The 72,089-nt window shown below is 46.9% G+C and overlaps 1 pseudogene; it reads left to right on the forward strand.

The window, feature by feature from the left end:
• Positions 1-36,770: 36,770 nt before the first annotated feature.
• On the forward strand, positions 36,771-38,114 carry LOC138568792 (cyclic AMP-dependent transcription factor ATF-4-like; annotated as a pseudogene).
• The last annotated feature ends 33,975 nt before the right edge of the window (positions 38,115-72,089 follow it).

The following is a 72,089-nucleotide window of genomic DNA, read 5'->3' on the forward strand; positions in this document are numbered from 1 at the left end:
GTAGCAATTTTTGCACAATGGTCCCTCGTAGCTCGGGGAGAGGTCTCCTAGCCAGGTCCTCTCTTGTATCAGTCCTCGATGGCTCTTGGATTACATCAAAGGAAATGCAGCAGCAATCTTCGCCTCCAGCGGAGCATCGAAAAGCAACTTTAAGTTTCAACTTCAGCTTCTGAACAAATTAGGAAGTGAGAGGTCCCCAGATATACACATCTGCACCTCATTCACTCTGGCTGAACCAGGCTCAGTCAGCCAGTCACACGGCAGGCAGCCAATCAGGCTCACAGGTATTCAGCCATTGACTTCCACCCAGACACCCATAACAAGGAACGTGGATTGGGGCAAACACCGAGCCTTTCAGCACACATCACTGCATTCATGTCAGTTTCAGGCAGGGCGCTCTCATTCATTGTGTCACACACACACAGAACCCCATAACATAGAATGCATATTGGTCACACACTCTATTCACACAGGTCCCACCCCAAGGGTGTACCCACAACATACAGTCACTGGGAAGGCTGCAGCCAGTCTGGCCTGGACTTCCCCACAATACCATATATGATTCTTCCACCCAACAGCCAGTCAGGGGCAGGGACAGAGTCAGGGCTTTCCAGGACCTTGGGAAAACAAGGTGACGGGCAAAGGAAACCAAGAGGCCGCAGGGCCCATCTTGCCTCCTATCAGGGCCTGGGTATCCCAAAATGGAGGATACTCAGAGCTCCTGCCACATCAGCATGAAGCTGCCACCAGCCCATACCCTGCTCTGTGGGCAAAACACAGGTGCCCAAAAACATACACTAGGGGTACAGGGTTGTATCGCCCGCCCCCACATGGGTGCCATAACGGTATCCCAATGCTCTCTGTTCACCACAAACAAAAAGAGGAAAAGCTGCACTGCCAGGGGTCCCAACTGGACTCCTGTGCAGAAATTAACACCCTGTCCCTCCAATGCATTTCCAGCATCAAAGCGCCTGCCAGGTAGCGGTGGCACTCTCCACGGATCTCTGGTGTTCTATTCTGGATATGAGTGAGTTTGCTGTTCCGCTCGTCTCAGCGCTTCTCTGTTCCTCAAATCCTTTGTTGCGAACAGAGGATTAATTCCTCCTTTCGCGCTCTACATTCAGTGTCGTTTCTCAGGCCTGGGCCCACCACATCCTCCATGTGGTCATGCCTCCAAATAAGGCCGGCTCTGCTTGGCTTTGGCCTTGCCGACTCTGCACAGCTCGGTGCCTCGACAGCGGCATCTCTCCCTTTCTCCAGTCTCTCTCCATGCCACAGCCGGCTCTGCTGTGCAACGCAGCTCCACCCCACAATGACTTTGACATGGCAGATGCTCGGCTCTGCGTATTGCCTCTCCTCCTCCATTCAAGGGTGATTGTACCTTTATGCTCATTCTTTGACACAAAAGAGGCGTGTGTTGATTTATGTTCAGCTGCCAAGCCTACGAAGAGCCCAGCATTTTCTTGAGCCCAACATCGAAAGGCACTTTCAATGTTATTCTGAGTCCCACAATTGAATGTAATATCCATTTCCCAAATTTCCATTTATGCAGAAAATGTCTTATTTATAGGGAGTTCCTTATGGAAATGGGAGTCCATATGATATGATACTTTATTTATATAGCGCATATACACAATGTGTTTCAAAGCGCTTCAAGGCAAGGGAGGGAACAAGGGAAAATACAATTACATTCTTACAGGCCATGAACAGTAAGGATGTGAAATTAACTATCATACTCGGCCTGACGACATTTCGGATAGTGCAAGAGCTAAGGCATAGATAAGGAAGGGAGGGGAGAGTGGGAAGGAAATGGAAACAGACAGGTGACTACCGTACTAGGCCTGATGACATTTCTGGTAGAGCCGGAGAAAAACAAAAGGTGAGGGAGAGGGATGCAAAAGGGAGGGGAGGCCTGACAACATTTCAGAGGGGCGGGGGAACAATAAGGGGAAGGGGGAGCGACAGACGAGGTTGCTATCATACTAGGTTCAGGGACAATTCTGATAGAGTAAGTGCGTAGGAGAAAGTAGAGTATGTCGGTATGGGTCTGTCTGGAAGAAGCACTGACAGAGGTTATAAGCGATAGGGGGGAGGCCTGGGTTGGAGGCCAGGATGTCTCTTTTGAGCTTCTTCCTGCCAGACTTAGTGAGAGGATAGTCAATAGAAAAGCTGTTAGAAAAGATAGGTGAGACTTACACTTACACCTGCTCCTCGGCTGCAAAGGAAAAGAGGCTGGAGGGCTCCTTAAGTAGGGAAAAGAGCGGCAAGCAGGAAGGCACCAGGTGGGCGGGGCTTGCTAAATGGTGAAAAAGAGCAGCAAGCACGAAGGCTTATCCCATTTGAGGGTAGTCACTCCCAGTGAGGTCCTGCTTTCCCAAACCCCTAGAGAGGGCTTTGCTTAGCAGGCCCAACCCCCTAGCCTCAAAGAGGTGGCTCTCACCCCAAGGAAGATTTCCTTCAGATTCATTGCATACCCCTCCCATCAAGCAAGAGGCCACGCCTTCAGCGGCCAGAGGGAAACGACTACAAAATTCCACATTTCCTTGTTCTTTTCCTTCTCGATGTTCATCAGAAAAACAAAATGGTTGTAGACCCAAAAGCTACCTGATAATGCAGTCATTTGAATATATTCTGACTCTTATCCAGGTTAGGGGTGAATGGTCAGTTACTAGTTTGAACGTCCTCCCTATCAAGTAGTATCACAGACTGACTACAGCCCATTTGATGGCTAGGGCTTCCAACTCGACTGTGGCATAGGCCTTTTCTAGTGTCCTAGTGTTCTAGTCTATCATGTTCCTGGGAAATGACTGGCCCCAGGCCTACTTTGGAGGCAACTATTTCAAGTATAAATTCCCTGTTTAAGTCTGGCATTTTCTGGGATCCTGACATAGTATTTGTTTTAGCCCGTCGATACTTCTCTGGCCTGCCTCTCCCGAGGTACATTTTTGAGGTTGTACATTCTTCAAATCATCAGTGAGCCTGGCGGCTAGTGTGAAATAATGGTGGATGAACCTCCTATAATATCCTGTTAGCCACAGGAAGGCTCAGAGATCTTGTTAGATCTTGGGAACTGGTTTTGAGTACACAGCCTTGACGTTTTCCATTTGGGGCTGAATCATCCCATTTCCCATGAAGTATCCTAGATACTTCACTGCATGACTGTGCTAGTTGGCATTGCTTGGGGCTTGCACGTAGGCCTTAAGGCATGAGTGATCTCATATAGATGGTGCATATGCTTGGGCCAGGCGTTACTATGTATAACTATATCGTGCAGGTAGTCGCCTGCAAAACCAGAGTATGGTCTAAGCACTCTATCCATTAGTGTATGTTAGGTTGCAGGGATCCCATGTAGGCCAAAGAGGAGGACTTTAACCTGGAAGAGTCCCTGGGGTGTAGAGAAAGCTGTTTTCTCCCTATCACCTGGATTCAAGGGGACTTGCCAGTATACCTTTGTCAGGTCTAATGTAGATATATCTCAGGCGGCCCCTAATTTTCGATATGTTCATCTATCCTGGGCATAGGATCATTGTCGAAACTCGAGATTGAATTGAGTTTTCGAAATTCAATACAGAACCTCCAGCTTTTATCAGGTTTTGCTACCAAAACTACTGGGTGGGACCAAGAACTCTCAGAGGGTTCAATTATGGCTGCATCCATCATGAATGTAAGCTTTTATTCAATTATCTTTCTTCAAGCCTCAGGAATTCGGTATGGATTATAGTGGGCTGGAAGAAGGAGTAAGAAACATATTGGACATTTCTTCAGTATGTATTCAAAATAATAAAGAAAAGGCCTATTTTACCGTATTGCTTCAGGGATACTCCCTACCAAACTAACTAAAGGTGCTAGTCTGTCATAAGGAAGTCCAAATCTAAAATGTCCTCTATCCAATGTCTAATCTACCTGACCCTACCACTAATCCTAATAGCTAAAGTTTGCCAAAAGAATATCTAGTAAAAACCTATGAAATTCACTGACAAAAAACATTGTTAAAGGGACGATATACTTCAGTTGCCCTACCAAAAAACTATTAAATTCAGTGTAACAAGTACTTCAAAGGAACATTACACTTACTTTGCACTAATAACAACCTATCCATATTATTATGGTTACAAGTAAAAACCAAAAAAAAAAAATGTTTTTTTCCAGTTATGGTAACCTAAGCAACCATAACTCACGCCACCACAGTGCACTGCTAAGACTAACACCTATGACATCAAACATGATATCACAAATGTCATTGATGACATCACTGATGTCCAAGGGAGAACAGTGGCGACATCACAATACGACCACACCCACGCTGCGTGTGGGCCCTTATTTCAAGGACACGATCTGGACCCTCGGACAGCAGAAAAGTACAGTGTTGTTCAGTGTACGGAGTGTTTTTCAGAAAGTACATGCTTACAAACACACCACAATGTGCCATTACACATGTATTTTTGAACAATGTAGGCCTGTTTTCCGGGTGCAAGCTCTCCACAGCAGCCCTACAAAAGGCCACACCCCAGAGGTGCTCTGCAATCTGTTTGTAGTTTTTCAGAACAGAGTAATAGGCCACATAGGTTTGACCTGTAATTGATGTTGAACCGGATCTGCTGTGCTACATTGCCTTTGCAAGTAATGGCAACCATGTCAGCCCGGCTCACTACGCACTGTAATGGAGAAAAGTGTTAACGGCCCTTCCTGTGAACCACACCCTCCGTTGCGATAGTCCCCACTGTCCTATTTCCATGGGTAGCATGCTGAAAACGGTAGTATGTGGCACGTGCGTTTCCCCAAGTATGCGAGGGCCGTGCCCCAACAAAGCAGAACCATTCCTTCTTCCCGTTCCACTTTCTTCTTTCCATCACGCAGGCCTTGGGTACTGTTAAATAGTTCCACACGCATCCACCAATCACATTGAAGAGCTCTCCATGTAACAGTATCAGTTCTGTACAACAGTTCTCTGCGTACACACCACACCCAGAAATGTTATTGCGCAATCCCTCAGCCTCCACAGTCCCATTTCCATGGCCACCATACTCAAAATCCCCTGATGTGGCTTTCGTGCTGCGTGTGGGCGTGGGGCAGTACATTGCAACCAGGGTAGGGGAGTTTTGTTTTTAGTGGCGGCTCTGAAAAGAGCCTTTTTTTAGGAGCTTCTAGAAAAACACCTTTTTTCGGTTTTTATTTGATTTTGTGTTCTCTTGTGCTCACATTGTTACAGTAAACTCTTCAACGCATCCTTTAGATGGGCAAACAAAATCGCATTACTAATGGGCAACCACGAAATGCACTTTGCATGGAAAAACTTCCACAACTAATTAGGTCATTGTTGCAGAGGAACATCCCACCAGCAGACAAAAAATGAGACATGCTTCTGTTGATGAGACACCTTCCAACCTCTGGCTTGGAACAACATACATTAGCATTGTCCCATACTCTTCTTGGTGTTACGGATGAGAAAAAGCACCTGGGCAGTGGGAAAAAGCATCTTCACTACATTTAGCAACCTCTTCAGTCGACGGAACAAACCTAAACAAGCCATGTAACCCAAATGCATGCCACCATAGTGCACACCGACAACATGAACAGTCGCGAAAGTTGCCAGGTCTCTGCAAAGTGCATGCATATCGGCGAAACTCCAGTCATGGACAGCGCACCACAATGAGTCCACTCCTTCCAAACCGAAATTGTCATCAAAGTGTCTTTCCTGGGCATACTTGTGGCGATCTATCACAAAGGCATCACCCAAAGTGAACACAATGCGTTTCTCCATGTCAGCCAGTCTCGCTATGCAGAGTAATGTAAAACAGTATGACCGCCCCTTCCTGTGAACCACACCCTCAGTACCTGATTGGATAATCCCCACAGTCCCATTTCCATTGGCCAGCATGGTGAGAAGCACAGAATGTGGCCCGTGCGCTTCCCAAAGTACGGCGAGGGCCGCGCCCCAGTAAAGCAGGAGCAGTCCTTCTTCCCTTTCAACTATTTTTTGTCCACCACTACCTCATAGGGTACTGATAAATAGTCACACACGCATCCACCAATGCCATCCAGGACATTAGCATCTAACACTGTCAGATCTATACAACACTTCATATGTACCGTTACAAATTCAGCCTGCAAGTGTTGTGTCATTCGAAGGCACGTCCAGTACAAAGTTCAATAAAAGAATGCAAGATTTGTGTATCCACATTCATCCACATGAGCACCCACCACCACAAAATAGAGATATGAACACTTTTTCTGCAATATGTGTACAACTCTGTTATAAGTGCCTCTGCGCACAGTATCTGCCACTGAGCGTCCATTACGTTCTTAAAAAGCATACTGTTTTTTCTCCCATCCCCTAACATCAAGTGGCACTTCAATGGTATATGCTTGCAACATTTTAATTTACCCATACCATCCATTGTAATATCGAAACAGGAACTCGCTTCTTTCCTTCCGACAATGCTACACATTTTTTTCTCCACTAACCCATCTCCTACATAAATCGTAAAAATATGGCACCAAAACCAACACTGAATGTTTCTTACCAACCTAAAGCAAGTTCCCAAAAGCTCACTGTCTGCACAGCTGTGGTTCTCTCTAAGCTGGACTATTGCAACAGCCTCTTTTTAAATCTGCCTGCTTTTACTCTCCGCCATCTGCAACTCATCTAGAAGAGGACTGCGCGACTTGTGCTTGGCCTCAAGCCCAGGGATCGTATCTCTCCGGGACTGAAATGTCTGCACCAGTGGTTGCGAAGAATAAGGTGAAAACCCTCTGCATTATGCACAAGGCCTTCTGGGCCCTGGGACCTCAATATCTGCAACTCTCACTTCCTAAATATCTCCCTGCTCGAGCTCTTCCCTCATCCGCCTCCAACTCCGTAAGGGTCAGTCGCTTCTGCAAGCAACCAATTGGTGGTAGATCTCTTTCTTCGGCTGGCGCCTCCCTCTCCAACAGCCTCCCTGAAACTTGAGGAGAACCATCGCCGGTTCCGGAAGCACCTCAAAGCCTTTCTCTTTGCTTCAGCTTTTTCTCCTCCTCTCCCCTGTGCTTCCTGGCTGAAATTGATTTTGCACTGGTTACTTGGCCACTCTCTGATGTCGGGCCCAGGCCACCTCCCCCTGCCAGTTGCACGCCTGCACTGCCTTTCTGGCAAACCCTGCACTTAGGGACTGTTTTCTGTATCCCTAACAGTTCCACCACCACCTGATGTCTGCACTTAGCCTTGCACTTGCCACCATCGGACCGTATGTTTACTTACTGTCATTTGTTCTTCTTCCCATGTACTGTACTTTCCCCTCCCCCTACCCATGCACTTGGGCGATCTGAGTGACACCTGGCCTAGTAGGTTTGTTGTCTCTGTCTCCCCTGTATTCCCCATCCCTTGCAAAAATGTGTGTCGAGGTGAATTGTAAATGCCATGTCATACACTATCACATCATATCATTGTAATCCTTACCTGGACTCCTCGGGAGCGTAATGCCTTCCCAGCCTGTGGACCTGATTCCTTGGAGCCTTTAGGATTATCTTTCTGTTTGAACAAACAAATGACAACAATAGAAATACTAGAACATCTATTAACTGCAATAATACTACATGAGATGTGTATGCCCTTAAATCACTCCCTTCTAACTCTATGGCTGAATTCCCTTCTCACCTGTGTTTTATTATTGTGGAGCTCCACATCCTGCTTTTCTACAGGGGCACGTTGAGATGGAGAAACAATGATAACTTGAATTGCTGATGAACTCTGTAGCTTCTTGCCTTGAAATGTCTATTCTTTGGAGAATGAGTCTTTGGATAAGAAAACAGGTGAAGATACTGTAATCCTTATGGATTACAGTATGAATTGATTCCTACGTTGGAGAGATCTCTCTTTCTAATTACTTTTGTCTTTTTTCTCTTTTTTGCAGGTTCTTGGAATTCAGGAAGAAATTAGGGCTGTGTATGGCTGCCGAGTTACTCAGGGTGAGAAAACATTTTAAAATACGTATCACCAATACGGAGTAACTGCAGCTTTCAAGGTGAAGCGCAGTAACAACTGTGAGGTGAAAACTTGAAGAACCTTAAGGTATGTAAACGCTTAGAAAATGTCTTCTCTGTTAAACTGTTAAGTTTGTTTTTTTACTTAAATACCTCATGTGTTGTTTGCAGGTTTTCGGAAAGCTGAGGAAAAACCCTTCGGAAGATGCAGAGGCTGTGAGAGAAAAACTGCTGACTGAAGATGCTGCGGCTGGGAGTGAAACATCTGACGGAAGATGCTGCGACTGCGAGCGAATAATTGTTCTTACTGAGGATAACAGTGTTGGAGATAACATCTATCAGGTAAGTATATTGCATGAACTATGGTACTCTGTAACTATTCGTAAAACTAATGTCTCTAATTTCTCCTTTCTTTGACAGGTTCTGTGAGGAGAAAGACTGGTAGCGTTACCCGCTGTCAGCGGAGCAGACGCGAAGCACAAGTTCCAGCGGAGGCGGGGCTTAAGTAGCTCCCTCTGCAAATATGAATAGAACAGTGCTGCTTCTTGTAAATGGGTTTTGCAGTGGCCATGTTAAGTGTACGAAATTACTGTTGAACATCATCAGAGTCTATGGAAGTGGATGCTGTGAATGGTGTAAATGCCATATGTGCCAGGCTAACACCCACCTTTGACCTGCTGATTGATATAATGGTCTGTGCCTAGCCTGAATGCCTGAATGAGAACTATGCTCACTGGGATCATGACAAATTGCGGTACCGTAATTAGCTCCCTGGTCCCTTTGCGGGTTGGTTTTTAACACCGGCAAAATGCAGGCGTTAAATTCCCCAACCCGCAAAGGGACCTCGTAGTAAGGCGGTAAGGGTTTACCGGTACCAGTAAAATAACGGTACCGGTAAACCCTTACCGCCTACCGTGTAATGAGGCCCAATGTGTTTAGAAGACAACCATATCTTGTCCCCCACCTTATAATCTGGAGATTTTCTTCAAAGTTTATCTGTAAATTTCTTTTGACTTTCCTTTGCTATAGTTAAATGTCTCAGGTCCTCTTTCTGTACCTGGGTAATGTTCTCATGAAGATTCTGTACTGCTGGCATCTCTAAGGATTCGGTTTGGGTGAAAGTAGAGGTCAGAGGATATGAACCGTTAAGGATGTAAAAAGGGGTATAACCTGCGGAGGTGTGTTCAGAGTTATTGTAAGCATACTCTGCTACCCAGAGGACATCCACCCAAGAACAATCTATTTGGTGGAGAAGACATTGGGGGTATTGTTCTAACGTTTGATTGGTTCTCTCAGTTTGACCGTCAGTTTGTGGGTGGTGGCTAGTAGATAAGCATACTTCAACTTTAGCCAACTCACAACATTTCCTCCAGAATTGGGAGACAAATTGACTCCCTCTATCAGAGATCACTGCTGATGGAAATCCATGAAGATGTACAATTTGTTCTAGGAACACCTTTGCTAAAACTGATGACGTGGGAACTCCTTTGAGGGCAATGAAATGAGCCACTTTGGAAAACAAGTCCACAACTACAAGGATTGTATTATAACCTGATGAAAGGGGGTAACTCAGTAATAAAGTCCATAGAAATGGTATGCCATAGTAATAGTGTAACAGGTAACGGTTGAAGAAGTCCTGCTGGTCTCTGCTTTGAGCTTTCGTTTTGAGCACAAATACCACAAGTTTGGATGGAATCTATGATATCCTTGTGCCATGTTGGCCACCAAAAATGTCTTTTGATCTTGGCTGTTGTCTTAGCGATTCCAGTGTGGCCTTCTAATGTTGCTCCATGGTAATCTGCCATGACCTTCCGTTGTAGCTCCTGATATGGTAGTTAAAGCCGACTCTGGAAAAAGGTAAACCTTCTTGAATGTAACACTTTGATCCTTTTGACTTCCAAGCCTCTAACTCTGAAGTGGTCATGCTCAGTAGAATCTGTGACTTTAGGTCTTCTGAAGATGCAGTGACTCCCAGCACCTTCTCTTCTGGAATTATGCTTGCTGGCTCCAAAGTACTTTTGACCTCTTTTTTCTCTCCCATACGTGACAAGGCATCCGCTTTACCATTACGTACTCTTGGGCGGAAAGTTATAACAAAATCGTATTCCACAAAAAACAATGCCCAGCGGAGTTGTCGGGATTATTGAGCCTTTGCATTGTGTAAATATTGCAGGTTACGGTGGTCTGTGAAAACTGTGACCGTATGCAAGGCACCCAATAAATGGTGTCTTCATTCCTTGGAAGAGTGTTTTATTGGTAGTAATTCCTTATCTGTGATACTGTAATTTAATTCTGCTGTTGAAAACATCTTTGACCAGAAGGCCACTGGATGCTGTTGTCCAGTTTCTGTATCTTTTTGAGATAATACAGGTCCCATTGCAGCACTGGACACGTCAGTTTCTAGTACAAACCGTAGCTCTGGTTATGGGTGTCTCAAAATGGGAGCAGTGGTAAAATGTTTTTTCAAGGTCTGGAAAGCCTCTTCCGCTTCCTTGGTCCAGGAGAATGCCTTGTGCTTTCTCAAAAACAAAGTTATTTGATGGTCTAGTTGGTAAAATCCTGCAACAAAGAGTCTATAAAAATTGGCGAATACTCGAAAACTTTGGACTCCTTTCACTGACGTAGGGGAAGGCCAATTCAAAACTGATTCAACTTTTCAATTGTCCATTTGAATTCCCATTGGTGTCAGGATGAATCCCAAAACTTCCCCTTCTCCAGCTTGACAAATAACTTGTGTTGCCGTAGTTTCATAAGTACTGCCCTTACATGAGTTATGTGCTCTTGGGCCGAGCTTGAATAAATTAGAATGTCATCGAGGTACACTACGGCACAGAGATCTAGCAATTCGCGTAAAACATCATTCACAAAGTTCTGAAAAGCTGCTGGAGTGTTGCATAAGCCGAAAGGCATAACTTGATACTCGTATAAGCCATATTTTGTGCAGAAGGCAGTTTTCCATTCATCCCCTTCTTTGATTCTCACTAAGTGGTAAGCTCCTCAAAGGTCAAGTTTGGTAAAACTTTGGCATCCTTAACTTGGTCCATTAACAATGAAATGAATGGAAGGGGGTACCTGTTCTTAACTGTGATCTGGTTTACAGCACAATAGTCTATGCAAGTACGACGGTCCCCTTCCTTCTTGGGAACGAAGAACAGAGGAGACGCCATAGGGTACTTAGAAGGCCGAATAAAACCATTGGCTAGGTAATTATCCAAATATGTCTTCAAATGAATATTTTCTTGTTCGGTTAAAGCATAAACTCTACTACATGTGGTTTTGGAACCAGGGATTACATCAATTTGACAATCATATGGCCGGTGTGGAGGCAACACTTCCTGAAAATCTTAATACTCTGGTGGTAGGGTTCCTATAAATCCTAAAGTGGGTTCTTCTCTTGAAATAGCTTGAACTTCTTTTCCAAAGGTTCTGCATTGAACATAGCAGGAGTGTTTGCATTCCTCGGTAAATACTAAGGTTCTGGCATGCCAATCAATCTGTGGATTATGTTTCTCTAACCATGGAATACCTAAGATTACCTTAAACTGTGGAGAACTGATTAGGTCAAACAAGATCTTTTCTCGATGTCCCACCTGGCAAAGCAAGGTGTAAACTTCAGTACACTTCGTCACTGGTCTAGATATCAGTTGAGTACCATCCACTGCGGTGACATTTTCCACCACAGCCTTTGGGTGTATACCAATACCCATCTTCACTGCTCGTTCGTAATCCATGTAGTTTCCAATCGCACCACTGTCCACATATGCTTCCAGAGCATATATCTTGGAAGGTTGAAGGTCACTACTTAAGATAACAGGAACAACAAAATGAGAGATCTGAATTTCCTTCTTCTGGCTCGACAAGTCAACCTCTACACTAGTCGGGTATTGGAGTTTTCCCTCAGTTAATTTTTTATTATATTCCTGTCCGGCTTGTCTACGGCTCCCACTGGTATCCACTGCGGTTTCACTGGGCAATTACGAAGGTGATTTTACTTTACTTTTACTTTACTTTATTAATTCTTGTAAAGCGCTACACACCCATAGGCCTCAGAGCACTACACAAAAACAAACATAACAAGTGAAAAACACAATAAATATACATAACATAAACAACAAAAAAAGCATCAGCAGGAAGTCTATAAAAAACAGCAGACATATGCAGTGAACTGAGACTCAAACTATGGGCCTCATTACACGGTAGGCGGTAAGGGTTTACCGATACCAGTATTTTACCGGTACCGGTAAACCCTTACCGCCTTACTACGAGGTCCCTTTGCGGGTTGGTACATTAACGCCTGCTTTTAGCAGGCGTTAAAAAACTAACCCGCAAAGGGACCAGGGTGCTAATTACGATACCGCAATTTGCGGTACCGTAATTAGCGCCTTCCCTATTCCCATTATGCCCTATGGGGCAAAAATGGGAATGGGGAAGGGCAATGGAGGAAGGAGGAATTACCGCCTTCCCAACCTTGGAATAGGGCGGTAATTCCCCTTTCCTCCAAGGTGGTACCGGTAAATTACTGGCATGAACCATGGCACTAATAGCACCGTGGTTTACCGCCTACCGTGTAATGAGGCCCTATGAGTCTTAGATTTGAAGAACCCATTGGCAAGTATTTACACCAATGTAAAACCCTGGAAGATTACCCACCACAACACAATCCCTTTGTTTGTCAGAACAGCAGTCATCAATTTTTACTCTGCGTATGAACTTCAGATCAGAGCTTCTAACTACACCAGGGCCAGTTCTGAGATGGAGCCATGCCAGTACTTTATTTCGTAAGGCCTCCCCTGGTTCTCTCTCACAGGGAACATCCACATTAGTAATAACAAAGTTCCTATGGTCAGTGACCAAGGCTCTAATTAGGCAATCCTTAGGGGTAGGTATTTGAGATTTTCTTAACCGTAGAGTGCGAATATTGGCTGGTTTGGGAACAAGGTCCAAGGGCCAGCCGGGCAAGCCTTTACAATTCTGGTAGAGGCTAGAGACACAGAGTTGACGGAATATGGAACATCAATTATAGGTGGAGCAGTCAAGGCAGAAACATTCAATGCAGGAACAGATTTCGACATCCGCATTTCAGAGCAATTCAGACATGTGGACACATCAGTTTGACAAAACCCATCCGCTTTATTAGGAGCCATATGTGCTACAAGCGGTGTCTGGGGATCAAAGGGACAGGGTATCCTAGTTTGACCCGAGTGGTAGCTCTTAATCCATTTCTGTACATGGTCCATCCACGCCATAAGGTCATCAGTGATGACCGGCTGAACCACAATAGAGGCATAAATTCTGCTGTCTTCTTTTGTCTCTTTATTCTTTAGAAATTGGACCCCGAACACCTCCTGACTGCATTGGCTCAGAGTGACTTTCAGTCACTTGACGAGTTTCACTGTCTTTTGAACGAACATAGAGCGATCTAGTCTCTGATCTGGCCCGATCATTGTGCCGGTCCTGCAACCGATGATCCAGTTGTATAGTTAAGTCAATGAATTCAGTACAACTTGTAGGGGGTTCACTACTTGTGCCAATATGTCCTTGAGTTCTCCTCGTAATCCTCGATAAAAGAGTGTTGATCTCTTCTCGTCAGGCCAATTAGACTCTGCTACTAGTCGATTAAAGGAAGCTATGTAAGCTAACAAATTCTTGGTTACCTTGGCGTAAAGAGAGAAGCTCATTATCTAAAGCCTGTCCCTGAGCATGATGGGCAAAGAGTTTCTCTGACTCCTGCCAAAAACCATTGAAGTTTCTTAATAATGGGTCATCTCGATTGACTAAAGGAATGGACCAGTCAGCAGCATGTTCTCCCAAATATGATAACACAAACGCCACCTTAGCCTGATCTGAAGGAAAAACCCCGGGTCTACACAGGAAGTGTAAATTACATTGGTTCATGAAGACTGCAAAACACTTTGGATCCCCCATAAACCTTTCTGGGGCTGCTATGGAATGTTCCCTGGTAAAACCACCTGTAGAGGAGGGCTGGGAGCGGAAACCTGACCCTGTGGGACACCACTTGGAAGTGGTGCTTGTCCTGCTTGGGACTGTAATAATTGGCGATCCACTTCATCAGTGCGTTCTCCTTTAACCACCAACTCTCTCCTGAGAGAATTGTTTTCTGACCTAGCTGCATGGACATCTGCCCTTAACTCCCCCAAAATATGGGATACATTGTCTATTTCTGTGTTTTCCATTACACTCATGTTGAATATTTTAAGTACGGCTTTGCGTTCTGTAACGCTTACCTGGACTCCTCGGGAGCGTAATGCCTTCCCAGCCTGTGGACCTGCTACCTTAGAGCCTTTAGGATTCTCTTTCTGTTTGAACAAACAAATGACAACAATAGAAATACTAGAACATCTATTAACTGAGATAATACTACATGAGATGTGTATTTCCTTAAATCACTCCCTTCTAACTCTATGGCTGAATTCCCTTCTCACCTGTGTTTTATTATTGTGGAGGTCTCCATCCTGCTTTTCTACAGGGGCGCGTTGAGATGGAGAAACAATGGTAACTTGAATTGCTGATGAACTCTATAGCTTCTTGCCTTGAAATGTCTATTCTTTGGAAAATGAGTCTTTGTGTAAGTAAACAGGTGAAGATACTGTAATCCTTAAGGGCTTGAATTGATTTCTACGTTGGAGAGATCTCTCTTTCTAATTACTTTTGTCTTTTTTCTCTTTTTTTGCAGGTTCTTGGAATTCAGGAAGAAATTAGGGCTGCGGATGGCTCCCGAGTTACACAGGATGAGAAGACGTTTTAAAATACGTAAGTTCGCCAATACAGAGTAACTGCAGCCTTCAAGGTGAAGCGCAGTAACAACTGTGAGGTGAAACTTGAAGAACCTTAAGGTACGTAAACGCTTATAAAACGTCTTCTCTGTTAAACTGTTAAGTTTGTTTTTTAACTTAAATTCCTCTTGTGTTGTTTGCAGGATTTCGGAAAGCTGAGGAAAAACACTTCGGAAGAGGCGGTGGCTGCGGAAGAAACTTCTGACTGAAGATGCTGATGCTGCGAGCAAAAAACTGCTGACGGAAGATGCTGAGACTGCGAGTGAATAATTGTTCTTACTGAGGATAACAGTGTCAGAGATAACTTCTGTCAGGTAAGTCTATTCTGTGAACTATGTCATGTAACTATTCGTAAAACTAATGTCTCTAATTTCTTCTTTCTTTGACAGGTTCTGTGAGGAGAAACGCTGGTAGAGTTACCCGCTGTCAGCGGAGCAGACGCAAAGCTGGCATTCCCCCGGAGGTGGGGCTTAAGTAGCTCCCTCTGCAAATATGACTAGAACAGTGCTGCTTCTTGTAAATGGGTTTTGCGGTGGCCATGTTAAGTGTATGAAATGACTGTGAAACATCATGGGAGTCTATGAAAGAGGATGCTGTGAATGGTGTAAATGCCATATGTGCCAGGCTAGCACCCACCTTTGACCTGCTGATTGTTATAATCTTCTCTACCTAGCCTGAATGCCTGAATGAGAACTATGCTCACTGACTGGCATCATGACAATCATATCATACACACATTGCATTCATAACAACAGGATGCCTGCGACTTACCTTGTACACTTCACAGATTTTTTTTTCTCCACAGTACCCCACTTACTACAAACTTTTCAAAAACGATGGCACAAAAGCAGCACTGAATGCCTGTTAGCAACTTCAAACAAGTACATACAGTGCATGCATACAAACAGGATGCCTCCCCCTTACCTTGCACACTTCCACCATAGCCTTCTGCACTTCTCTGTACAAAGAGACCTTCTGCCACAGTTTTAGGGTGTACACCACAACCAGAAACCTTATTGAGCAATGCCTTAGCCTCCACACTCCCATTTCCATGGCTCCTGAAAAAGGCCAGATGTGGCACATGTAATCCTGAAACCACCACGGAATCCGCAGAGTTTTCGTCCTAGGTGGGTTGGGGGGTGAGTGTGAAACAGGGTAGGGGATTGGGTCTTTAGCGGTCCATCTCCAAAAAAAATGTTTTTCTTTTTTTTACGTGCTTGCAAACAACCTTTTTTCTTTTCTCTCTTTGTAGGAGTTTCTGTTTGTTTCTCCTCCTTCAATTTTTACTGAATTGTGGTTAGCGCTTCTTGCACAGTGTAAAAGAAAATGGTATTGCCAATTGTGTTCAAAGAAATGCCATTTGCATGGAAGCAGTGTATCTTTTGCAACTTCATGCTCTAATAGTGGGGGGAGAACATCCCATCACTGCCCATAAATGCAGACATGCTTCTGTGGCTGGGGACAAATTACACCAACATGGTCCCATACTCCTCTTGGTGGAATGGTTGAGAAAACAACCTTAACAGTGGTAAAAATCTTCATCACTGCATTCATCAACTTCTTCAGGTGACGGAGCAAACGTCCCCACGACATGTAACCCAAATGTGTACCTCCATAATGCACTACAGCAACTTCAACAGTAACAACAGAGGCCACAAATCTGCAAAGGCGAACCATCCCGCCAAAACTACACACATAGAGAGTGGCCCACCAAGTGCCCACTCCTTCCAACCCGCAATTAGCAGCAACGCCTCTCTGCATGGCATACCTGTGCAGATCTTGAACAAAGGTATCACCCACGATCAGCACTGTGCGTCGCTCCATCTCTACCAACCTCATTACACAGAGAGTATTGGGAAAAAGTAGTACCGCCCCTTCCTGTGAACCACACCCTTGACACCTGATTCCATAATCCCCACAGTTCCATTCGCATGCCCACCATGCTCAAAATGGCAGGATCTGGCACGTGAACTTTCCCAGCTACAGCGAGGGCAAAGCCCCAGTAAAGCAAGGGCAGTCCTTCTGCCTCTCCACTGTTCTTTTTCCAGCACTCCCTCATTGAATACTGTGAAATATTCAGGCACGCATGCAGCAATCACATGCAAGACCTCTGCATCAACACTATAATTTCTGTACAGCACTCCATATTGAACACTCCGAGTACACTTTGCGTGTGCTTCCAAAGCACCTCCAGTACAAAGGTGTGGAAAACAATGCACGTTTTCAGCATCCAAAATCATCCAGAGCAGCACCCATCACGACTCTGACCATGCACACAAGAGTCTACTGCTTGCCCACACCCAGCACACCATAATGGAGCCATGCATGCAAACATAATAATAATAATAATAATAATTTAGCATTTATATAGCGCTACGAACCCTCAGGTATCTGAGCGCTGCTTATTATTACCCACAGTGTGGTGCTCATTTATCAACCTCGGAAGGATGAAAGGCTGAGTTTGGCCCTTCCGGGATTCAAACCTGCGTCACAAGGCTCTGCACAGGCATCAAAGCGAGCGCTCTACTCGCTGTGCCACTTGACCGGCCTTAACATGTGGCCAGAAACCACAATCCACAAACGTAACATAGCCAGCAGCACTCTACCCAACCCCAGCACCATAACACAGCGATGCATGGAAACATGTAACCGTTAGAAGATTCCACAAACATACCACTGCCTCTGCCACCCCAACCCACTTCCATTCACAAAGTATTGTGCCACTGCCAACCAAACCACACAATTTTCACAACATTGGGCCTACTCCCAGGAAGCTGCACAAAGCAGAGTATCCAAGCACATAGAAGATTCACTTCAACCCTACCCTCTTCTATACTGACATTGTTCCAACACTGCACCCAGTGGGCACACTGCATGACTTTTAACTGCACAATCTCCAGCCATACACCGAAAAAACTGTAGGATCTTCTAACAATGACCACACCCATGGAACCAACAATATATGCTTGGCAGTTCACTTCTGGTGCTCTATTAAGAATAAAATTTACTCCACAGCCATTCTGTAAAGGTGACCACCCTCTGCGAGATGCAGTCTACACTGCATTGCTGCGGTATGTGTAGTACTTGGTCACATGTTGCCATGCATGGCTGCATTACATTGCAGTGGGTATGGGCAAGGCCTAAACTATTGGGTGCATGGCCTACGGCCTTTGGCCATGCCCCCAATAGTCTAGGCCTTGCCCATACCCACCGCAACGTAATGCAGCCATGCATGGCAACATGTGACCAAGTACCATACTCCACACACGTACCACAGCCACGGACACTGCTATCCAAACTCTGCAATGTAATACAGCTATGCATGGAAACATGCAGCAGTTAGCAGAATCTACAAACATAACACAGCCTCCGGCACCCCTACCCACTTTCATTCACATAGTATGGTGTTACTGCCAACCAAACAACATTTTTTTTCTTGCAACATTGGCCCTGCTCCCAGCACTCTATTCAGTGCACAAAACCAATACTTCATAGTGCAGTACAGTAGTCAGCACTCCGCGCAATGGACACAACCCAATCCTATGAAATATGCAGTTCAGCCCTATCCACTTCTATGCACACACTATTTCAATATTGCACCCAGTTCACACACTGCAATATTCAAGCACATAGAAGTTGCACTTCAACCTTAGCCTCTTCTATACTGACTGTATTCCAGCACTGCACCCAGTGCACACGCTGCAGAACTGTTCACTCCATTAGCTGCAGCCATGGAGTAAACACTGTAGGATGTGCTAACAATCACCACATCCATGGAATGAACAATGTATGCAATGCTGACGAGCCACACACAGAAAGCAACAATGTGAAACCTAATTGCAACCACGGCACATAGTGGTCGGTGCAAGGCCTCCATACATGCATTGAATGGGCTATGGGCTTACCACATGCAAGACACCGTAGTACAATGTTCATGTCATGTGCAATGCACTCCCCTTCTACAATTGAGCTCCCACCAGTCACCACGGTAAGAGGTCGCCGCACCAGCTATCGTGCCGTAACGAAGGCTGCCTGCATTCAGCACACATGGTAGTCGCCTGTGCAGGCACCCGCAAATTGGGGTTGTACGCACGGATACTGCAGGCACACCAACGTCTTCATCCACCTATTGACATATCTCAGATCAACCACTTCTCACTCCCCCATCCTTTCCATCCCTTCTTCCCACCACCACATGGCGTAAAGTATGTTTGTCAGTCTCTTCCGGCACCGCACTGTCCTCCGATACACCATGGCAGCGTTTCCAAAAAACTTTGACGCTCAGCACGTCTCCCTTCAGCCAACCACCACCTGCATCCAATGTTCGCCGACATCACAGCATACTTCAAACAAATGAAACTTTTGTCTGTGGAGCGAACAGGGAAATGGGTCCGTGGAGCGGAGCCAGATATCACTAATTTCTTCAGATGTACATATCTCAGTTCTTTGCAACAAAGGTACTGGTCGGATTTCCACCAAACACACAAAAGCATGCTTTCGGAACCAAGCCCCCGCTCCTGCCGAAAATTTGGTTAACATCCGTCCAACCGTTTGGGCTGTAGCAGTGTGCAAAGTTTTTGGCCAGTCTGTGGAGAAAGAAAATGTTTTGGGACCCACCCTATAATTTTAGCCCCACCCACGAAACCTCACCAATTAATTCAGAGCGGGCCATATACTTTTTCTGCAAAGTTTGGTGAGGATTCCTTCATGGGGAGAAAAGTTATAAGCCACCCAAAAAGTGGTCTTCCTATGGGTTTAGCAACTTAACCATAACTACACGTCCGCTACCGCGTGCCGTGTAACATCAGATATGAAAATATCATCCTTTAGAATAAGTTCATTACAATGGTCTCTTCTAGTTCCCAGTGTCTTATGTATGAGCGCCTGTAGCTCCTCCCAACTACTCATAGCTCTGGTCTTCCAGGCGGTGTAATGCTTATCAGTATTCTCAGTACTTTCCATAATGGTTTTAATAAGATAGTCTCTTACAGTCCTTCCTATGACTTTATCATGGGTGAGGCACCACCACTGCTGGGGTCTCTCTACTAGTCTCTTTCTCTGAGCCTTTGGTGCAATATGTAATCTTGAGGTCCTAAGCAAAAATATTTTTTTTAAAAGATCTTTTCGAGAGACCGCTGGGGGGGCGTGTAGCGACATGGTCGCATGAAAACGTCACTCTGCTTCCACCAGTTGGGCCTACAATAGCTTTCTCTCCCCCTGGTGTAGAACAGGCTGTCTGACACCCCTGGGGTGCCGATGGGGTGGTGAGCAGTGACCCCCCCACCCCAAAGTCATCGCAGAGCTGAGGGTCTGGAAGGAGCCCAGGGACAACAGCGCCGAAGCGGACAGTGGTCCCCGGCCCCAGCAACGATGCTGCAGAGGATCCACCACCCCCTACTAGGACAGAGGTACTCCAAGGGTGAGGTGAAACCCTGGTGCCCAGTAGCAGCAGTACCCGAAATCCACCTGGTGACTACGGTTCCCCCCAAGCACTTGTGGACGGAGAACGCAGTGCTGGGACCCTGAGCATCGGCACCTGCGCCCGATGCGGGACCCTCCAACTCGGGCCGAGCCGAGTATTGCGCCCATGGAGTGAGGCCGGACGAGCCCACGCCTGCAGACTCACAGTGAGAGCTGGAACTCACGGCGGAGCCCAGCCAGCATGAAGAGAAGAACCAGCGCTTCTGCCTCGTGCTAGGGATAGGATCGTCACCCCCAACGAGAGGACGACGGGCAGCGGGCTAAGGCACCCTGAAGATTCCAGACCATACGCCCCACTGGAGACTCGTCCAGAAAAGGTGAGGAGATGAGCGGAGGAGGGACGCGGGAAGACCCACTATCCAAGAGCCTGATCGGGAGGTCTACTGGGGGTTACTTGCTGCGGAGGACTCGAAGGATAAGGAGATCCCTCCCTAACAGGTCGGCCCGGGCCCGGAGGGTGAAACGGATAGCTACCGACCCCCCGCAGGATACCACGTGGCAAAAAAAAACAAAACAGAGGGGATCCCCAGGGGACGCTCTCCCGCAGGTGGACCTATCCACCACACTCCAGACTGAACCCTCACTGCACCCGAGGCGGAGGATTAAACCCGCGCATATGTGCTCGAGGCCCCATGTGAATTGAACAGGGGAGAGTCTGGAAGCCGCAGCGGCGCTGCGTAGAGTGGCCATCAGGGAAGACGGATCACACACAAGTGAGAAGACCGGGAGGAGGAGCAGGCGGGCCCGCGGGAGAAGAGGCCCTAGTTGCCTCACACAGTGAACCCAAAAGTGAGGCCCAGGCACCAGCCCATCCAGTGCACTTGGGCTGTGAGGCCCAACAGAAAGAGGAACGATATGAAAGGACATGACCAGAGAGGCGCTCATTGAAGTAATTCCCTGCCGCCTTGGACCCTGGCCCGGTCCTTGGAGCTGGGGAGCCCCAGGGGCCACACCAAACAAGGAGTCAGCCTGAAGAGAAAACAGGACTTTGCCACGTGTAATCTGGGAGCAACAAACACGTAGACCCATTGTTAAACTGCCTTACAGATGCCATAGACGACCAAAGGGGAGAAAACCCCCTGACCTGGGCACCCCAACAGCGGTACAAGACCCCACCTGCAGAGGGGCCCCGCTCTGGGCGCACAACACGACACACCAGATACATTAGGCCCAGGAGCGGCACTCGCCTGAGCCCCAGGGTGAAATCGGACGGGAGCACCCGCACCGGCATTGGGCCTCGGACCCACGGGGAGACGGACACTGGGGACCGGGTCCGAGCTCCTGGCCCCCACTAAGATAGAGAACAGCAGACCACGCCCCTCGCACTCAGCGGCACTCAGACTCAAGAGACAGGGCGCTTCACCCTGGAGGCAGGAAGCACCCTGGAGGCAAAGTGGGGACAAGACACAGCGACTAGCAAGACCCCCACGGGGATCCACACATTGGGCCTCATTACGACCCAGGCGCTAATGGGTTAACGGCGCAGTAAAAGGCTGCAGCGCCGTTAACTATTAGCGCCTAATTACGAGGTCCCTTTGCGGGACCCGACCTTAATGGCTGGTTTTACCAGCCGTTAAGGTAGGGACCCGCAAAGGGACCTTGGTGCTAAGTACGGTGCCCATAGGCCTCAGAGCACTACACAAAAACAAACATAACAAGTGAAAAACACAATAAATAGACATAACATAAACAACAAAAAAAGCATCAGCAGGAAGTGTATAAAAAACAGCAGATATATGCAGTGAACTGAGACTCAAACTATGGGCCTCATTACACAGTAGGCGGTAAGGGTTTACCGGTACCGGTATTTTACCGGTACCGGTAAACCCTTACCGCCTTACTACGAGGTCCCTTTGCGGGTTGGTACATTAACGCCTGCTTTTAGCAGGCGTTAAAAAACGAACCCGCAAAGGGACGAGGGTGCTAATTACGGTACCGCAATTTGCGGCACCGTACTTAGCGCCTTCCCCATTCCCATTGAGCCCTATGGGGCAAAAATGGGAATGGGGAAGGGCCCATGGTGAATGGGGAATTACCGCCCCGCCAACCTTGGAATGGGGCGGTAATTCCGCCATTCACCATGGCGGTCCCCGGCATGGACCATGGTGCTAATAGCTCTAGGGTCGTAATGAGGCCCATTGCAGTGCTTCCGGAGGTCCTGGAAGACCGACCAGGGGGAGACCTCCCCCACTCCCCAAGACATGGCATCAGGAACAGGCAGTCCCGCCCCTGCCTTGACCAGAGAAGACCTCAAAGAAATATTCCAAGAGATTAAAGCCATAAGGACAGGTATCCAAGCCTCAATCTGTGACCTTAAGGGCAGAGTGGACAAACCTGAGGACAAAATGGAGGGTCTGGAATATAACCACCTGCAAATGGATGTCCTTGACATGAAATATGAGGCACGTCTGACCGACTTGGAACTGAGAGAAGAGTATGCTACTGAAGCTCAATGACCTGGAAAACAGGGAGAGACGTAACAACCTACGTATCCTAACTTGGACGGAAGGTGCAGGGCCTGATAAAGCAACAGTTTGCACTTGAAGGGGGCAAAGAAGTCCAACTTGAAAGAGCCCATAAGGGCAGAGGAGGAGGGGGAAGGGGCCCGAGGTCCATAGTGGTCCGTTTCCTCAGGTACAGGGAGAAGATGGAAGTCTTGGAAAAAGCAAAACGCCTGGGGAGCTTCCTCTACAAAGGGACACTATCAAGGTGTTTTAAGACCTCTCGGCCCTGACTTTGGCCCGACGCAGGGAATGCCACCCACTTACACAATGGCTCTCCAAGAGGGTCACTAGATACTGCTGGTCTCACCACTTTGCACTGACTTTTGAATGCAGAGAATTTGACTATCGAGTGTCCAGTGGGAAGGAGGCCCTTCAGGTGCTCCAGGTCATCAAAAATGAAAAGGAAAACAGGGGCCTGAGGGGGTGGGGGGTCCCCCGGAACAACTACAGAGGCACTCGGGCCCACAAGCCACAAAGAAGAAGATGCAGGGCGGGAGAAAATTCAGGAAGCTTAATACCCCTCCCCGCAAGGAGAAGGGGGATAAGAGTTGAGAACTGGCAAACTCAGGCTCAACAAATTGGGGGGGGTTCCGCGATGTGTATCTCCCACCGGGGGGAGATGTGGTGATATGTGAATCAAAAGTGGAGTGGTGTTTCTCTCCTTAGTGGCACACCCTAGGGTGGGCATCTCAACAAAGGTGAAGTTTAGGGGTGAGGGAGTGGGTGTGGGGGAGGAGGGGTGACTTGCAAATTAACTAACGGAACGGCACACCTGGATTGAGAAGGGGGAATGTTGCACCCTAAGGGGCCGAGTGGCAGAGAGGAGGGAAGGTGGCTCTGAATGCCGCTCCTTAATGATGGAGGCTGGGTCGAGGTTCTCAAGATAGGGACTTTGAATGTGAAGGGCCTCAAGTCCCCCACAAAATGTTTGCTGCTGGGCAGATAAATGAGAAACTGTAATCTGGATGTACTCTTGGTGCAAGAGACCCGCACAGTTCTCGGGGAAGAAGGAAGCATTCCAGGGGCCCACATGGGGCAAGTCTTCTGGGCCTCAGGTCCAGCCGAAAAGGGTTGGGTGGGTATCCTACTGAACTGAAGGCTTAAGCTTTCAGAACCAGTGTCCTGGGGTCGAACAGGCGGGAGGGTGCTGGTGGTCTCGGGGTCGATAGATAACACTAGAGTCACCATAGTGTCCGTCTACTGCCCGAACACAGGTCAAATGCAGATCTTGAGGGAAGCCATGGGGGAGATCATGGGCAGGACAGAGGGCCTCCTCGTTATAGGGGGGGTGCTTTGGTATACTGTCATTTCATCGCCGCACTTTTCATCGCGGGGTTTTTTGCCGCAATTTTTTTTTCGTAAATAAAAACATTGCATTTTTTGGGGGGGTTAATTTTAAAAAAAAATTTGGGTGTTCGAGATGTAAAAAAAAAGAAAATAAAGAAAAGGGGGTTTGGGCGGTTTACCCCCCCCCCCCCAAAAAAAAGCGGGTGCTTTAATATGTGGGCAGATAGGGGAATGGACCACAGTGGCGGGTGTATCCCTGCAGGGAGTAGGAGGGGTGCAGCACGTGGAGGCTTCCCTGACCACATGCGGAACAAAGGGCTAGTAGATGCCTGGAGGGATTCCAACCCAGCAGCAAGGGGTTACACATTCTATTCCCTGGTCCGCGGCTCCAGAACAAGAATAGACTACCTCTTCCTGGAGTAACAACACGTTGGAAAGGTGGGTACCTGTGAACACTCGCTGCTCGGCTGGTCTGACCATGACATGGTACGGATGGAGGTGGTTCTGTCCGGTTTGAAACACAGGGAGTCCCTCTGGCGGTGTAACAATATCCTTCTCCGAGACACCGTCTTTGCAGAAGAAATAAGGGAGGCCATCCAAGAGGTCTTTTCGATCAATGACACAGGGGAGGTTGAAAGGGGAATGGTTTGGGATGCCGCAAACATGGAGGGGTCTTATTATCAGGGAAGGGGCTGCCAAGAAAAGGATGAAGACCCTGTTGTCCAGAAACCTCAGAGGGGAAATCAACCGGTTGGAGAAGGTAGAGGATAAGGATGCAGAGAAGAGGAGGATCTTAGGGTTGCCCGAGGCAAACGCCAGGAGCTGAAAGATATAGAGATGGGGAGAGTACTAGCTAGCCTCCTGTATCTAAAGCAGAGGTATTACGAGAAAGGGGACAAGGCGGATGCCCTACTGGCAGCACAACTTAGAGGCCAGAGAGGTGGGTGTCAGGGATTCGAGGGGAAGGAGGTCAAAGGATTTCAGAGGCAGGGCCAGTAGCAGGGGGCGTTTTATGAGAAATTTTATGGAAAGGAGGGGGGGATTCGACAAAGACGAGTTGGGGGAATACCTTGCAGGAGTGACACTTCCAAAACTTAAAACTGGGAGAGCCTTGAACTAGACAATCCAATTACGCAGGAGGAAGTGTTAAAAGCGATATCAGGCCTAAAGCTGGGGAAAGCACCAGGGGAAGATGTTCATAAACATCCAGAAGTTGGAGGAGGCATTGGGCATGGGGAGTCTACCTGTACTGTTTTATCTCCGGCTCAAGGGTGTATTTATGTCCAAAAAATGGAAGGGGAGCATCCAGAGGGAACTCACCTCAGTGGAGAAGTTGCTTGATGGGCATGCAGACATGAAAGGTCTATAAGACCTTTGCGGGGCCGTTGGCTTGATACTTGCCTGCCCTATTTACAAGTATTATGACCACCAAGAAGGCCCGCCCCCTCGTTTGGGAAGGAACTAATCACAGTCATCCCTAAGACGGACAAAGACCCAAAGGACTGTAAGTCCTGCAGACCCATCTCCCTGCTCAATGTGGACGCAAACTTTTTGCACAAGTATTGACCACAAGAATGGAAGGCCTAATGCCGAAATTAATTCATTCGGACCAAGTGGGGTTTATCATAGGCAGACAAGGGGCAGAAATTGTGCATAAGACGCTCCACCTCATGAGAATAGCAGCGCGGGAAGAAGGGAACCCAGTACCGGTGACCATAGATGCAGGGAAGGCCTTCCACAGGGTAGACTGGGGCTTCCTTAGCGGGGTACTCAAGAACTTTGGGTTCGGCATGGGGATCGAACTGGCCATTCAAGCCCTATATGAGGGCCCATCGGCTGGAGTCATGGTGAATGGGCGGATAACCTGGACATTTCCCTTGCAGAGGGGTACGAGACAGGGATGCCCTCTATCGCCCCTACTCTTTGCCCTGACGATGAAAATATTGGCAGAATATCTTAGGGTGTCCCTGGAGGTTCATGGTATAAAGGTGAGGTATAGGGAATTCAAACCGGGCTATCCACGGACAACGTAATGCTCCAATTGCGGCACCCACAGACCGCAACACTTTGCTATACCATACTAGCAATCATCCAAACCACATAAAAGCGAACTTGCCATATGGTCAATTCCTACGTATTCATAGGAATTGTACTTCCAAAGAAGATTTCCAAAAACACTCTATGGACCTCTCTACTAGACTAAAAACTAGAGGATACCCCAAACCACTTCTAGACGGAGCAGCTAAAACAGCCCTCAATACAAGCAGGGACAGTTTGTTTCAACCACTTGACATAATGAATACTGAAAGTGAAGACCGTTTGACATGCGTAATTACCCACGGGACTCACACATCGCAGATGAAGAAAGTTATCCTTCACCATTGGCACATAGCCAGGCTTCATTTACTGGATGATCCACCACCCCGCTTTGCGTACAAACAAGGAAAAAACATTAAAGAATATCTGGTGCATTCTCATTTTCAACCAGACTTGACACATAAGGCACAAAGAACTCTGCGACCAATGCAAGGACACTTTCCATGCAGTAACTGTGTCGCATGCAAGTTCACTATCAAACTTAAATCCTTCAAAATAGGCCAACGAGAATAGTTCTTGAAGGACCTCACCAATTGCAAAAGTGAGAATGTGATCTACTGCGTACAGTGCCCTTGTGGCCTGAGGTATGCCGGCCAGACCTCACATGCGGTACACCTGAGGATATCGGAACACCGATCACGGATAAGGTGTAAAACCTCGACAGCACCTTTGGTGACACATTTTCTGGAAGCCAGACATACCCCAAATGTTGTGGTTTGGTGGGTCCTGGAGAGACTGAAAGGAGGACCGGATGTATCCAAGAGTCTACTCCTTAGGTAATCCAGATGGATGCACCGCCTGTACTCGTATCAACACGATCTCAATTAATTTTTTCAACCCACTATTCATTGACTTGAATCACTGCTCAGTGACCATATGCAGAATGCCTAGATAATGGTAAATCTGACTGCATTTGCACTGGAATTGGGAATACAATAGCACAGTCAATGGGGTACTGTTCCATAACACATTCCCAGCTATGGACCAAATGGCATATACCAAATGTTTCGACATTTGGTATACCCTTGGAGCTATTATTACACAAGCCTAGGAGACCATAAAGTTCTAATTAGAAATTAGGTAATTATAATTAATCAGTGCTAATACCACCGCTCCATTTGTGTGCCTGCATTTACCTAAGGGCACAGTTAGTGCTTGTCTGTGCCCATGGCAACGCACACAGCCAGTGATCGAATCACAGACTGACTACGTCAATCCGCAGCGTTTCCCTATTCAACAGTCATGTGACACGGGATACACGGTCTCCATTGACTACGCTCTTGCTTCCTGGAAGCAGAACGGAAGTACGATCCTCAACGGTTGGAGGATGCAGAACATGGACAAGGGACAGCTACTGCTTGTCTGGATCCATGGCAATGCACACAGCCAGTTATCGAATCACGGCCTGACTACGTCAATACACAGAGTTTCCGTACCCAATAGGCATGTGACACAGGATACGTGGTCTCCATGACTACGCTCTTGCTTCCTTGAAGCAGAACGTAAGTAAGATCCTCAACGGTTGGAGGACGCGGAACACGGACAAGGGACCCCCACATGCAAGATAGCAAATGGCCGCCAAAGGTGGGCCGGTTGCGGAGCGATGATTGGAATCAGTTATCCTCCACATAGGGGACACACTGATTCAACAAACTAAGGCACAGGTGCAAACCACATATGGCTTAGGGCTCTTAAGTGAATGCTACGTACTCTATCACAATATGGGGACATGTATGGAAGTAGATAGATTGGGCCCTGCACACCATCCATGTTTCTTGGTATACGTATTAAAACTACTCTGTACTTTTGAAAAGCATGGTCTTGTACTTCCTTGGCCCCCAGATCCTCTGCATGCAGCGATACACAACTCTGGTCTCTGTTCGATACACCCTATAGTTTTGGCAACTTTAGAAAATATAAATATAGTGAGAGTTCCTTTTACACACACGGATATAGACACATGCTAAGGAGATCCGTAAGCAGAGGAAGATATTCACCTTGGGCACACCCATTACAACTGCTCAAGGCTACCTGCCAGCTGGGGACCTTTCAAGCCAAGGTGAATTAAAATTAAAATTGCTCTTCACGGAGCACAATTCCTCAAGCTACACGCGTATACGCTAGGAACCTAGAAATGAATGACATTCTATTTCTTTCTTTTCTTTCTACTCCTATACATAATCGTACAAATAGAACTGCTGACACCTAACCTGCAGGCCCGATCAGCATACCACGCTGCACGAATTACAGCCTTATCACGGATCCAGTTTCCAACTTATGTGCAACACAGCCGGTAACTTGAGTTTTAGTAATTAGTCTTTTTTATGCTTTTTTTATGAGTCATTACCAGCATTACTTTTGAGAACTTCTCACATTACTTTTTCTTTACATTCACAACAGGGTCTACAAACAGGACGCCCTGAGGAAAGCGGTTGTAAATCCTTACACAACCCGCCGAAATGTGAACACACTAAGGGAACTACTGATCAATATCCCAACAGTGTGGGATATTGACCTTTCCACGTAGGCAATACAAAGATATCTTGTAATTCCAAGACCCAGACTCCATATATCATACAAACCAGGAGGACAGCGTAGGCACCCCCGGTATAAACACAAAGGACTTGTGACTTTGGTGGTGTGCGCAATTTATAAACATTTGATAGTATGTAGATAGTTTTCTTTTCTTTCTTTCTGAAACAATAATTCGCACTGTGAGTTACAGCTGATATGATACAGGAGATTTTTGATGTGAACATCAGAAGATGCATGTGATTTTTTTGTCTACACATTCACAGAATTGTCTTCAATGCATATGTTATTGTGAATAATAACTGTTGTACTGTATGTTTTTCTTGATTTATTTTGAAATTTTACCAGAACATTATGATTTTTTACTTAATTGTCTCATATACACAAAATATTATAAAAATATATTGGTATGTCTGTTTCAAGCCTGTTTTCTCCGTTATATGATTAAGGCAATATATGTATAAGAAGTGTGAGTAGTTCTCTTACAGCCCCTTTGTCCTCAATTGCCTTACACTAGAAGCAAGGACAAGGAAGGAACAAGCCTGTGCACTCACCGAGTAGTGGAGTGACACAACTGAGTTAGTTACTTTTGAATTGCACAAATACGGATAGGGGCACACTTTTGGTTTGACCAATTGCGGCACCTGCCAGTCCAATCCTGCTCCTATGAGGGTGATTGGAGGTTTTGGGAGGTACTTGCGGTTCAAGGTGAATGTTGGGAAGTCAGTGGTTTTTTTATTCGCCCCTGACTCAGCCAGAAAGATAGAAGAAATAGAGCCTCTGGGATTACATATCCAGCTAGAGGGGGTCAGATACCTTGGGATTATTATTGTCCGCCCGGGTCGGGACTTGGGCCAAGCCAACTACCCTCCCCTGTTCGAGAGGTTGTTTTCTGACATGGAAATCTGGGGGAAAAGGCAACTTTCGTGGATGGGGAGACTCAATGCAACAAAAATGAACCTCCTCCCAAGGGTATTATATCTGTTCCAGATGCTCCCTGAAGAACAGTTGAGAGAAGCTAAGCGGCGTATTATGAGATTTCTCTGGCAGGGTCAAAAGCCTAGGGTGGGGTATGAAACACTCATCTTGCCGAAGGAAAGGGGAGGGTTGGGCCTGCCGGACATGATGTCATACTATAGGGTGGCTCAGCTAAGCGCAACGGTCCCACACCTGAGGGAGGATCCAGACAAACAGTGGGTCTTCCTTGAAAACTAGCACCTGCTATCGGGGACGGTGGGGGAATGGCTTTGGGTCCCCAGGAACCATCTCCTGAGATGCATAGAGATCACCCGATTCTGGAGGCACACTGGGAACTCCTGGCTATGGAAAGGAGGGGGGAAGAAATCACCACCTGGCCCTCTCCAATGAGCCACATCTGGGTACCACCGGTCAAGGACGACGTACCAGAGGTTGAGCGCTACCAGTCCTGGTTTGAAGCGGGCCTCAACAGGGTGGGCCAACTAGTACAAAACGGGGAATTCATAAACATCCAGAAGTTGGAGGAGGCATTGGGCATGGGGAGTCTACCTGTACTGTTTTATCTCCGGCTCAAGGGTGTATTTATGTCCAAAAAATGGAAGGGGAGCATCCAGAGGGAACCCACCTCAGTGGAGAGGTTGCTTGATGGGCATGCAGACATGAAAGGCTTTATCTCACGCCTCTACAGTGCACAACTAGAACCCAAGATGGGGGCCACCAGGGGTCTCCGTACACAATGGAAAAGGGACCTGGGTGTGGAGATGGGGGACAACCTGTGGCAGGCAATGTGCAGACGGGCTTTCAAGACCTCTATCTCATGCCAATATAAATTGCACGCAATAAAACTGCTTCACCGATGGCAATATGACCCTCTACACTTCTCCAGGATGTTCCCAACGGTGGATCTACATTGTTGGCATGGGTGTGGATCCAGGGCTGACTTCTGGCACACGTGGTGGGATTGCCCACGGGTCAACGTGTTCTATTCCGAGGTTCTGGGCTGGATCAGGGATGCAGGGGGTGGGGGGACATACGCCCTGGACCCCTTGTTTATACTATTTGGGTTGGAGAAGGGCGATGATACCTGGAGTGTGCCTCCACCCCTGGTCACCTACCCACAGTTATGGAATGGTCCGCCACTGCTAAGGACATTTACCTAATGGAAAAGATCTCTGCAGAAATCCATGGAAGTAGCACCACTGTGGAGACAGAATGGTTACAGTTCAATAATACATTTCAATAAAGGGGAGAGGGGAACAAGCGACCTGGAGAGGGGAATCGCCCCGGCCCGACCAAGAAAAGTGCATGAAAGAAATGCCACGCACCCCATGGGGGTAAAAACATTATCATTACAGTCCACTCGGCCAAAGACTAATTCGTAGGACTATGGTTTAACCCTATAGATGCCTAATATGCTCACCCTCTAATGTCATGGGGAGGAGTTGTGTGGGGGGGAATGGGAGTTTCTTACAATATGTTGTCTGTTGATTGTTAGAGGGCACTTCTCTCATTTGCACTTATTTGACTCTATTACAATGCCAAATCCCAATAAAAAGTAATTTACAATAAAATATATAAATATTTTCACTAAAAGACTGATTTAGAAAGACCTCTCCATGACCCTAATGAGCGGTCTTTCTAAATCGAACTGTCGCGCCCCTGCTGCACACGAGTGCGTACGGGGGCTGGTAGGCAGGTCGGGAACCAGAAGAAGCGCATGACCAGGAGAATGGGTAGGTGTGTGGGTGCGTGTGTGTTGTGTAAGGATAGCATGCCATCAAAGTTAGACAGACACAAGTGATCACAGTTCAAGGATGTTTATTAAACTGTAAATGGGGGAGATAAACACCTAATCTAAACCGAAACCTAAGATGGCAGCAAGCTGCGATCATCAAATAATAATAATAATACAATTCTAGTGTAGTCTAGTCAAATAAAAGGGCCTATACTATGCTACAAAAGAATGTGATATGATACTTTATTTATATAGCGCCTATAGACAATGTGTTTCAAAGCGCTTCAAGGCAAGGGGGGGAACAAGGGACAATACAATGAACATTCTTACAGGCCATGAACAGTAAGGATGTGAAATTAACTATCATACTCGGCTGACAACATTTCAGATAGTGCAGGAGCTAAGACATAGATAAGGAAGGGAGGCGGAGAGTGGGAAGGAAATGGAAACAGACATCTGACTACCGTACTAGGCCTAACAACATTTCTGGTAGAGCCCGAGAAAACAAAAGGTGAGGGAGAGGGGTGCATAAAGGGAGGGGAGGAACAAAACAAGCGACTATCATACTAGGCCGGACGACATTCCAGATAGTGCTGGAGGGGAGGTGACGGGGCGGGGAACAAGTAAGAGGAGGGGGGAGTAGACAGACGAGGTTGCTATCATACTCGGTCCAGCGACAATTTTGATAGAGTAGAAGAAAGTAAGGGGAGGAGGGGAGGAGATAAGAAAAGGATAGAAGAAGAGAACAGAGAGTAAGCAGTCAAAAAAAATGGAGAAGCAAGAGAGGAGAGCGAATACAATTGCAAAAGTCAGTAGTAACACATAATGTTGTAAGCCAGGATACAAGATGAAGATGGGAACAGCATGATTCAGGGCCACCAAGAGAAAGGGTGACGCATCGTGAATCAGTGAAGTCCATAAAACAGAACAGACTCCTGCAGAAGTAGGCTTGCGGGGGTGAGGAGGAGAAGGGTAGAAGAATCAAGCAAAACAGGCAACACTTGTGTGCGAGAAAGGGGGGGCACAAGGGAACATCACAGGGAGACCACAGGGGTGTGGATGGCCTGTGTGGACAGAGGGAGTAAACACATTTTGGTGCATGCTTACCTGCTGTCTGAGCAGGGGTTTGGGCCGTGGATCCTCCTGGTCCAAACAGGTCCAAAGAGAAATTGCCCTTTTCTTCGATTGCCCTTCGCTTTCGACGCTTGGGCAAGAGACACCCTTGATATAAGAGTTAAGAGCAGGAAGGAAGAGACAAGGCACCATTTAGGCAGGGCTTGCTAAGTGGGGAAAAAGAGCGGCAACCAGAAAGACACCAGGTGGGCGGGGCTTGCTAAGTGGGGAAAAAGAGCGGGAACCAGGAAGGCACCAGGTGGGCGGGGCTTAGGCCAGGTGACCAAGATCCACTTGCACCTGCTTCCCATCTGCAAAGGCAAAGAGGCTGGAGGGCTCCTTAAGTAGGGAAAAAGAGCGTCAACCAGGAAGGCACCAGTTGGCCGGGACGGTATCCCTACAAAATATCCCCACCAAACATATCGCCGTACATATGGCCGTTTGTCTCGCCATAGGCAATATTTTTTGGGGGGATAATTTGTGGGAGCGGGGGTACCCCCCGCACATTTAAAAATAATGCGGGGTTTGCAGGGGTGTCCCCCGCAGGGTCCATGGGTCAATATTGGCGCAAAAATATGGCAATATTTTTGTATCGCAATATTTTTGCGTGGTTATTTACACATTCAACAGGCGGGACTTGCTAAGTGAGGAAAAAGAGCGCAACCAGAAAGGCACCAGGTGGGCGTGGCTTGCTAAGTGGGGAAAAAGAGCAGCAAACAGGAAGGCACCAGGTGGGCGGGCTTACTAAGTGGGGAAATAGAGTCTAATAAAGAGAATAAAGTGAGGGATAATATCCACAAGAAAAGAAAGAAGTGTTCACAAAATGATAAGCCAGGAAGTTATCGCCAGGGTCTTCCTTCTCCACGTTTTTAGCATGGGACAAGGAGGGACTCTCGAGCACAGCACACTCCTGTGCTTCATCGGCACAAGCTTACAGTTCCTTTTCTCAGTATGAGGGCCTTCTGTGCCCAAGTCTCTTCTCGTGCAGTCTCTTGCTTCAGAGGGCCTGATACGATAAAACAATAAAACAAAAGTTCCTTCAGTTAACTTTTACATCAGGTGATTACCCTCCACCCTTGGATCCCCCTCAGCCGGGCTCCGATCCTTCTCTCAGTCGTCAATCTCCCTCAGTCGGGCTCAGACCAACCAGAGCACTTGCCAATTTCAACAGAGACTTTCGAAGGGCGATCTCGTCTCACTGGGTCATTCTGTTAGCCTACAGCAAGTGCGGGTTTCATACCATCACAGTTCACACAGCGTTCTCCTCACAATATCAAAAGTTCTGCAATGTGTCAATGACTTTCGATTGCACAAGGGATTTGGCTTGACCCTTGTATGACCACCATAACACCTTATACCGGCTTTCCCTATGGCCTCTTGGTACTTGTAGACAGTCTCTTTGCTCAAGAAAGGGGTACCAGCCAGAGACCTTTGACTGAGTGCCCACATGGCGCCAGACCACTCTATCTCTGGTACCAAGTTTGTTCACAAAAGGCCTCTGTCCCTTAATCTTCTTAATGTTGCCACTACAACCTTGAGTCTAACACAGTGCGGCCCACTATAAAGTTATTCCGACTCACGGGCTGTGCTGTGCTGAACTCGTTGGCGGTTCCTTTTCCGCTGCAGTCAAAGACAGAGTGTGCTCTTGTGCTCTGCCTTTTATCCCTATGGGTAAGAGAAAGGGTAGTCAGGTGTGTGTAGTTGCTGGTAATTGCCTGACTCTGCCTGACCCTTGTGTTGGGACATGTCAGGTAAACGGCTCAGGTATTAGTCCGTTGTCGTTCACGCTGTGAAAAAGTGTTTGTGTTGGAAAGGGAGGGGTGGGGGTAGAGTTTCTAGGTATCCTACTGGGCAGGATGGGGAAAAGGTGTCATAAGGAAGGGGATACCGCGTCTCAACCTTCGGTATCCCACTTCCACTCCCCGAAGACCCCCCATCCAGGTGATCCTCCCGCACTGGTCCAGCCCCAGGAACTGGATTCAATAGTGATGGCCGTGTCCTGGCCACCTGGTTGACAGATCCCTGGGGACTAGCGGGTGAGACACCTTCAGCTTTCTCACAGTTGTGTGCATGTATGTGTTTTTGTTTGGTGGAGTGGCGGCTGGGGTTCTGGGGCTGAGAGATGGGGGTTTGTGTGTACGTTTGTGTTGGTGTGTGTGTTGAGTGTATGTATGTGTTTTGGTTTGGAAGTGTGGAGGGTGGGTGGTGGTCAGCGGGTAGAGACAATGCAGGGCTCAAGGGGGTGAAACCCCCCCAAATATAAAAAAAAAGGAAGCCACATTTTAAAGGTATCAAGAAAAAAAGACCTTTACAATGCCGGTTTTCCGACCAAAAGAAAATCGGTCAATGTAAACCAGTCTTTTTCTATTCAGACCTTTAAAAAGAGGTCTTTTCACATAGAACCAATCTTGACTCATAGTACTTTCCAAAGTCTCTCAATAACGGATTCCCTGACTCTTCAACAGTTAACTTTAGTAACTTCCTACATCCTTCATTAAATACTCTTTCTGGCTTTCTCAAAGCATCATGTTTAATAACTCCACTTACTTTCCTTGGTTTCTTGTGATAGGTACACGTATGCTTTTTCAATGTCCCAACATCAATATCATAGTTTTTACAACGTCCTTCACTTAAAGTATGTACCCCCAGGGACCTCCCCCTTCTATAATCCACCCCAGTACCTTTGTTCATCGTGGGTGGCATTTCAGGGTTTGGTGCTTGCACAGGTCTGCTTCTTCAGTTCCTCATCTCCCTGGTCCGGGCTTCACAACCGCCACGCTCTCTGCATCTACGTAGGTTGCCATGCTCAATGAATGCCTGCTGGCGCGAAGTTTCAAGTCTCCCGCTTAGATCTGTGTCAGCGTAGTTAGACGGTCCCCAGGTCCACCACAGTGCTTCCCTGGTAACGCCACCACATTGGACGGTCCTCCAAGCTCTGGCCTGACAGTAGCTTTTCCTCTGTTCAGGGTGCCGGTTCTCCAGCGTCTCGGTCTGACATTCTTGGCTCCTTGGATTGCCGTGGGTTAGGCGACTCTACTCTGCTCTGCCCCGCCAAGGCATACCTACATCAGAGGGCTCCCCTGCATATGCCTCCCTCTTCCACTTCTCTGATCGAATCGTCCGTCTTACATACAAGTTTGCTTTTAAAGGGATATTCCCTTTTTCTTCAGGCATCGTGGTTCATCCAGCATTGCCTGGAGACAAACAAAAGGAGACCACGTTTTTCATTACTGGAGGCAGTCTCATATATGCAGATAAGGTGGCTTGCATAGGGAGTTCTTTGTGGGAACAAAAGTGTTGTACCTTAATGGGGAGTCACTCCCAGTAAACTCCCACTTGTCCAGACCCCTAGGGAGGGTCTTGTGAAGCAGGCTCACCTCCCTAGCCTCAAGGGCGGTAAGGTGAGAATACACTCGATTCGTCACAAGTAGTCAACGTTTGTCGTGGTGTAGTACGAATAAAATGGAAACGTTGCCTACCTGACTGGGGTCTGCGTGACGATTCCGGGAATTGTGCTAATAGATCATGGAGGTCTTCCTGCTGTTGAAAGGGCAGGTTTTTAGGAACTCATTGAACTTCTTGTTCTTAGTCAGTTAAGAGAGTGGCCATGGTAACAGTAGTATTCTCAAAGGGGTCGATTTTCCATTCCTTTAAGAGATCGACAAGATAGATTTTAGTCTTTTGACATAGGACTTGCTAGGTGACTATGTACTTTAGAGGGCTCATTTATCCTGTAGCACCTTTTGGCGCTCCTGGGATCTACCTAAATGATGTTTTATGATTTACCTGACTGTGGCCATGTGGGTCGTAAGTTTCTGAGCTGTCTGAGATATGAGTACGATAGCCTCTTCCCTCTTCCCTTTCCTCTCAGGTTTCCTTCAGCACGTCTATGACATCTTGCGGTTCCCTTCCATATATAATACTTTGAAGGGGGAGTATCCCAAGGATGCCTGGGGGGTTTTCCTTACTGGCAAAAAGAGCTGAGGGAATCATGACATCTCAATTACGACCATTGGTTTGTACTAACTTGTGAAGGATCCTCTTGAGAGTTTGATTAAATCGCTCCACAAGCCCATCTGAGGGTGGTATACCAGGGGTTGTAATGTTTTTATTTGCAGGATTTCCTTTACCTCCTGCATGATTTTAGGCATAAAGGTAGTACCTTGGTCTGTGAAAATCTCTTTAGGGAATCCGGCTTGGGAGCGAAACGGTAGTAAATGGTTTAAAATGTGTCGGCTGAGAGCAAGGATTGCGGCGTGCTGCTGCGGCCTTGTTACTTAGTCCGCCATGGCTGTGCAAATGTGGGGGCGCACAGCGGCAGCAAGCAAGGCCCAGGGAGCGAGGCGGACACCCGAGCCGAGCAACCATTGTGTTTTTCAAGGCATCCCGCAGCAGTACTGCTGTAACAGACCACACAATTCTCACATCATTTTTAGTAACCCTGAAAATGCCCTGAGATGGACTTCTCGACTGACGAGATGCTGTTGGGGGACTTTTTGTCCCCCCCTCAACCAGTCGTCGTTGGCGGCTGAGGACACCTTGGGTCTCCTAGATGACTGCTTCGAGGCGGCAGGGCCCCGCCCATCACCAGAGTTTTCCAGCCTCAAGACGAAAGATGTTCTCTCTGATTGGCTGTCTGTGGATTCCCTCCTCCACACCACAGTCAGAAGTGAGGAGGATGCTTTCTTTGGCATGGATTAGATGGTGGAGAAGATGGACCTCAAACTGTTTGATGACTTTGATTCTCTATTCGGAACAGAGAATATGTCTCGCCAGCCGATCTCATGGCAGCGTTGCAAGACTCCTGTGATCTGCTAGATGACACACCTTTCCCTATGGCACTGGGCATTCGGCCAGTTTCTTAACCATTAAATTATTCCCCCAAGTCTGGATTGATGACTGATCAAGTGACCCCAGTCACCATTTTTTTCTCCCCCTTGGATCCCACCCCAGAACATGTGGAGCTCTCAAGCCGTTCAGTATTTGCTCTATCTCTTAAACAGGAGACCTCAACACCTGAGCATTATGTATTCTCTCCCTCCCACTCAGCCATGACAATTCCTTTAGCCTCGAGCTAGGCAGTGAAGTAGATATCTCTGAACACCAGAAGATGGCATCATCTAAATGTGAGAGTGAGGGAGAGGTCTCGGATGATAGCGGAATATGTCAAGGAGCCCCGATTCCTACATTTTCCCCCCAAAATCAAGAACTTCTTTTTCAATAGAGTCCTCTATGAGCCAATGCTTAAGTCCCTCTTATTTGGAGCAGCCCCAACTAAGCCCAGCTTCAGTAAAACCTGGCCTAAGCATAGAGACAGCCATCTCTGTGAGACAAAAGCCCTATGACCCCACGATTGATGACAAAGTGTTAGCAACAGTGAAGGTAGCTGGCGGTGAGAGGAAACTAGACAAAAAAAAAAAGATGGAGCAGAACAAGACTGCAGCCACATGCTATCGACAGAGGAAGAGAGATGAGCAGGAAGCCATCTAGGCTGAGCGCTGTGAGCTAGAAGACAAGAACGATGTCCTACAGGAGAAGGTGGACTCCCTTGTGAAGGAGATCCAGTATCTGAAGGACCTGATGGAGGAAGTGCGAATGGCCAAAAGCAAACGTTCAAAATGCATAAAGTAGTTATGTATGGTGTGTGTGTTGTGTGTATATAGAATGCTGGTTGTGCTAGTATGGTGTAGGGTATACCAGGCTAAATACATTGTTTTTTAGTTACAAAATAAATAATAATAATGTTTTGGCTAGTGTTGTTCCTTTGTGGAAATACTTTGTGATACCAAGTAGCGTAGTCCACTATGACTAAGATGAATTTATTCCCCAACTTAGATGATATGATATGATATGATATATGATGGGGCATGTATAACGTGCATGTACACAAGTGTTTCTAATGTCCCTACAATGTCCACCGCAATCCTGGAGAAGTGGAATTCAATAATAGGGAGTGGTTGCAATGGGGCGCGGGGTACTGGAGTAGCTGCCATTTTCTGAAGCAACATATATTTTCACATCAAAAAATACCCCAGACCAGTAGAATCAAGGCACTACTTGGCTCTGGGTCTTCCCTATCCCCTGCTGAGCAGCTGTTAGGTGGGAATGGGCCAGTTCAAATACTATTGTCCGATGAGTTCTGGGGATTACGAGTTGGGTTCTGGAAAGGACATCTTTTTCTGTATTCCCCTCGATATAATAAAACCTTTTTTATAAATAAAAAAAAAGAAGGGTCCTGCCTGACTGTGACCCTGCTCTTCCAAAATGACACTCCCAAAGGCTTCTGTAAGGACCAGGTCCTTCCTTTACGCAAAAGCCAGGTCAGGTAAAGGGGCAAGATCTTTGAATTCAGGTCTGACAGAATTAGCCAAGGATATATAAGCCTCTCTGAATTATAAGGCTCCTCATAGGGTCTCTGTTCATTCTTCAACCTCTTGATGAATAGGAGTTAAGGCTTGCTCTAAAATGCCTTGTGCCACTGCATCACCAACCTTGACCTAATAGTGGTTGTGCATTATAACTTTAACCTGCCCTGTATAGTCAGGGTCCACTACCCCCGGCTACTACATCCAATGAGGGTCGCCCATCAAGCCTGGACTTGGTAGCCAGACGTATATATGTTCCAGTGGGAGAGGAAATACTAACACCCGTGGATATTAAGAGTCTTGCTTTGGAGGGTATGTGCAACTCAACAGTGCTGAACAAATCAAACCCCATAAATTGTGGGGTAGCCAAACTAGGTATGATGACATTCTACTGTAAGCGTGAAACTAACATGGGTCCCATCCATGTATAAGGCTGTATTGATCCCATTCTGACACCATATATGGCAAGCCAAAATAACTACTCCCTCAGAGGACATGGTATCAAAGGGTTTTATTTAACTTAAAAAATAACACCCTGCTATCCCTATTGCTAAAAGGAGAGTTCCCTTTCCAATAAACTATGCTAAAGTTTCTCATCAATAGTCAAAATAACAAATATGGCCCTCTGTCCAAACCTGTCTGCTAAACTGTCCCTACCACTTACAAAAAATATATAAGAAAACTAGCCAGTGTGTCCTGCCTCTAGAGTCTTACACCCCAATCTCACTCAGGGTTTCACTTATTGGTTGAAAAGAGCTTCCCCAGGATTAACAGTTCTTGCCCTTCTTGTCAAAGTTCCAAAAGTAGCTCAAGTTTCCAAAATAAAGTCTCAAGTTCCTGATAAAATGTCCAAGTTTCCGTAGGTGGAGGAATATCTCCTTAATCCCTCTCCACCAATTAGGTTGGTTTCTTCCCACTTTGTTCATGTCTCGATTGTCTGTGTGTTACCCTTGAATTTGCTCTCCGCTTGTCTTAGTGAGCCCCTCTGGCTCCCTTGGATTTCTCTATACCAATGAGTCACTTATCTCCCAGGGGTATTCTTGACCCCCTCTTCAACTCTTGGTTCTCGAGAGCTTCTGTAAGCTCTTTGGGTGATTACAATATTTGGGTTTCTTGGGCTCCCATAACCCTTATTGTTACTGGCTGGTGTCTCTCTATCTCTCTGTCTCTCTCTCTTTCTCTCTCTCTCTCTCTCTCTCTCTCTCTCTCTCTTTCTCTACATCTGCTCGGTAGCAGTGGTGTTCACCACAGCTTTCTGGCGTTCCATTCTGGATACAAGTGAGTTTGCTGTTTCCGCTCAACTCAAGCGCTTCTTGGTTCCATGACTCCTTTGTTACTAGCAGAGGATTTGTTCCTTCCTTGCACTCTGGGTTCAGTTTAGTTTTGCGGGCCCTGGGCCCACCACGTCCTCCACAAAGTCGCACCTCCAGATAAAGCTGGCTCTACTCGGCCCTGGCCTCACTGACCCTGCATGGCTCAGTGCCTGGCCGGCAGAGTCTCTCCATTTCTCGGGTCTCTCTCTGCGCAACAGCCGGCTCCGACACGTTGGATTCTTGCCTCTGCATATCTTCTCCTCCTCCATTCAAGGGTCATTGTGCCTTTATTCTTGTTCCGTGACACAAAAGGGTTATGTTGTTTATGTTCAGCTGTCAAACCCATGGAGACCAGCATTGTCTTGAGCCAAACATCCAAAGCCACTTTCAATGTTATTTTGAGTCCCACAATTGAATTTAACATCCGTTTCTCGGATTCCCAGGTATGCAGAAAAGGTCTTGGTTATAGTGAGTTCCTTATGGGAATGGGAGTCCTTGTCCCCATGAAGACAGTCACTCCCATTGATGCTCCGCTTTCCAAAACCTCTAGGGCGGGCTCACCTCCCTAGCCTCAAAGCGGGTGGCTCCCCCTACGGAAGAAGGGACAAAACCTCCAGATTCGTCACAGAGTTATTTCTTTCAGGTTGCTTGTTTGGCTTTAGCAGGACTGTTTTAAATCGCTTCACATAACGTGGTTGGAAATATGCCTTTATCCATAGATTCATTCCATATCTGCAGCAGAAGCGGTGCAAGAGTGTATTTATGCTCTTTGTAAAAATCTGCAACTAGGCCTTCAGACCCTGTAAATGGTGCATTTGGCAATTCCGCTGCGTCCATCAAAAGTGTCGGTAGATATAAACCTTGGATAAATCCGCCTGTATGTCCAAAGCGGACTTCATGTCATGATTTGAATACAAACCTTCATAGAACCCAGCAAAGGCTTTGCATATGGAAGCATTGGGCCTCATTACAAGTCCGGCGGTAGCTGTGCCGGTAAAACCGGCAGACTGCCGCCGGACTTGCAAGATTTTCCGGCGCCTGGCTTGCCGGATTTACCGGGGCATTACAGCCCTGGAGGTCCGGAAAGTCAGGCACCAGAAAAGGTAAACCTCCATTCCCATTGAGTCCCATAGGATTCAATGGGAATGGGGAGCATGGAAGCACCGGCACTGTGTGCAACAGTGCCAGTGCTTCCATGTAAGTCTGCAAGCGAGTGCCGTCCCGCCCACCAGGTCAGGCCTGGCGGGCAGGACGGCAGCCGCTTGCAGACTCAGAGTGTGCCGGTCCGGTCTAGTAACAACGGTGCTGGTATTCTTACCGGCACACTCGTAATGAGGCCCATTGTTTGTGTGGACTTCCCCTTCCAATGTTTGTGTACCTACAACTGTCATGCTGCCAGTACTTGATCTCCCTGGCCTGTCGGCCTCCCCGTATCTACGAGCCAGTACAGGTCTACTCATATGATGTTTTTCCTTTTCTGCCAGTTCACCGAACTACAGTAGTTCAACTTTGATTTCACCCAGTAGGTGTTATTTGCAATGTATTCCTTATCTGTTTTCAAGGTTGTTTTCAAGGTTGCAGATTTTAGTCTCTCTTGTGCTGAGTTCTGCCCTTATCGAATTTAGTGCCACATGTATGTAGATAACGCCACTCCTCTAACATAAACTTTGAATGCCTCCCATAGAGTGGTATTTGAGGAGACTGTACCCATATTTGTATCGGAATAAAGGGAGATGTTATCCAATGGTGTCTGTCAAATATGGTATCTCACAGCGCTGATGGGGCTAGCATCCATAAGGAGGTCGATTGGATTCGATTTAAAGTGACAGTAATATCGGAGAATGATCTGAGTAGGTGCAGGGTAATATATCGCAAATTACTATTAGGTCAAGTATTGAGGAGGAGATCAGTCAGTAGTCAATACGAGACATCATATTGTGTGCTGAGCAGTAATATATGTGTACTGTCTGGTTTGAGGGTGAAAGATTGTCCAGGCGTCTGTAAACTGGAACTGTTCAATAATCTGTCAAATAGCCGTAGCAGCGCCTGTTGGAGCCCTATGTGTGCTAGTGGAGCGTTCTATCTCCATATGTGGGATTGTGTTGAAGTCACTCCCCCTGACCTCGAGACCCTCCCAGGCATCGAGTATTGAAGCTAATTGTGTATAAAATGTACGGTCGTCTTTATTGGATCCATAGGTATTAATCAATACGACGTCAGTGCCTGCCACCATCCCCCATAGTAGAACATATTTGCTGCAAGGATCCACTATAGAATGGGCTGGTTGGAAGGAGAGTGTATGATGGATTAAAATAAGCAACCTGCGTGCCTGCGACGAGTATGAGGTGTAATACCTAGCTTTCCCCCACCTGGGAGAAAAGGCATCATGGACAGAAGCCATCACACGCGTTTCCTGCAAAATCACTACCTGGCGGTCAATATATACCAACAGTTTCCTGCCTCTCACTGGATTATTGATACCACGTACGTTCCAGCTAAGGAGGGTAAAGACAGGACAATGATGTATTATCAATGCACTGGTTAACAACCATCATTTCTATACCTTGAAGCATAAAGTCTTGAGCATTGTTGAGCCACATTGATGCAACATTATAACTTAAAAAATACCCCCGCCCCACAGCCCCACAGTCCACTACCCCTTGACATCTCCCTATGAGTCAGTGAGCAGGGGCCACCGAAAGACAGGCATTTTGTCTTTTTCAGCTTGTCCCGAATTCTGTTTGGTCCTGAGGAAGACTGCTCATTTTAAGTGATTGGGTCACTGTCCAATTGAAACCGGCGATGGAAGGTCGTTTATTCTTGACTACATGATGGAAACCTTTGAATGAAAATATGTCCCCTCCCAGTAGACTAATTTATGTGTCACAGTCGCATGTAGACGTTTGTCAGTTCTGTGAATTTGGGATCTATAGTTGACTCTTTATAAGACCCTAGCACTGGGCACATGTTTGCTTCCCTTGCATCTAGAGGCTTCAGATGATGTTTTATATGAAAGTAGGTTGTGTGAGTAGGCATGTGAGTTTTGTCTTTTTAGGATGAATTTGTGTATGTTGTTTTAATCATATTGATGTTTCATTTGTCAGTAACATTGGTTGCATTATCTTTTGCACATAATTGATAGAAATAATTGTTAAATTGTTTTTTGATTTCCAGACTGACTTTCTATAAGGAGATATCATATTTATTATGGCACATTAATTACAATATTGGTTTAGATGTGTATTTACTGATTCTCATGTGACACCATTTTGCGTGTTTTCGTTTACTCTATTAGCCCCAGGTGTCACTGAGTTATGGGACCCTCCCATCTTGTTTTTAGATATACATTTTGCTTTGTCAAGCTTTTTAAAGAAGGCATGGGCAAGGAGAGGACTTTTTATTGGGGCAGGGTGGAGGATGAAATATGTGAAAAGTTTTTAGCACTTTATACCAGATTAAATATATTTTAATTTTGAGATTGTGTACGGTTTTAGGTTGCAGTTATTAGATATGTTTATGATGGTTTTATCATTGTTATTACGTAGGTTTTATGGATGCAATTTTCAGAAATACATTTGACGAATGATACTCAAAAACTAAAAATGTCATGGAGGGCCTTGCGAGCAGCATGCTAACACTTCAACGCAAGAGAGAGGCATCCAACAAGACGTAAACTTTAAGCTCTCTGGTTGATGTGGTAATACAGCCTCAGAGTGGTAATTTATGCGCCCAAGACGTTAGGGCAGGGGCATGTAAAGGTGCACACATGCTGGTCATCTTCGGGTCTCTCACAGTTACCACTCCCACTACTCCAGATTAATACAAAGGGGTTTTGACAATTATGATCCATGCCCAGTGCATCAATGAGATCCAGCCGATGGATAGTGAGCTGTACAGTCTTACCTCTGTCTTGTTCCTCTTCAGGAATGGCTGTAGCATGAGTTTGCCTTTCTGTCTTCTTCTTCTTCTTTAAGTAGGAGCTCTCTTTGGTGAGGTGGGGACGATCCCTTCCCGTAGCCACAGTGTCAGCCTAACCGAATAGGCAAAACACAAGGGGCAATGGAAAGGTAGGTCCTGAACTTTGGGAAAAAGCAATGGCTAAAAAAACAACAAGGAATGTTGTTGTTATGCTTCAAAACAGCAGTGTGATGAACTCGGTAAGAATATGATTCCTTAGTAAACAGAAGGCAGAGTACACACATCCAAAGGTTCTTTTATAAAAATGGTAGCAGGCAATCTTCAATGACGTTTAAGAGTTACAGGAAGAAGGCAACACAGAAGGCACACTGGAATGCAGCTGATCAGGGAGCGGAGCAAAAAGAAAGGAAATGATAAGGCGTCAGAGCCTCGTAAGAGAGAGAGGCCAGTTTTCTGGAACAGTTCAGCGGAAGCAGGAAAACACGAAGGAAAAAATAAGGAAGGCAGAGCAGGTTAGGCAGGCAATGCGGGAGGCTAGGAAAGCAAAAGCAAGAAACAGCATCTAGCGTCTTACCCAGAATCAGACATGGGTTGAAACGCATCAGAGTTCCGAGGCTCCGGTGCGTAAGTATGGGCAAAACCACCATCTTGAAAACAACTGACCCGGTAACAGACGTTGCGGTCGATGCATTCTCATGCAACAGGGTGGAGCCATTTTCACCTCTCTCAAAAGAAACAACGCTGCACTGTGACACCAGTATGGTCTCAGGGTAGTGGCTGTAGCAACATGTAGATACAACTATCATGCAGTTTGCTGTTCCGCCTGTCTGATACTATGGAATCACAATAGAGGGGACTTGCAGCAATGTTATTAATCCTCTACAGTCACAGGAGCTCTCAATTCTATACATTCTTTCTTCGATGTGTCCATTCACCTCAGCTACCCTGCGGGTATTGTAGATTCAATTAATGATTTTGCATCGCCAGCCAGTGTAAAGAAATGTACGGAGACTCCAAATTTAATTCTAAGCTTGGATGGAAACAGCATCACATATGGCATTTTCCTGTTCATGAGGAGTTGTTCAACCTCATCGAATGATCTGCGCGCTGCTTGGACAGCCGGCGCAAAGTCTGGATAAATATACACTCTGCTTGACACTCATAGCGTAGCTTGCACATTCCATGGACAATTTAAGGACTACATCTCTGCTTCTGTAGCTAACCAGCCATGCTATGATCGTTCTCAGCATGGCCCTAGGTTTGGGTGTAGGTTGCAGAGCCCTGTGGGCTTTTTTGACCATGAACTGGGAAGTGAATTGTGGCTTATCTAGGATCATATTCAGGATTTGCTCCACAAACAACTCCATAAGTCCTCTGACCGATGTCTCTGGCACCCCCACAATGTGTATATTGTTTCACCTGAATCGAGATTCAAGGTCTTAATATGTGGATCTGGTGAGTGACAATTCTTTTTTGAAGGTTGAAATGTCCGCTTCAATCGGAGTCACCCTATCTTCTGTGTCGCTAATTCTAGCTTCAACATTAGTAATTCAGATGCTTTCCAAATCCACTCTGCATAGCTTCCACTATCGGATCCAGTGGACGCTGCACAGTGGTATCTCCGGACCCAGCTGTCGGCGATGTGGCTGGGGGGTGGTGAGGCAACCAGAAGGGAGTGTTTGTATACGAGTTCATGGTGCCATGTCTTTTGTTCAAACCTCTGGTCTTGGTCAGAATGAGGGCACAGTATGGGAAGAGATGGACCATAAACTCAGCAGCCCCAGTGTTGGCCCACCGGTGCAGGACAGTGTGCGCACCAGAATCAGGTATCGATCCACAGGATGTGGCACCCCCAGGACCAACCTCATGAAAGCGCTAAGAGATTGCAAGGCCATGAGTCCCTGCCCATACAACAGGACAGCCACCTGCTGTACACCAATACCTTCGGTTCAGCAGATCAGGCAAAGGATAAATTGTGCCTTATCCCGCGAGGAGAGCCGTAGCCTCTTATTAGGATAAGGTGCGCTGTGCGGCCGCAGCACCAGCAGTCTCACTGTCAAGCACAGTTATATGATCGGAGGAGTGGCAAACTTCCAACACTTATCTACAGCGCTGCCAGTCATGGATCAGGTGCCAGTCGGTGAAGTGACCTCACAGTCCACCAGCCCCACTCACCTGCAACCCTCCGTCAAGGGAAGCGTATATGTGGTGGCCCCCGCTTATAGGGTTGTCCTTGGGTCCAGATGGAGAGCTGCCCAACCCATGACACCGAGCTTGTATAATATCGGTGCCGCAAACCACGGACTCCCTCTCTCACCGCTCCAGCCTCAGTAATGTTAGACGGCTGTCAGGTCTTGGTCTCATGGCCAGGGGGCATCTTCCACTGCAGTCTCAAGTCAGGAGCAGCTCCCGGTTCCGGTGGCCAGTTCGCCAAATGACACAGCCTGCAGCTAGGCCCAGTGATTATCACTTGAACAGGAAATTGGGGGATCAAGAGATCGCACTGGGTGTCCCCTCCAGGCCTCAGGAGTGTATGTGGAAATGCTGATGTGATATAATGACCCCCAAGCAAAGCAAAATATGGAGGATATTTAATCGGGTGCCGGAGCTCTGAGATCAAGCAGCCATCTTTGTTGCAGCTCAACAGTGCTCCCTCCAGCCCCCAAGACATGGTTTATTTCTGGAGGAAGCATGACACATGCTTCTCATAAATTAAAAACACGGGTAAGGGTGCAGAGTAAACAGGGAGCTTGGCATTCTGACAGACCTAATGATAAGGAAGCATTTGGAATTACCTTAAAGGGCAAATCTATAATAAAAAGCATTGGCAAAGCCAATAGGTCTAGCTCTTCAAGTGTAGAGTGTAATCCTTTTTAGTTTTGGCTATTCAGTGGGCTACCGCAGTGGCGGTGGTTGGCACGTGTATGATTGTAGGGAACGGAGCAGAGGAGTCCCTTCTAGTGTTGGTGAGCGTTTCAGGGGCAGGGCAGCAGGTCCCCATGTGACGGAAGGATTGTTGCGCCAATAGGTCCCGACAGAGAACACGTGTAGGGGGCGTGGCTTTCCTATGAATCGGCACTGTAGCTTGGTGAATAGATGTGCTCATCCTATTATTTGAGCGGTTTAGTTCGGTGAATAGATGCCGGATTCTTGTACGAGTTAGCTGTAGCTATCCTAGGTTGCGGAAGGTAGTTGACTGGTTAAGTTTCTCTGGTAGGAAACGTATCACACGTCAGACGACACGACGGATGCAGTTCTATTACAATAATAGTTGATTGATGACGTATACTCCACTCCAGGGGAGGTGGGAAGACATCTGTGGGGAGTGTGGATTTCTATATGCCGAATTATAACGACGGGGGTTTGTGTATAATATGTTCGCAAAGTGTTTGGTTGTGAAGGATTAGGTTGGTGACGTCACCCAAGAGTATGCCTCGCAAGGCGTGTGGCTGTTCAGGGCCGCACGTATTGCTAATTGAACATTGAACTGCCTAACCCATAATTTTTCTGCCCTTGTTCTGACGGTGGAAAATCGAAATCCTCAACTTGAGGTCAGGTAAAAATTACAAGTAGAGGCAATGATGTACCACAGGGCCGGGGAGGAATACCCTACGGGGCCCACGGGACTACAATGACCCCAATACAGCACATCTGGAAAACCCTGCCCATTCATAAAGACAGAATAGTAAAGAACAGCGTAGAATAGACTAAGGGCACGGATGGCAAAATAACTGTACCATGGCTGCCTAATGGCAGCTTCTCGAAGGATGTACTATAGTCACTACTCACTTACTTACATAACACATACAAGGGGAAGAAGTTAGCAAATCATATGGAAATATCCCAGTGTTGGTTTAGAAGAGCCAGAGGAGGAGGAGGAGCAGGGATTATACCCGATCCAAGAGCTAAATAAAGCTACGGAGCCCCGAGAATTAACTGTGGCAGAGGGCTATTCATACCCCACGTACAATCCACCCCCGTATGCCCCGAACATACACCCCCCTAGGGCCCCACAACATGGGACAAGCGCAGAGGCATGCGGCGCAGGCACCGATGAGGGAGGGCTGAGGCAGGTGAAGAATGAATTTATAGAGGTAGGCCCAGATCAGTGGATAGCAGCACAAGTACTATTGAAGTTACAAGGGACCACTAGGGGGGAACCAGGGGGGCAACAGAAGCCATAGAGGAACTGGACCAGGGACAAGGATGCAGGGGTAAGCAAGTGCACGACGTAAGGGAGGAGCAGGTACGAGAAGAGCAGGAGGCGAGGTTAGAGGCAAGAATAGCAGAACTGAAGGAAAAAATGAACGCGTTAGTGAAACAACTGGAACAGAAGGAACGGGAACGGAAAGAGCAATTGACTTAGAAAGACAGGAGAAGGTGCAGAAAGTAGGGAACGAAAGGAATTAATGGAGAAGGAGTGGAGAAAGATAATGGAGAGGACAACGACGGGAGGGAGGAGCAAGGTACAGAAGCGAAGGGACATAGAATGCAAGAAAGGAAAGAGTTGAGGCTGAACGAGAAATGGCATTTTGCAGACGGAAGATATTGTTAGAGAGCACACTTAAGTACGAGGAAGGCAGGTTGAAGGAGTCAGGGTTATCAAGGGCAGGGGGAGCACGAAATCAGAGAGCTGAAGACGAAAGAGCGCTACAAAAGGTAAGCAAAGAAATAATGGAAGAAGTAGATCGGGCAAGGGCAGAAGAGATAGAACGGGAAGAGCAACAGAGCCGATGGGTACAGAAGGAATACACGGAGAGCAGCATGGGAACGGCTGGGGTGCTCCCGACGGAGGCCGAAGCACAAAGCGCAGAGGGGGGGGGAGGAGAACGCAACAAATTTTACAAACATTGATCTCGAAAGCGTAACGGTGCGCTACCCACTCCCACGCAAATTGACATTCTCAGACGGATTCTGCAGTGAGGAAGAGGAAGATAGCAATGATGTAGAAAAGGAAGGGCTAAGCAAACTTTACACTACACGAACAGGCACAGGAATGTCATGGGAATGTAGGACACAAGATGAAATGAGTGGAGGACAGCACACTGACAAAACGACTGAGGACTCAACAGCAGCAGTAGCACTGCACACACCCTACACAAATAGGCTCTGAGACCTCCCCAGGCACAGGAGAGATGGGGCAGCTGTAACACACAGTAGGTCAGCGGGGCGTGCAAACAGGAACACGGGATGCGGGTCACAAAACATAGACATTACAGAATTCAGAGCAGACATGGAAGATGAGAGGGGGCCTATCCAGATAGGACAATATATGCAGTCACCTGAAGAAAGTGTTGAATATTCTCAGATGCCATTATTAGAAAGAGGGGGAACAAGGCCACAATATGTACCCTGGAAGCACACGGACAAGGAAAACATTAGGTACAGGTTACCATCCCTAAGTGGAGGAGCAGGGAAGTGGATATATGAAATGGAAAAATTGACGGCGGGCATAGGCTGGCAATGGGGGACGTCAAGGGTTTGCTAGTACCAATACTGGGTGACACAGCAGATGACATCTGGAGGACAGCACGGTTCCCAGGGGTGACAACACAAAACACAACACATGACGAATCCCCATTCGCAAATTGCAGGCATGTGGTATGGCAAGCGCTAAGGACACAATACCTTGACACGTCGGACATAGGGGCAATTACGTCATGCAAGATGTTTGACGATGAAGATCCCATTAGCTACATTCAAGAGAGTCAAGAGCTTTGGCGCCTCAAAACACGAGAGCCATGGGACAAAACAATAGCTATCTTCTATCACATCTTAATACAAGGGTTGCCAGAGTCAGTGCAAAGACAACTGAAGAAATTAGTGGGAATGGAAGCAAAGGCATGGTCAGAAATACAGCTAACAATAGTTCACCATTGTAGATTATTGCAGGAGAAGATGAAACAGAAGGCGGAAGATAGAAAAGCAGACAAAGCTAAATTAGTGCAGAAGAAATTGTCAAAATACGCTTCAGAGGGGGCAGTAATAACCACCCCTGCACCACCAACCCAGACAGCGGTGTCCCAACCCCAACCGCAACTCCAACAACAGCTGCCGCAGCAGCTTCCACAATATAACATAGCCCAGCAATACCAACCACCAATGGGGGGGGGAATACATGGGTATGGGTGGGTACCAGCAAAGCTTTAGAGGAAGGGAAGGGCATACTAGGGGGCGGGGCTTTGGGCCACAAGCACACCATCCCGGAGAGGGGTTTCAGGGCTACCCACAGCAGGAGGAAGGCAGGTGCAAGTACCACTATAGTGCTGGACGTGCGGACAGTTAGGCCATATTTCTCGCATGTGCAGATACAGAGCAATACAGTAAGGGTGGGGTGAGCAAGGGCAACAAACCTACCAAAGGAGCCAGAATGGATACTACCAACAAGCAGGACAACATGATACAACAGCAAAGCATACCCCAACCACAGGCCCAAACCCAAACAGCATCAGGGACATTACAACCACAACAGCAGCAAACACAACAACAACAACAGCAAAATGTACAAACAGTACAGCAACTGACACAACTACAGAATGACGTACAGCAACCAATGGACATGACGGCGGTGGTGCCAGTGACGAAAATGGGAGGGGTTTCTATAATGGCGCACAACCCTTACACTGGGAACGGGCACTCCCTATACCCACAATAGGACAGCCCAAAGACTACCTTGTTGTGTCCCATCCTATCAGTAACACCAAAGCCTGCGGAGAAACCTCACATAAAGGTGGTGATAGGTGACAAAACCTTTTCCTTTCTGGTCGACACTGGGACGACTAGGTCATGCGTACGGGAGGGAAAATACATGTTGTCCGCCGATGCTATGAACACTCAAGGATTTTCTGGGTGGGGCTCAAGAAGTGGTTCTATTTATTGATAACATCTCCCTATCTATAGGAGATCACGACTTGTCACTACCCCTACTGTACTGTAAGCACGCGCCTGTGAATGTTTTGGGACGTGACATAATGAGTAGACTGAACATGACCATCTCCTTCACAGACAAAGGTATAATGTGTTCCACACCAGGCATACACATGCTCACAGCAAGGCAAATACTTCAGGCAAACTGTTGCAAAAGCGTACAGAGAGGGGAACCTGTAGACACCGAGGTATTTCAGTACGGGACAGGCATGGCGTTGGCATGGTTACCAGGGATTGCAGGGAAAGTGTGGCGAAGACCAGGTAAGTACCTCTTTAGGCCAGAGACGCCAACAGATGAGAAAGAGGGAACGTTTGTATCAATAGACATCGAAGGAATAGTGGCAAGGGAGGATTGGATTGCAGTACACACTCTAGATGATGAAGGAAAGGCATGGAGGGCAGTAATAGCCCTATCAGAAGGGTGTCAATTGACTCAAGTATCAGACGAGGAACTTTTCTCACACAAAAAGGGAAAAAGTGAGATGATGTTGGGGATGAGTGTGTACTTTTGGCTATGATTAACATATAGAGAAGTGGCCCAAAAAATGGCAATGGCAGTGGAAGCACCCCTCCCAGGACCACCACCCTTCTGTGAGGAAGACTTAACGAAGGTACCCACTTCACTATGGACAACAAGTCCCTATGATGTAGAGTGCATTAAAAGCAATGGGGGGAGTGAAAATAAAACTAAAGAAAGGAGCAATTCTGCCCAGAGTTAGACAATACCCGCTGTCAAAGGAAGCAGATGAGGGCATTTATGAGACAATGGGCCTCATTCCGAGTATGGCGTTAAGGGATAGCGGCCACCGGTAAAGAGACCGGTCGCGGTGATCCCTTACCGCCATACTCCGAGTTCCCTTTGCGCCCTCGCCCTTAACACCTGCTTTGAGCAGGTGTTAAAGTCGAGGGCGCAAAGGGGCCTCCAAGCCAATAACGGTGACCGTAATGAATGGTCACCGTTATTTGCATCTTCCCCATTCCCATTGAGCCCCTTGGGGGCTCATTTGGGAATGGGGAAGAGCCTTGGTGAATGGGGAATTACCGCCCCGCCAACCTTGGAATGGGGCGGTAATTCCGCCATCCACCAAGGCGCTGCCGGTCCGGGTACGGCGTCAACCAAGGCGTTAATAGCGCCATTGGTTAGTGCCGTACTCGGAATGAGGCCCAATAAGTGTCCTCATTGAGAGAGGCATCCTGGTCCCATCAGAATCCCCCTGCAACACTGCTGCATACCCCGTTCGTTAGGCAAATGGGGGTTCATGGTGTTTCATACAAGATTTGAGACCCCTCAACCGTATTGTGGAGGCAGAATACCCAGTAACGGCTAACCCGGCCACGATACTCTGCAGCATCCCAGCTGAGGCTACACGGTTCACCGTGACTGACCTAAAAATGACTTTTTCTCGATACCACTGCATCCAGATTCACAAGACATAACAAGTTTCATGTACCGCAACACAAAGTGAAAACACACCAGATTGCCCCAAGGGTACTGCGAGTCACCATCTATTTTTAACCGAGTGATCCAGATGGATCCAGGCAACATTGAGACAGAGAGTACGATTTTGCAATATGTGGATGATATCCTCATCTGCCTCACACCAGAAGCTGAGTGCAGGAAGGACTTGGTTAAAATGCTCAAAATATTAGCAGAAAAAGGATACAAGGTAGACAAGGCAAAATTGCAATACGGCCAGGAGGAGGTTCTGTCCATAGGCCAACTCATATCTCAAAAGGGCAGGCACATAGCACCACAGAGGGTACAGACAATAATAAACACACCGCACCACAAACGATAAGAGAATTACAACAGTTCCTCTGTCTGTGCAACTATTGCAGAGCATGGGTGATTGACTGCAGCACCTACACAGTACCTCTGCTTACAGCAATCAAGGAAGCCCAAAGGGGAGAGAAGAAGTTGGGGTGGACACAGGAAATAACGGATGCGTTCAATGAATTGAAAGAAGCAATATCAACAGCACCAGTCCTAGGTACCCCTGATTATAAAAAAGATTTGTTTATTTTCTCACACTCTGATGGGGTGTTAATGAAAGCATTACTCACACAAAAGACAAGTATGGGCCACAAACCGATTGCATACTACAGCGGGCAATTAGACCCAGTAATGACAGGACATTTCCCTTGCGAACAACATTTGGCTGCTGCAGCTTTCAATGTTTAAAAAGCATCATCAATAACTATGGGATGTTCCACAACACTTTATGTGGAGCACGCCCTTTTCGCGATTTGGCCCAAGCCAAAGAGCACACTGACACCACAGAGAGCAACAGGCTAAGAAATTATCCTCTCACGACCTGAACTAAATATAGTGAGGTGCAAGAATGTCAACCCAGCACACTTCCTGGCAGAAGAAGTTGAAGAAGTAGAATATGTCCATGATTGTACAAAAGCTATTGAGTACTACTCAGAGACACGCAAAGTAGAGGAAGATGCACTTGAGGGGGAAGGGGTATTGAACATCAACGGGTCTTCAAACATTGATCAAGGTGATGGGGTGAGAAGGACAGGAGCGGCAAGGGTAAGATTAAGGGAGGATTGGACAAGCAAAGCAGTAAAATGTGTTAAACTGCTTTCCCAATATTCGGCTCAAGCAGCAGAACTAGTGGCCCTGATATTAGCCCTCAGCGAGAATGAAAGGAAGCTGTCACTATCTATTCAGACAGTGCCTATGTGAAATCAACAGTACATTCTGGCCTAGCAAGATGGTTGAAAAGAGGGTTCAGATGGGCAGATGGCACACCAGTACAGTACGCTCTCCTCCTACGGGAACTAATAGAGGTTGTAACATACCCAACAGAGCTCGCATTAGTGAAGTGCCAAGCACATACTAATGGAGAAGACCCGATATCAAAAGTGAATGAAGCAGCAGACTTCTATGCAAAACATGCCCAATATTTTGGAGAACTATGGGACCTCCAAGAAAAACAAAAAGAGAAGGGAGGGGAAAGACAAATGCTAATGAAAGAAGGTTATAGCCCTCTACCAAAGACACAGGTAATGGAGCAGCAGGCAGCAGCCCCACTGACGGAAAAAGAACTTTGGGTTAAAAAGAGGGTGCTCCATGTCCTCTACAAATGCCCTGTGGAGGCAAAACTATTTGGGGAAGATAGCTATGCCCCTTGCATTATTAGAAATAGCATTAACACAACTACACCATCCTGCACACACAGGGAAAGAGTTGATTGTGGCACACATTGGCGAATCATGGTTCTGTCCTGAATTAAATGCCCATGTCTCAATGTCTCAAATTTTATCAGTAATGCCAACAATTTACTGCTGGCCACACACTTAAGGTGATCAAAGGAATAATACCCCAGCCCGAAGGTCCCTTCCTACACCTCACATCGACTCTGTCGATATGATCAACGTATGTCAAGGCTACCGCTACATGATTGTGGTGGTTTGCCCCTTCTCAAAGTGGATAGAGGCGGGCCGTGTTCACATGCGGATGCCCTTAGTGCGGCCACATTTCTGGTTAGGGAGGTATTTCCAATGTGGGGCGTCTGCCAGGTCCTCGATCTGACAACGGTCCCCATTTTGTAAATTAACTATTCCAACATATTACCACAATATTAGGGATCAAGCATAAGTTCTCTTGTGCATACCACCCGCATGGTGTCTGCCAACGCCTCAACGGACTTCTCAAAGAGTGCATAGCCAAAACACAGAAAAGTACTAAAAGGAATTGACTTCACTCCCTACCCCTGAGTCTATTTGAGCTGCGGAACAAACCCGGGTCAGATCACCACCTCACACCCCAGGAGGTGGTGACTGGGCGTCAAATGCATCTCCCGTTAGCTTCAGCCACAAGGGCCATCTAAGACTGTGAAGGGACCGCTGAAGTTCTCAGTAATGAAATGTATGAATATGTTATTTCACTTGTTTATAGCCCTTCTCTTATCTATCAACAGATCTGACCGACATAGGGGAGGTCGGAGAACGATATACAAGAAACAGACAGCACTAAAGAGCCAACACCAGAATGACCCATTAAAAAAGGAGACCAGGTGCTCCTGAGAAACTATTTAAGAAAATGGAACTCACCCAGATTTACAGTAGTCGAGGCGGTCGTAGATAGGGCCATCAAACTGGAAGACAAGACGGTTTGGTATCACATCCATGACATCAAGCCCTACAAAGCATCGACCTCACTCCAGAGCGCCATCGACAAGGCCAACGCTACATCAATGACAGCCACACCGGATAACAGTAGTACCCCACTAGCAATACATTCAAATGTAGATACTTCCATATTGATATTTTATTTCTATTGCGCTCGTACCGGATAACAGTAGTACCCCACTAGCAATACATTCAAATGTAGATACTTCCATATTGATATTTTATTTCTATCGCGCTCGTACACAAGTGTTTCAGAGCGCGAAAAACCATAACACACCATAAACACAAGTGAGCAACAACATGTTTATCACTCCATGACCATACGCACACAAACACTTGATCCCTTTAACTGATCTAATAAACTCAACATCATTATTAAACCACACAGAATTGTACAAGAAATACCCACAGAAAAAATGAATGATGTCCTGATGTAGATATGTCAATGCAGCACGCACAAACACACTCATTAGGAATAACTGTGTTAACACTGTCTTAGCATATTCCCCTTTTTCCGCACATGCAGGGTTCTGCATCTAATGAATGTGTATGAATGAACAGTAGAAGTAGGTTGAAAAGTTGATTTAAATGTTCCCCCTATTGAAGACCCTGAAGCACTGTCTCATCAATATATTCATGCGCTACGAAGGCCCACACACTCCAAACCAAGACCACCGCGTGTCTACTATAATGCCTTTTTAGAGTATATAGCCCAAACGTACCCACAACTCCACGGCGCCCTACACATACTTAGAAACAGATCAATACGTAAGATCTGGGAAGAACTATTTGCATGGGCATAGAATGACTATTTAGTGAACCGGGCTTGAAATACTTACAAATACTAATTAAATAACGCTTTTGAATCGCGATTTTCAGGCGGGCAACTTTATCATCTCATCAACGACTGGATAGGGTGGTAAGAAGTGTATATACATATAATAATGGCTGTATTAATAAAACTTGTTCTGACTACCGTGTGGCTTATGTTATCCACCGGACTACTAGCCGCTGTCATTTGGCAATTGTATTCGGCTTTACTTGTTTCTGCAACCCCTGATACTAACGTTCCCCCTACCCAAGCTGCAAGGAGCACTGTGTCAGGTGGTACGACCAGTACGGATGGAAAGGTAAGGAGAAGTAAGCGTAGTGTTGGTACTGGTGTTAATGGGTTTGGTAGCGGGACCCGCTAGCAGACCAGGATGTTAACAACGGGCCCGTCATTAACGGGCCCGTTGTTAGCATCCTCCCCATTCCCACTGAGCTCTATGGGGGCTCAAATGGGAATGGGGGTGTACCGGATCCGGGTCCCAGGAAAGGGAATTACCGGGCCCTCCAAGGTCGGAATGGCCCGGTAATTCCTCATTCCTGGAACACGGTAGCCGGTATGGGGGTAGCCATGCCGCCAAAAGCAGCATTGCTACCGCCATACTTGTAATGAGGCCCAATGTGTTTTATATCTTGCACTGTTCCAGACACGAGGGAGATTCCAGGGGAAGACAGCAACACTCCAGAGGAGATCAAAGGCAACATACCAGTACGAGGATAGCTTCATTAAAACATTGGCCATGTTCGATAATTACCAGCAGCACATACGGGCACTACGGTATATAACTGACGGATCAGAAAAGGAGAAACAAAGGAAGTGACATTGAATTACTTGCCGTGCAAATGGAACGCCAGGGAAACCTGGTTGCTGGGAACATCCCCAGATGTTGTTGTTTGGAAAAGTATATACAAAAGAAGGATGGGTGGATGGAGTGGTGGGAAGTGAGCTGTTAACGCTGACAAAAGCTGCAGTAAACAAGGTACAGGAAGAAAATGACAAATGTCTCAAAGAGTGGGCCAGGAGTGCAAGCTTGCTGACATGGCTGGATAAAGAAGATGGACCACTAACAATCATCCCTCTAACAACACCTACTTTATGCTACCAGCACAACGGGGATATTGAAGTAGGGACAAATGAGGGATGCAGGTGGATAGAGAAGATAGGGGACATGGGATCAGGCACGGCGGTACTGATGGACCATTATTGGGCCTGTGGGTCAAAGGCATATGACAAACTACCACCTAACTGTGGAGGGCTTTGCTCCCTGGCACATGTCAACGTACCCTCGCTGGTAGTGCCTAAGAAACATGTCAAAATAGATGACTTCCCGAGAATGGATGAAGGCAACAAACGAAGGAAGAGATCGTTATCCCCAGCTGAACTACCACCAGGTCCCAACACCACCAAAGATGCCAAACTACGGAGAGTGAAATGACAAGGAAATTAGCTATGGGGCAAATCAGAAACTGCTCTTGACGAAGTACCACCATCACATTGGCTGTTCAGCAGGACTGCAATGTTCTTCTCTGCGATAATACATCCCGGGTTCCAAACGTACGCAAATGCAAAATGGCTCCCATAACAAGATGGGAGCTAATGATGACAATAAACTCAAAGGTGAATGGATTCAGTGCAATAAAGGAAATGCTACAAGCTATACGATTGGTGGCCTTACAGAATAGGTATGTCCTGGATCTGCTCACAGCTATGGAAGGAGGAGTATACACAAAGATAGGAAGTTCCTGTTGCACCTTCACACCAGCTCACAACGAATATAACGGGACATTGTCAGAAGCAGTATCACAATTGGCAAAAATGAATGCTAAAATGGAAGAAGAATCCAAAGGCACAAAGAAAGATGGAAGCTGGTCCTGGATGCCGTCCTGGCTATCAGATGGCTTAAAAATACTGGCAGGAGGCCTTATCTTGGGATTGGCCTCACTACTTGGGGTAAAAGCGTGCATGGCAAAATCTAAGACGACCGCAGAAGAAATGATCGGAATGAAGGTACTCTTGCCTACAGAGGATGACCAACATACAGACATTATACGTATGGAACGAGAAAGACTACGGCAACAGCTAATGGAGTCAGATATAACCACCACTAATGAAATTAGAGAATCCAAGGAATCCCAAGATTTATGCTGGAAAATGGGTTTATTGCAAGCCTGGAGGAGGATGCGTGTATATGTACTGGTGATTTGAAGATCATGTAAACCACTATGGACATCTGGCTGGGATCACGAAGGTGTGGCGCCTAAGAGATGACAAAAGGAACAATAATTTTGTGGTCAACAAGTTGACCAGAGGGGGGACTGAAGAGGGAAAATCCGAGTGTCCCTTCCCTCCCGATGGGGTCCCCAACCGGAAGAAGCACCCCCGACAGAATAACCTACGACCGTACAAGGTTGCACCAACCCCCACCGCTCCCAGCATAAGCATGCACCACAAACGGTACCCAGCCACCCGACCATACCACCATGCGGTGGTACGGACTCTATCCAATCCAAGCAACGACAACCAAGACCGAGCTGGAGATGATTATATGGACCGAATCGACTGATGTTCCTGCAAGCCATGATGAAGGTTGTTAGAGACGCCATGACGACACAGCCGCATTAGACAAGAAGCACACGTGCAACTTGCACAGTCGGGACACTCACACACCAACCCACACGAAGAACATATGCGTACAGTTCTATGAGCTAGAGGACAGTGACATACACATACTGTCTGCATGTTTATCATTTTGTCACACAGGCTCGCCACAGCACTGCAGAAACACAAGATGCCAGAAGAGCTTGTGTATATGCTTGCAGATGCTACATGCTACTAACCCTATGGACGGACAGGAGCACTCAAGGGACCTGACTGACCATGACATGCCCTGACCTATGGACAAGTATGGTGAATGAATCACCAGAGCTGAAGTAGGCCTTAGGCAAATCCAGCACACTAGAATCATCTTGCAGACATCCTGAAGCTGCAAGCTGCTGTGCAAGCAGAATAGCCCTGGCAGGGACTGCCACCGCCAAGGCCACGATGTTGCAAATGACATTCCTCACTCACCACGCCATGGTGGGCCCAGTTACAGGGAAGAATGTCCCAAGCTACAATACAAATCAAAGTAATTCAGCCACACCAGCGGTCTCCTCACAAGTGATCCGGCCGACCTGACATGATGCCAAGACCTAGAGGCTGGGAAGACGCAGCCGTCTCACGTCTGCGACCAAGCTTGCAACAAATCGTAACAATCCATCTACAACATGCGCTGGGACTGGACCGCTCTCATGGCATTAGTAAAAGCCCCCCATTGTTACACACTGTCACATAGTCACACCTTGTTGATACACACTGTACGTAAGCAGGTATCTTGCAGGTTGGGAACAGCGGTAGTCCCAGGCTTGGGGGCCCACTGCCTGACAAATGAGGACACTGGGGTATAGGGGCTGGTGGTGGGAATCCCCAGCCAATCATTGAGGGTTCTAATGTAACAATGTTCAGGTAACAATTTTTAGGGAAGGATCTAGTACACCACCTGAGACCGTATCCACCACTAACAACGCACACTATATGTTCATATACTGGACCTACCACTCCGGGAGCGAACCCAGAGTGGTGATTGGTTCTGGGATGGGTCTTTGACAAGTGACGCTGATTATGATGTCACACATGTACAAAAATGGCCTGCGAACCCAATACCGGCGAGATGTGCCTGGGCTGGATTGTGCTCCATGTGTGTGTTCTTTGCTTGTTTATTATAATAAAACAGCAGTAACCCTTTGCTCCTTGTGTGGACCTCGACTTCTTTGGGGCATATCACCCGACCAATTTCTCAAGCTTCTCTCTGCCCGCAAACCATCCGGCTCTCCGCTAGACCCTGTCCGGCCACAGCCCTAAAAGAAATATTTGCTTCTACCTGCGCAGGAGAACACGCAAGATCCATCATAAATGACTCTCTTTCCTCTGGTATTTTTCCCTATGCATTCAAAACGGTTCATGTCAAACCTCTAATAAAAAAACCTTCCCTCGACCCTCTAGAGCCCAAAAACTACCGCCCCATCTCAAACACCAGGTTCCTCATTGAACGAACCGCCTACACCCAACTAAATGCCTTTGTCAAAGCCAACAATCTCCTTGGCCCCTCACAATCAGGTTTCAGAGCCCGGCACAGAACTGAAACCACCCTAACCTCAATCTGGGATGACCTTAAAATCACAGCAGACTCTGCAGGATGCGCCGCATTAATCCTTCTCGACCTATCCGCCGCCTTCGACACAATCAATCACTCAATCCTCCTTGACCACCTCCACTCCCTAGGAATTTGTGGAACCGCTCTCAAATGGATAGCCTCATTCCTTAAAGATAGGTAACAAATAACAATACTCTCCACCTATTCGTCCCAAGCACGACCAGTCGACACAGGAGTTCCACAAGGAGCATGCCCATCTGCCCTCCTGTTCAATCTCTACTTGATCACCCTCCCACCAATTATTCGTTCACACAACATCCTGTGCTACAACTACGCTGATGACACTCAACTGATTCTAAAACTCCTGAACTCAAAACCCAACCGCCGACCTGACCTTGCCTCCTGCCTCCTCGACATTGAGCTCTGGATGACCCAAAGCCACCTCTTGTTAAACCCCTCGAAAACTGAAATCATGGTATGTGGCAACTCCGAACCCACCCACTACCCTGGCCATCTGCCATGGGTAACTCGCCGACTCCCTCTAACTCAGTAAAAAACCTTGGATGCACCCTTGACTCCGACCTAACACTCTCGCGTCAAGTCAACAACGTCTCAAAGTCCTGCCACTACCACCTTAAAACTCTTAGGCGCATCTTTCCATATCTCTCCTTTCCCAACAGACTCTCCGCAGTCTAATTAATTGTTATATCAAGACTGGACTACACTAACCCCCTCTACCTCGGAGTCCACGCTTACCAACTGAATAAACTTCAAAGAGCACAAAATGCTGCAGCGAAACTGCTACTAGCGCTTGGCCCGAGAGACCACATCTCCCCAGCCCTTAAAACCCTGCACTGGCTTCCAGTGGCCCGAAGCGTCACTTTCAAAACCTTATGCATTTCTCATCGAGCAGTACATAAAACAAGACCTCAATACCTTCAAGACAAGCTTAAACCCTATCATCCTCCACGTACTCTTAGATCAAACTCAGCCGGCCTTCTAGTCATACCTAAAACAAACTCAGTCAGGTTAGGCGGATCATCATTCTCAACCTTAGCCCCCACACTGTGGAACGCACTCCCACCCCACATCCGCCTAACTGAAGATCTAATGTCTTTCCGCAAACTACTGAAAACTTGGCTCTTCCCCTAAATCTAACCCGTACGCAAACCAACCCAAACTGAACAACAGCATCTCAACACCACCAACCCAACAAACTACTAATTCTTGAACAACAATAAGCCAAATAACAATAGAACATCAAGATTCATGCGAGAATGCGACAATTAATAACTGCCTATGAAAGCTAAAAAGACAAACAGAATAGAACGAGTGAAGTAGATCAAAGCATTGAAATAGATAAAAAGAATAAATCATACGAAAACAGTAATGAGGTTTAAATTAATGAAATGGATGTAACGAGTGCAAAATGAACAAAATGGCGAAATGAATAAAGAGAAGAGGATGGAATGATGAATACAAGTGAGTGCAATGAACAAAATGGGGGAAAGGAATTAAAGAGAAGAGGATAGAAAGAGGAATACAAGGGACTAATAAGTACACAGACAGATGATACTGACTGTATAAATGCATGACATAAATGGAAAATACAGAATGGACGATTCAAGTACATGAAACAAATGTGGTGCATGAACAAGATAGTGAGCTTGGGACGGATCCAGTGCGTATGACGAGTGACATGGCCTGAAATCGATAATGCACGGATGAATGAACGAAGTGAATGGAGCGGATGAAATCGTTAGAATGAATGAAGTGCGTGGAAGAGATGAGTGTGCTGAGCAGATGAATCCGTTGAGCAGAGGAGTGTGTTGACCAGATATGAGTGTAGAACGCATGTGTATGATGTGCGGATGAGTGTGTTGCGCAGATAGGGTGTAGAACAGAAGAATGTGTAGTGTGGATGAGCGTATAGAGCGGACGAGTGTATAGAGCAGATGAGTGTATAGAGCAGATGAGTGTATAGAACGGATGAGTGTATAGAGCGGATGAGTTATAGAGCAAATGAGTTTATAGAGCAGATGAGTGTATAGAGCAGATAAGTGCCTTGAGCGGATGAGAGCATATGAGCGAACGACCTAGTAGAGCAGATGAATGCATATAGCAGATGAGAGCGTGAAAAGAACGAGTGCATAGAGCGAACGAGTGCCAGGAACGGACGAGTGCGTGGAGCGGATGGTGCGCAGAACGGATGCTTGCCCAGAGAGTGATGATAAGTGCGCAGAGAGTGATAAGTGCTCAGAGAGTAATAGGTGCGCAGAGCAGAAGAGTGCGCAGAACAGAAGGGTACACAGAGAAAAGGAGTGTCTAGAACGAAGGAGTGAGTAAGAACGGAGGAGTGTGTCGAGTGGATGAATGCGTTGAACAGATTAGTGGGTAGAGCAGACGAATGTATGGAGCAGACGAATGTATGCAGCTGACGAGTGCGTAAGAGCGAATGAATGCATGGGTGTGGAGGGATGCATGAGAGCGGGTGAGTGCGTAGAGCGGGTGAGTGCGTAAAGCCGGTGAGTGCATAGAGCGGGTGAATCTGTGTAGCGGATGAGTGCATAGGGCGGATGAGTGCGTAGACTAGATGAATGCATAGTGCATGCAGAGCGGATGAGTGCCTAGAGCGGATGAGTGCCTAGAGCGGATGAGTACGTAGAACGGATGAGTGCATAGAGCGGATGACTACTTAGGGACGTTAAGTGCCTAGAGCGGATGAAACGGATGAAGTTTGGGAATGAGTGGGTGACGTATGTAGATAGAACGAGCGACATATGTTGATACAACGGGCGACATATGTGGATGTAACAGGTGACGTATGTAGAGGGACGGGCGACGTATGCGTGAGAAACAGGTGAAATATGTGGATGGAAGGATGAAATATGTAGATGGAAGAGTGAAATATGTGGACAGAACAAATTAAGTCTGTGGCAGGTACTGGTGCAATATGTGAAAGGTACTGGGAATACAGGCGAAATTCGAGGTACATGTGAAATACAAGTGCATAAAACAACACGAATGGAGCGGACTGGAGTGCGTGGAACGGACTGGAGTGTGTCGAGCGGACTGGAGTGCGTGGAGTTGACTTGAAGGCATCGAACGAACTGGAGTGCATAGAATTGCACAATTTACATGGAATGGTTTGGGATGCATGGAACGTTCCATGAGCATGTAACCCACCATCTCACATCACCATGCTTACTCTCTTCATTATACCACCACTCAACTAGAACACAGAGATACTATGGCACCATTCAGGAAAACTGTTCTCATACCAACATATGCCTCATACTCCACATCACTCTAACTAAACACTGCTGGTTACGCACCCCCCAGCCAGGCATTCTCCTCAGGCCTAACGCAGCCACGTTCGGTCTGGATAAATCCTGCCAGAACGAGCACATACTCCTGACCTCGCAACCACCACACCTACCACTAAGAAGCAGCTATTACACGAATACTGCACCATCTGCACACATAGCCGGTGCTCACACGCACCTTTGACTCTCTCTACTCTCTCTACTGACCTGAACTACGGTTCCCAAGGGCGTTCAACCTACCAGCGCCTTCAGACCATACCAATGGTATATAAGGCGCTATATGAATGAAAAGTAACATAACATAATATAACATAACATTGGAAGGAGTTAGGGCCTTCCGAGAGCTGGAGGGCCGCGGACCCTAGGTACGGCTCTGCCGACCCCAGAATTTACCCTAACACATTGTTACCTCAAAGCAGACTTCTGAAAGGTGAATGGTTACTTGAAGGAGTTAAACAGTTACTGGTGTAATGAAAATGTCTTAACCAAAAATGCTTTCAGAGACTTAATTTATAAGAAACATGGGTGTCCTATCATCTTTTCTTTGCACTGAATTTCTGTTAAAAACAAGCATTGGCAATACCAACAGTTTTGTCTTCTATGTAAACATTTGATAGGTATTTGCCAGGCTGCCATAACACGGATCAATGACTAACATTATTTACCAGCTGTTGCCATCTTATGATCTGGTAGTATCATTATGGCAGAGCCCAGAGAATTCGGACCCAATGCCTATACAAATTCCAAAGCAACAAATCCTGTACTTCTGCATTTATAAAGGGGGTGGAGAACGACAGTATGTCCCATTTTGCTTGGGATCCCCTGCCAGTGAGAAAGAATTGGCAGGCCTATCAAAACCCATTCTAAAAGAATGCCCACAGTAACTATTCTGCACTCTGTGATCAATGGCATGGGAAGCAGACGTGTCACCTGAAAGGTATGGAATGTGAAGAGGAAAAGTGGAGGGGGAGGCTGGATAAAGAACACATATACACGAGTAAGGAGCACAACTTCAGATAGAGAAATAACTAAGCAAAGCTGAAATCTCTGGTGTTAGATTGTTACATTTTACATCCTAAGCCTACGCTGCAAAGGATGCTCCCCATAAAGGTGATGAGGATGTGACCAAAGTGAGCGAACATGAGAGAGAGTCTGGAAGAGAAGAGGCAGTATTCCTGGACCCAATGCAGAGCAACGAGCAAAACGACTCCAACATGGAACAGAGAGCAACACCATCACCAACGTTCGTACTCATCCACACCAACAATTCCGTGGAGCATCAACTTTGAAGTGTACCTAAAGGCATTCTAATAGCGGAGGATGCAGCAGTGCGTAGGAGAGCGTTGCCACTAATAAACATCCAAAGCACTGAAGGAGAAATGATATTCAACACAATCCCAGTCGCGAAGAACCCCACTGGTATGACCATCGAAGATTAATATGCTGAAACTTTCAAATGAATGAGGAAACAATTTGACATGAAGGCACATGTGATGAAGCACTGCCTGAAATTATACAGCATGAGGCAAGGAGTGGGAGAAACAGTTGGTGAATTTCTGAGAAATCTCTGTCAATTAGCCATGAAATCTCTATGATCCTAGTGGGCTGCAGAAGACACATAATCAAAGAGTAACTTATGTGGAACAAAGATCATGCTCTTGGAAAGGCAATGGCCATTACACACAGTATCAAAGACATGTGATCGCAGAACAGCATGGAGAACCATGCAAAGCACAAAACCACACCGGTATCAATCAGTTAAACACATAGTAGAACAGAGAGATCAGAGAAGCAGATGAAATAGCATAGACATGATAACATGAGAAACATTTACATGTGCAGCATCAAGGTCATATGGCAAGTGACACGAATGCCAGCAAGCGATAGGAACAGGTCTTCATGCAATAAACTGGGACAACTTGTGAAAGCATGTAAGAGCTAAAACACTGAGCAACACATAGGGAAGAAAGTGCAAGTAGCTCAGATTAACCGAAAACCCCAAAACGTAACATGTTCTTGAGTGTTGGTCACCAGAGATACACTAAAAAGGAATAAACCACACTGTAAGGTGTTGCTGGATGGCTAGAGACTCAACATGCCTGCAAACTCTGGGGTAGACCTGACCCAGACATTCCAAAAGCTGTGGAGTAAAAGGTGAATGCCAAATGCACAAAACTGAGAGATCCGGAAGGCAATTCCATAACACTGATTTTAGATACAGCCAATAAACTAAAGGTCACAAAAGCAGACTAAATAGGTCCATTGCCTAAAAAAAGTAATGACTGTCCAGGCAAAATCCTTCGAAAAGTTACCAGAAAATTATTTTTCAACTCTCATCTTTTTCAATATTTGAACCATCTAAGGTTCTCTGAGACCCTCTAGGTAGAGCGAGCGCTAAACAAAGATTCCAATAAATAAAATATTAAGATATAAACAAGTGTTTCTGACAATCAAATCTTACCTTTAAAGGCCATTTCTGTGAGATGCACTTCAGGAATGGAGCATTCCCCGTTAAACACAAGGCTAGTTCGGTGCCGGTCACAGGAACAGGAACTGGGAGAAATGTTAAACAAACTGTAACATGACAAAGTCATTGAGCCAGTGGAGGCACATGAATGGCTAACCTCCATTAAAATCACTTAGAAGATGAAGACAAATTAATGTTCTGTGTCGACTGAAGGACAGCACATCTGGAAAACCCTGCCCATTCATAAAGACAGAATAGTAAAGAACAGCGTAGAATAGACTAAGGGCACGGATGGCAAAATAACTGTACCATGGCTGCCTAATGGCAGCTTCTCGAAGGATGTACTATAGTCACTACTCACTTACTTACATAACACATACAAGGGGAAGAAGTTAGCAAATCATATGGAAATATCCCAGTGTTGGTTTAGAAGAGCCAGAGGAGGAGGAGGAGCAGGGATTATACCCGATCCAAGAGCTAAATAAAGCTACGGAGCCCCGAGAATTAACTGTGGCAGAGGGCTATTCATACCCCACGTACAATCCACCCCCGTATGCCCCGAACATACACCCCCCTAGGGCCCCACAACATGGGACAAGCGCAGAGGCATGCGGCGCAGGCACCGATGAGGGAGGGCTGAGGCAGGTGAAGAATGAATTTATAGAGGTAGGCCCAGATCAGTGGATAGCAGCACAAGTACTATTGAAGTTACAAGGGACCACTAGGGGGGAACCAGGGGGGCAACAGAAGCCATAGAGGAACTGGACCAGGGACAAGGATGCAGGGGTAAGCAAGTGCACGACGTAAGGGAGGAGCAGGTACGAGAAGAGCAGGAGGCGAGGTTAGAGGCAAGAATAGCAGAACTGAAGGAAAAAATGAACGCGTTAGTGAAACAACTGGAACAGAAGGAACGGGAACGGAAAGAGCAATTGACTTAGAAAGACAGGAGAAGGTGCAGAAAGTAGGGAACGAAAGGAATTAATGGAGAAGGAGTGGAGAAAGATAATGGAGAGGACAACGACGGGAGGGAGGAGCAAGGTACAGAAGCGAAGGGACATAGAATGCAAGAAAGGAAAGAGTTGAGGCTGAACGAGAAATGGCATTTTGCAGACGGAAGATATTGTTAGAGAGCACACTTAAGTACGAGGAAGGCAGGTTGAAGGAGTCAGGGTTATCAAGGGCAGGGGGAGCACGAAATCAGAGAGCTGAAGACGAAAGAGCGCTACAAAAGGTAAGCAAAGAAATAATGGAAGAAGTAGATCGGGCAAGGGCAGAAGAGATAGAACGGGAAGAGCAACAGAGCCGATGGGTACAGAAGGAATACACGGAGAGCAGCATGGGAACGGCTGGGGTGCTCCCGACGGAGGCCGAAGCACAAAGCGCAGAGGGGGGGGGAGGAGAACGCAACAAATTTTACAAACATTGATCTCGAAAGCGTAACGGTGCGCTACCCACTCCCACGCAAATTGACATTCTCAGACGGATTCTGCAGTGAGGAAGAGGAAGATAGCAATGATGTAGAAAAGGAAGGGCTAAGCAAACTTTACACTACACGAACAGGCACAGGAATGTCATGGGAATGTAGGACACAAGATGAAATGAGTGGAGGACAGCACACTGACAAAACGACTGAGGACTCAACAGCAGCAGTAGCACTGCACACACCCTACACAAATAGGCTCTGAGACCTCCCCAGGCACAGGAGAGATGGGGCAGCTGTAACACACAGTAGGTCAGCGGGGCGTGCAAACAGGAACACGGGATGCGGGTCACAAAACATAGACATTACAGAATTCAGAGCAGACATGGAAGATGAGAGGGGGCCTATCCAGATAGGACAATATATGCAGTCACCTGAAGAAAGTGTTGAATATTCTCAGATGCCATTATTAGAAAGAGGGGGAACAAGGCCACAATATGTACCCTGGAAGCACACGGACAAGGAAAACATTAGGTACAGGTTACCATCCCTAAGTGGAGGAGCAGGGAAGTGGATATATGAAATGGAAAAATTGACGGCGGGCATAGGCTGGCAATGGGGGACGTCAAGGGTTTGCTAGTACCAATACTGGGTGACACAGCAGATGACATCTGGAGGACAGCACGGTTCCCAGGGGTGACAACACAAAACACAACACATGACGAATCCCCATTCGCAAATTGCAGGCATGTGGTATGGCAAGCGCTAAGGACACAATACCTTGACACGTCGGACATAGGGGCAATTACGTCATGCAAGATGTTTGACGATGAAGATCCCATTAGCTACATTCAAGAGAGTCAAGAGCTTTGGCGCCTCAAAACACGAGAGCCATGGGACAAAACAATAGCTATCTTCTATCACATCTTAATACAAGGGTTGCCAGAGTCAGTGCAAAGACAACTGAAGAAATTAGTGGGAATGGAAGCAAAGGCATGGTCAGAAATACAGCTAACAATAGTTCACCATTGTAGATTATTGCAGGAGAAGATGAAACAGAAGGCGGAAGATAGAAAAGCAGACAAAGCTAAATTAGTGCAGAAGAAATTGTCAAAATACGCTTCAGAGGGGGCAGTAATAACCACCCCTGCACCACCAACCCAGACAGCGGTGTCCCAACCCCAACCGCAACTCCAACAACAGCTGCCGCAGCAGCTTCCACAATATAACATAGCCCAGCAATACCAACCACCAATGGGGGGGGGAATACATGGGTATGGGTGGGTACCAGCAAAGCTTTAGAGGAAGGGAAGGGCATACTAGGGGGCGGGGCTTTGGGCCACAAGCACACCATCCCGGAGAGGGGTTTCAGGGCTACCCACAGCAGGAGGAAGGCAGGTGCAAGTACCACTATAGTGCTGGACGTGCGGACAGTTAGGCCATATTTCTCGCATGTGCAGATACAGAGCAATACAGTAAGGGTGGGGTGAGCAAGGGCAACAAACCTACCAAAGGAGCCAGAATGGATACTACCAACAAGCAGGACAACATGATACAACAGCAAAGCATACCCCAACCACAGGCCCAAACCCAAACAGCATCAGGGACATTACAACCACAACAGCAGCAAACACAACAACAACAACAGCAAAATGTACAAACAGTACAGCAACTGACACAACTACAGAATGACGTACAGCAACCAATGGACATGACGGCGGTGGTGCCAGTGACGAAAATGGGAGGGGTTTCTATAATGGCGCACAACCCTTACACTGGGAACGGGCACTCCCTATACCCACAATAGGACAGCCCAAAGACTACCTTGTTGTGTCCCATCCTATCAGTAACACCAAAGCCTGCGGAGAAACCTCACATAAAGGTGGTGATAGGTGACAAAACCTTTTCCTTTCTGGTCGACACTGGGACGACTAGGTCATGCGTACGGGAGGGAAAATACATGTTGTCCGCCGATGCTATGAACACTCAAGGATTTTCTGGGTGGGGCTCAAGAAGTGGTTCTATTTATTGATAACATCTCCCTATCTATAGGAGATCACGACTTGTCACTACCCCTACTGTACTGTAAGCACGCGCCTGTGAATGTTTTGGGACGTGACATAATGAGTAGACTGAACATGACCATCTCCTTCACAGACAAAGGTATAATGTGTTCCACACCAGGCATACACATGCTCACAGCAAGGCAAATACTTCAGGCAAACTGTTGCAAAAGCGTACAGAGAGGGGAACCTGTAGACACCGAGGTATTTCAGTACGGGACAGGCATGGCGTTGGCATGGTTACCAGGGATTGCAGGGAAAGTGTGGCGAAGACCAGGTAAGTACCTCTTTAGGCCAGAGACGCCAACAGATGAGAAAGAGGGAACGTTTGTATCAATAGACATCGAAGGAATAGTGGCAAGGGAGGATTGGATTGCAGTACACACTCTAGATGATGAAGGAAAGGCATGGAGGGCAGTAATAGCCCTATCAGAAGGGTGTCAATTGACTCAAGTATCAGACGAGGAACTTTTCTCACACAAAAAGGGAAAAAGTGAGATGATGTTGGGGATGAGTGTGTACTTTTGGCTATGATTAACATATAGAGAAGTGGCCCAAAAAATGGCAATGGCAGTGGAAGCACCCCTCCCAGGACCACCACCCTTCTGTGAGGAAGACTTAACGAAGGTACCCACTTCACTATGGACAACAAGTCCCTATGATGTAGAGTGCATTAAAAGCAATGGGGGGAGTGAAAATAAAACTAAAGAAAGGAGCAATTCTGCCCAGAGTTAGACAATACCCGCTGTCAAAGGAAGCAGATGAGGGCATTTATGAGACAATGGGCCTCATTCCGAGTATGGCGTTAAGGGATAGCGGCCACCGGTAAAGAGACCGGTCGCGGTGATCCCTTACCGCCATACTCCGAGTTCCCTTTGCGCCCTCGCCCTTAACACCTGCTTTGAGCAGGTGTTAAAGTCGAGGGCGCAAAGGGGCCTCCAAGCCAATAACGGTGACCGTAATGAATGGTCACCGTTATTTGCATCTTCCCCATTCCCATTGAGCCCCTTGGGGGCTCATTTGGGAATGGGGAAGAGCCTTGGTGAATGGGGAATTACCGCCCCGCCAACCTTGGAATGGGGCGGTAATTCCGCCATCCACCAAGGCGCTGCCGGTCCGGGTACGGCGTCAACCAAGGCGTTAATAGCGCCATTGGTTAGTGCCGTACTCGGAATGAGGCCCAATAAGTGTCCTCATTGAGAGAGGCATCCTGGTCCCATCAGAATCCCCCTGCAACACTGCTGCATACCCCGTTCGTTAGGCAAATGGGGGTTCATGGTGTTTCATACAAGATTTGAGACCCCTCAACCGTATTGTGGAGGCAGAATACCCAGTAACGGCTAACCCGGCCACGATACTCTGCAGCATCCCAGCTGAGGCTACACGGTTCACCGTGACTGACCTAAAAATGACTTTTTCTCGATACCACTGCATCCAGATTCACAAGACATAACAAGTTTCATGTACCGCAACACAAAGTGAAAACACACCAGATTGCCCCAAGGGTACTGCGAGTCACCATCTATTTTTAACCGAGTGATCCAGATGGATCCAGGCAACATTGAGACAGAGAGTACGATTTTGCAATATGTGGATGATATCCTCATCTGCCTCACACCAGAAGCTGAGTGCAGGAAGGACTTGGTTAAAATGCTCAAAATATTAGCAGAAAAAGGATACAAGGTAGACAAGGCAAAATTGCAATACGGCCAGGAGGAGGTTCTGTCCATAGGCCAACTCATATCTCAAAAGGGCAGGCACATAGCACCACAGAGGGTACAGACAATAATAAACACACCGCACCACAAACGATAAGAGAATTACAACAGTTCCTCTGTCTGTGCAACTATTGCAGAGCATGGGTGATTGACTGCAGCACCTACACAGTACCTCTGCTTACAGCAATCAAGGAAGCCCAAAGGGGAGAGAAGAAGTTGGGGTGGACACAGGAAATAACGGATGCGTTCAATGAATTGAAAGAAGCAATATCAACAGCACCAGTCCTAGGTACCCCTGATTATAAAAAAGATTTGTTTATTTTCTCACACTCTGATGGGGTGTTAATGAAAGCATTACTCACACAAAAGACAAGTATGGGCCACAAACCGATTGCATACTACAGCGGGCAATTAGACCCAGTAATGACAGGACATTTCCCTTGCGAACAACATTTGGCTGCTGCAGCTTTCAATGTTTAAAAAGCATCATCAATAACTATGGGATGTTCCACAACACTTTATGTGGAGCACGCCCTTTTCGCGATTTGGCCCAAGCCAAAGAGCACACTGACACCACAGAGAGCAACAGGCTAAGAAATTATCCTCTCACGACCTGAACTAAATATAGTGAGGTGCAAGAATGTCAACCCAGCACACTTCCTGGCAGAAGAAGTTGAAGAAGTAGAATATGTCCATGATTGTACAAAAGCTATTGAGTACTACTCAGAGACACGCAAAGTAGAGGAAGATGCACTTGAGGGGGAAGGGGTATTGAACATCAACGGGTCTTCAAACATTGATCAAGGTGATGGGGTGAGAAGGACAGGAGCGGCAAGGGTAAGATTAAGGGAGGATTGGACAAGCAAAGCAGTAAAATGTGTTAAACTGCTTTCCCAATATTCGGCTCAAGCAGCAGAACTAGTGG

Source organism: Ambystoma mexicanum, chromosome 2q (genome assembly GCF_040938575.1).
Source record: "Ambystoma mexicanum isolate Mex_15411 chromosome 2q, UKY_AmexF1_1, whole genome shotgun sequence".
NCBI lineage: Eukaryota > Metazoa > Chordata > Amphibia > Caudata > Ambystomatidae > Ambystoma > Ambystoma mexicanum.